Here is a 72,089-nt window from a genome sequence, read left to right on the forward strand (position 1 = left end):
CATCTGATCACAACTTTTTCTATTTTGACCAAGGATTTCAAAAACCTTTTCATAGAAATAACAGGTGTTAATAATCTGGCATTCTGAAAAGTTACAAAGGTCAAAACTGGACCAGTTTGGGGTGAATTTAAAAACCGGGGAGTCACGCACAGTTTTTAAATGGGTACTGTAACCACTTCAATGTATCATTGTGTTAGCTTAACATTCTCTTAAACATAGCTTTCGACCTTATTTTCAAGGTGACCAACAGATTAAGAAACTCGTGCACAGGTCTTGTCTTCAGTAATTAAATTTAGTTTTTTCCAGAACAGTTTTTCAAGCTATGGTTGGATCGATCATTAACAGTTTAAAAAAAATTTTTTTTTAATGTTTACTTATTTTTGAGAGAGAGAGAAAGAGTGAGAGAAAGAGCATGGGACAGGGGTAGAGAGAGAGGGAGACACAGAATCCAAAGCAGGCTCCAGGCTCTGAGCTGTCAGCACAGAGCCCGACGCGGGGCTCAAACCCAGGAACCATGAGATCACGATCTGAGCCAAAGTTTGAGGGGTGGGGGGGAAGAACCATCAATGTACTTTTGACCAAATTCCTCTCATATGGAAGAAGTTTCAAGGGTATTGTGAATGACTTTCTACTTCAGGTGGTTCAAGATCATAGGCTTTTGGGGAGGATGAAACCCAGTGACATTGGTTTTTCAATCATGATTACAGACCGTGCATCTGGCATCAGTTGCTTACCTCATACTGGGAAGACAAATTGACAAAGTAACATAACTAGTATAATTAGCCTGCTTATTTTATAACATCTGGTTGGGGAAGGGGGGATTCTGACATATGTACTAATCTATCAGGCAAAAACTTTGACCATCAAGATACCAGTGTTAATGTGAGAGCAAAGAATTCAGTTTGACAAGTATTTACAGGATGCATATCATGTCCAGGAACCATGTTAGGGTCTCCTAGGTATAACCTTGAATTTCTCCAGGCCTCGGTTTTCCCATCTGTAAAAAGGGGAATACTACAATTTGCCTTGCAAAATTTTTTTGTAAGGACTTAGATGAAATACTTTATGTATGATGTTAGCTTCCTAGCAGTCACTAAATAAATAATAGCTACTGGCAATATATGTTATTCACATGGAAATCGATGGACAGTTAACGAAAAAAGGAAAAATGAACAATGTGTATGAAAAGCCTATTCACAAAAGAATAAACTCAAACAGCTACTAAAAAAAGAACATCAGCCCAACTTCACATACAAAAATATTAAAAAAAAAAAAAAAAGAGTGAGATGCATTTCTTGACCATCAAATTGACAACTTATTTGAAAGTAATACTTACCTGTGGCAAGATTGTGGTAAAATGAGCTGTTTGGGGCCACACTAGTGACTTTGCAGAGTTGTAATCTTTCTGAAAAGGAATTAATCAATATGTACCCAAGGCCTTCAAAATGTTCATGTGGCCTTCAGCCCGATAGCTCTCCTTCTACTTAAAGATGTCTATTACACTGCTTTCTATCACAAAGATTTTTAAAAACAATCTAGATATAAAAAATAGAATGGTAAGATTTCATTCTACATCCACATAGTAGACTGTCGTGTAGTGATAAACATAATGTTTGGCCAGAAATTTTTTACTATGATTATGATTAAAATGTTACGGGCAAAGAAAGATACAAATCTGTTGTACTTGGTGTTGTCTCTAGCATGTAAAAATATGTATGTATCAGTAGGTTGTTGCTGTATAACAAACCACCCCTCAAAATTCAGTGACTTAAAATAGCCATTTATTTAGTTTATAATTCTGCAGTCCGTTCAGGCTAGGATCACCTGACCAATTCTTGTCATCTATGTTTACCCCTCCTGGGTTTGTTTGGGTGTCTTTGATTAGCTGGTCAGTTGGAAGCTGGCTGATATAGGACAACTTCAGCTGGAATGTTAACATTGTATTTCTAGAGTGGCAGAATTACCAGTGATTTTCAGTGTTTTACGGTTTCCCACTTTTAATTTTTATTTATTTTTTAGAGAGAGAGAGTGTGCGAGCAGGGGAGAGGAGCAGAGGGAGAGAGAGAGAGAATCTTGAGCAGGTTCCATGCTCAGTGTGGAGCCCAATGTGGGGCTCAATCCCCCGCCCCCGAGATCATGACCTGAGCCCAAGTCAAAAGTCGGATGCTCAACCAACTGAGCCACTGAGGCGGCCCCGATTGTCCGTTTTCTAAAAGCAAACTTTACTTTTAGAAGCAGATAGAAATTAAGATTCAAGGTGTATATCTACTGTGTGTGCATCGAATGCCAAGGACATGTGGAAGCAGGGGTAGGATCACAGAGGAAGGGCACGGGGCACAGCCTGGGATGGAAGTCAGAGCTTCTCGAGTGGGTGGCACTTGGGCTGGAGGTTGACGGATGAGTAAAGACGATTTGGCAAAGCAGTGGAGGGCGGGACTTTGAAGGCAGGCGAATGGGTCAGCCAGAGAGCCCTGTGCAGGTGGGGGGAAGGGTGCTGAGGCGAGGAGGGGAGTCAAGTGGGAAGGTGATGCTGGGAGGGGAGGGCTTGTGCTTTACTGACTGGAAGCGAGCTAGGAGCGTTTAAACCCAGCCCTTACAAACTCAGAGCTGGATCACCTTGAAAGGCAGTTCTCTTTTAAGGTTTTAAAAATACTAGGGGGGGCCTGGGTGGCTCAGTCAGGTAAGTGTCCACTCTTGGTTTTCGCTCAGGTCATGATCTCATGGTTCGTGAGTTCAAGGCCCACATTGGGCTCTGTGCTGACAGCATGGAGCTTGTTTGGGATTCTCCCTCCCCACCCCCCACCCCCACCTCTCTCTCTCTGCCCCTTCCCTGCTCTCTCATTCTCTCTCAAAATAAATAAATACACTTAAAAGAATTTTAAAATATTAAATGATAGTCATGTGGACACTGGTACTAAAGAGGAGAATTCGCCTTCAGCTGAGATCAAAACTTCCAAAGAACAAGGGCACAAGTAAACGTACCACCGTCTATTTTCGGCCAACATCCCTTTCCCCTTTGGAAGCGCAGAAAATCCGGCAACTGCCTGCTAAGGAAGCGGTTTAGAACAGGATTAATCAGTACCTGCTGATTAAATTTTAGGCTATAAAATGATAATCTAGCTGTCGTGGTTCTACTGACAGTAGTCTATGTTACGTGTTTTCCAATGAAGTGCTTAATTAAAGTGAATGCCTAGATATTTAAATTCCTAGAGCCCACCAATCAGCTAGTTGTTTATGACTTTTCAGAGGACCCCTCCTGGTCCCAGTGGATGGTGGTCTGAGGTCCCTCTATGAAGAGCGTTCTCCTGTTCTGAGGGGCACTTGGGCGGCTCAGTCACTTGAGCGTCCTACTTCAGCTCAGGTCATGATCTCACGGTTCACAGGTTCGAGCCCCGCATCGGGCTCTGTGCTGACAGCTCAGAGCCTGGAGCCTGCTTTGGATTCTGTGTCTCCCTCTGTCTCTGTTCCTCCCCTGCTCATGCTCTGTCTCTCCCTGTCTCTCAAAAATGAATAAACGTTAAAAAAAATTTTTTTTTAATTAAAAAAAGAGCATTCACCTGTTCTGAAAATCAAGTTCAAGACCTCACCAGTGCCCGACTTAACTGCCGTAAGAAGATACAACAGAACACAGCAAACTGCCCCCCCCCACCCCCCCACCCCGGTTGACTAATGAATGGAAGTTCGCTTGTGGAATCCAGTCACCAGAGCCACAAATGCCACCTCACTCAGCCAGCTGTCAGCTCTTGTCCCTTCTTAGAAAGTCCAAGTAAATATAACGTCAGTCTGCTGTCTGTGACAGCGGTAGGCACTTAGGAAAAGCTCAGGGAATCTTCTTTTACTTCCTTCCCTGTCTTTCCATGCCTTTCTGTGATCCCGAGCGGAGACCACGGAGACAAGGGCACTCTTTCCGTAATGATGAATGCCCGTTAATGAGGATTGCGACATTTAGCAAATAAAAATCAAGGGGTGCCCAATTCAGCTTGAATTTCAGATACACAACAGGTATAAATGGCAGACATACTTATCCTACAAGATTATTCGTCATGTATCTGACATTCAGAATGAACTGGGCATCCTATGTTTTATGTGCCAATCCCCACCTTAGGGGTTTGCCAGGATGGCACAGGTCCTTTGGCAGAAAAAGGGCAGGGCTGTGAACGGGGGTCGGAGAAGCCAGAGGGGGTGTCTGAGTCAGCATCGCTATGAGGAGCTCCTGTTTTCCGGAGCCCCCGCCGGATTCTCTTTCATCACCACATCCCGGCGTGATTTTGTTGGGCAAGTCATCTCGTGGGTTTCACTATCCTCCCAATGATTCCGTCGAATTTTATGTAGCTTACCCGGAGAGAAATGAGCTTGTTTAAGCAAGACTAGCTAATTTGCTCATTTGAGAGCCAAAAGTTTGTTAGATCACAGTAGCAGCTGCCCAGCCCAAATGTGCAAGGATATTGGAGTTTAAAAAAAAGAAAAAAATGGGGGCGCCTGGGTGGCGCAGTCGGTTAAGCGTCCGACATCAGCCAGGTCACGATCTCGCGTCCGTGAGTTCGAGCCCCGCGTCGGGCTCTGGGCTGATGGCTCGGAGCCTGGAGCCTGTTTCCGATTCTGTGTCTCCCTCTCTCTGCCCCTCCCCCGTTCATGCTCTGTCTCTCTCTGTCCCAAAAATAAATAAAAAACGTTGAAAAATTAAAAAAAAAAAGAGAAAAGAAAAAATGAAGACTTTATGAAAACCCTAAAGTATGAACTGCAAATGAGAATATTCACTTTCAGGAACCTGCCTGAGAACTCCATGGACATCAGCTAGAGCAACTATACAATAGAACTTGGACACTGCTCTTGGATTAGAAATTAGAAACTGGAAAAAAATATCCTTCAGCTTCAAGTGGCCAAGAGGGAAAAAAAAAGATAGGAAAAAAAAAAAAAAAACCACAAAACGGCTCTGTTCTAGAGACAGCCAGATTCCTCTTCTATCTAGTCCTAACTTTGAAGCTTCCACCTTATATTACGCTCTGTCCTCACCGCACACTGGTCCCTCTGGTGCGAGGCTTCCAAATGGCAAGGTCCTCATTAATCTGCAAAGAGTATGCTTAGAATCTGTCTGTGGTTGGGCATTGTTTGTTCTCAGCTTTACGTCCTGAATGTTTTCCAGGAGTCCCGCGAAGGATGTTTGCTCCTTCCAATACACTCTGCCAAATGTGTGCTAATTACTTCCCGTCCCAGGAATCGCTTCTCGGTCTGTTTGGTGCTGCAGCTCCGCGTTCTGGCGCCTTGGGTTGTCTGCATGCCGCGGCGACAGAGGATGTCTGTCCCCACTCTTGGGACAAAGTGCCGTTTCCTATTTGGGGTCTGATCTGAAAATAAATTCCCCACAGAGCAGAAACACTGATTTCACTCATGCATTCTTCCACGAATTATTACTGAGCACCTATTATGTGCCAGGCACTGTATGAGGCTGTGGAAACTGACGTGAAAAAAGCAATATGCCCCCTATAGCCTAATGCAGAAGGCAGATATTTATCTAATAGTTTCCACAGCGTTGAGTGTTTTTGATAGGAAAAGTGTAATATACGTGAGGATGCCACAGGGGGCTTAACCTGGGTTGGGAAAGGCTTCCTGGAGGAAGTGGTGTTTAAGCTGAATAGCAGTTAGCAAATGTAAAAGAAAAATGCATGTGTGTTGGGGGAGGGTGGGCAGTGAAACAGAAACAACATATGTCAACGCCCCTCAGGAGAAGCAAGGAGTATGATGGGTCATAAAGACAACCAGAATATGAAGGAGGCTTCAGGAGGTCCACAAATATTTAGGAAGTGTCTACTGTGTACCAGGCACTGTTCTAGAATCTGGAGGTACAGCTTGGAGCCTGACAGACATTGAGGAGGTCCTTAAATCCTAGCAGAGGAAGACGGACGACAAACAGGAAGCCAGTGACGAGATGACCTCATGCATGGATAAGTTCACGGAAACAATAAAATAATGACTTTGGGTTTGAGTGGGCTAGGAATAGAGCTGCCTCAGCCAAGGGGGTCCGGGAGAGGGTCTTTGAGGAGATGACACTTGCAATGAGGGCTGCATGTGGGGAGGAAGCAGCCATTTTAAGGGCCGGGGTAGGCAAGAATGCCATGAGACAAAGACCCGCAGGGACCCTTAGAGCCACGTTTAGGAGTTTCAGCTTTATCCCAAGGGTAACAAGAAAACAGCTGAGTCTGTTCCAGAGATAAGTAGTGTGATTTGAAATAATGATTATTTTGGCTTTGCTGTAGAGTCTAGATTGGAGAGGAGCAAGACGGAATGTAGCAGGTGGTCCAAGGGATGGGAAAAGGGATTGTGTCCAGAAACATTTAGAAATGAGAGTTGGTTATCTTGTTGACTGGCTTGTACTGAGGATAAGGGAGGGAGAGGAGGGGGGAAGGCCTTTTTTTATTTTTATTTTTTTGTCTTGTGCAACTGGGTAGCTTGTAGTAGCATTTGCTAAGAAGGGGAGATGAAAATAATGGGTTATATCTTGGATGTGTTGGAAGGGGGTCCCCGTGGTACATCTAAGTGGGGGTGCTCGAAAGAAAGGCACATGCCTGGGTCTAGGCTCAGAAGAAAGGTCTGGGTTGGACATGTAGAACTGGGAGCTATTAGAAGAGGAGATAACAGGGGCGCCTGGGTGGCGCAGTTGGTTAAGCGTCCGACTTCAGCCAGGTCACGATCTCGCGGTCCGGGAGTTCGAGCCCCGCGTCGGGCTCTGGGCTGATGGCTCGGAGCCTGGAGCCTGTTTCCGATTCTGTGTCTCCCTCTCTCTCTGTCCCTCCCCCGTTCATGCTCTGTCTCTCTCTGTCCCAAAAATAAATAAACGTTGAAGAGGAGATAACAAAGCCGAGGGGAAGCGTGGACCAAGAAAAGAGAGCCTCAGGCACAGCTCAGGATGACTTTCATTTTGCAAAATTTATTATATATCTAGCATGAAAAGGTTCTTCGGTAGGCATTGTGTAACACGTGTAACGTATCTCTTGATAAGAATTGTGTATAAAGAGGCCAAGGGCATGAAGAGGATGCCACCAAGGCCAAGGATATGGGTGACCCCCAACCATATTGGTAATAAGAACAGTAATGAGTGATGCAGTGTCTCTATGCCAGGCACTGTGCTGGTTGTTGGAGATCAGCGAATGAGCCCAAAAGCTCACAGATGGAAGGGAAGTTACGCACGTAGGGAAATAACAACGGACCATCGTGGGACAAAGGACATTGTGGGACACAGAAGAGGGAGGTGGTTATAACGGTCTGGACCACTAAGGAGAGGAAGTGATGCACTTGACCCGTGGGTGCAGCCAAATGACCAACGCTAGGACAGAGACAGATTGTACCAAGCCTCACTGGGGCTCACAAAGATAAAGCCCTTAAAACTCTTTATAGTTCATAAAATACTTGTGGGCTGGTGGGTATTTTGAAGCTATTTTCAAACATTACAAAAATGAAAGCCTTCTATGGCAAAGTAACTTGATGAAACATCAGCTCACTCTTCCCTGGTCCACATCAGGTAACTGAATGGGGTCTGAAGTAGGAAAGCCAGAGACCGCCATCAGGAACTGCTGGGAATTTGCTTCTTGTACTTGGGCTACTCATGGGCTGTTCAACTTCTCTGACCCTAAGTTCCTTCATCTGTAATCTAGGTGGGCAGCCTATGAAACACTCTCCACATGATGAGGATGAATGTCATGATGTCCCCAAATCATGCACTCAGGAGATGGCCCAGGATATCCCAAGTATTCTAGTTACATTCGGTAACACTGATAAATACTTTCAGATGTATCTTCAGGACAGGCATCACATTTGACGGGCCTGGGACTGGGTATCGCATCTTGGGATACCCCTCAGTATACTCGAGTTAATTGGCAACATTATCTGTGCCACCCATGAGTAAACTTACTGAACAGAAAGTATACCTACTGAATAGAAAATAGAAGGACCAAAGCCACAGTATTGGGGGAGCAAGTCAGAATCTCCATCCGATTGATGTGGATTAAGAAAACCAAAATGTAAAACAGGATCCAAGTTGCCTAAAGTTGGGATTAACTAGCAGAGATTATCCAGCATCAGGTAATAAGGTTGAAACCACCCAAGGGTAAGAGTTGTTTCTAATCCTAACAATGTAATGTCCTTTCGAGTCCATAGCAATTTTGGCTGAAGCCACGATTTTAACACTAAATATGTCCTCCACCATTAATTTTTCAGCCTAGACTTTGCAAATAAAGGAGAGCATTTGTTGGTTAACCTCACATTACTTTTTAGTTACTTTTGCTGCATTAACGGCCTGCTCAAGTCACCGGTTTTAGACACAAAGACTAGGCATACGGAAGGAGGTGACGCCAGCTTTGAACACACTGAAAGGGTGACAAGGGACCGGCCAGTTGGTCATGATGCCAAGCAGTGAGCAAAGAGAGGGAATTTGACACTGAAAGTTGTGGCATTAGGTGAAAGGTCTAGCAGGCATTTGGGAATCTAAGGGCTGGACCCTGTTCTAGCAGTTGGATCCAGATGTCCCTCATAGCAACCACCTTGGTGGAGACGGGAACCTTCTGTGACTTTTTAAGCAGAAGGAACTCAGATCCACCTGTTCTGTCCTGGGGAGAGAACAGGAGAGTGCGGAAGTGTCTGGATGGTCTTTCTCACCGTCCAGCTCCTCCGGAAGATCTTCGGGGAGCAGTGGAAATCATGCAGGAAGATCTCATTTCTCCTGAGCACTGGGCTAATTTTCTCCTCTGGCTGCCTTCACGAGCCAGGAATTCAAATAAATGGTGGTGCACTTCTTGTTCTAACAGGTCAATAATGTCAACTTCCAACAGCCACACCAACCATGTTATCCAGCATAAAAATGAATCTGAGCATTTTACAACATTCTGTTTTCCTTTAAGAAAAGTATTTAAGTGGGTGCCTGGGAGGGCTCAGTCGGTTAAGCAACCAACTCTTGACGTCGGCTCGGGTCATAATCTCGCAGTTCCTGGGACTGAGTCCTGCATCGGGCTCTGTGCTAACAGCATGGAGCCTGCTTGGGATTCTCTCTCTCTCCTCTCTCTCTGCCTCTCTCTACCTCTCAAAAATGGATAAGTAAAACTTTTGTAAAAAAGCATTTATCTTTCAGGAATATGTAAGTTTACCACATTGTGAATAATAACAAACATCCCTGTACCATCATCACCTAACTTAAAAAAGAAAACATTAGGAATACAGTCGAAGCCTTTATTACAGCCCTCCATGAGGACAAGGCATGTCACCGATCTCTAGGAACCCCTAACCTGAAACTGATTGCAGTTTCAAAGGGAAAGATGGCCACCTGCGGCAAGGCGGGGACCTGGTCCGAGAACTTCCCAGGCAGTCATAGCACCGGGGCATGGTTTTCCCGGAGCCCAGGCCCTCTGAAGCCTGGTGAGATTCCCTCCCACCACGGCTCAAATCCATGCTGCCAAGTAATGCCAATGAACTTTAAAACTCTGCAGCAAGTAAGTACAGTTTAGTACATTTTTTAAAAATTCAAGTTCATTACCATGAAAATGAGCCTCTTCTCTGTCACAGCTTGCAAATTCTCTCTGACATTCAATTGACTGATCAGCAGACCTGTGCTTTATAGTAGGAGACTTTTTGCCTTTCTCTTTGATCTGATTTCCCCCTATTTAATAGACAATTATAGGCTCTTCCAATCCCACAGGTTCGGAGACAGCAAATAATTACCAGTAGCAATTTTAGAATAAAGCCAACCTGAATGAGTTCAGTTAAATTATGCAATACTTAGTAGTGGCGTTTTTTATTTTAAATAAGGACAGCAAACCCAAACCCCAAACAATCATTATATTGCCTCCAATTCCTCCCGACAGCTGCCTGTTCAACTTCTGACCTGTTTGTAAAAATCTGCACACCATCTACCAAGGGGATACACACATGATTGCAAACTTCTGTTCTAAGGACATTAAATAAATTATTTCTTTAAGATCATATGGCAGATCTATAATTAATTAAACCCACCATGATATTACGGGCAAAATAATTTAGCTTTTCTAAAAAGGTAAATGTAATTTGCCGATCCGGTATTTGGAAGAATGCTTTGCCCAAAATCAATTCCTTTAGTTTCTAGAGAATAGAAACTAGAGGTAATCTCATTTTAATTATATCTCTTTATTGCTAACAAAGGAATGATTTATGCAATTAAATTCACTGGCTAGGAAATTATTCTCAGCTGGGCTGTCCTAATTCTTTGCTTTCTGAATTGCAGGCTCTTACACTTTCCTGTGTAGATTAATTTTCCTGATATGCAAACAATGCCTCCGTGTTCGTCTTTTCCCTTTTTTTTTTTTTTTTTTAATTCAGAAGTCCCCTTTTCTTCTTGCCAACGACATGAGTAATATTTGTGGAGCTGCTGGGCTTTGACTAGTATTTTTTTTAATGTTAAAAAGATGAAAAAGATCTTTTCTTTCCAATCTCATTATTACAGAACAGAGCAAGGTTTGAGGGTTTTCTTATCTGTGGTACTGGAACAGCAGTAAAGACACGGAAAAAACTGCAGAAATGTCAAAGGCTGCAAAATTTGAAAGTGGCTTCAGCAGCCCCAGAAGTGGTAAATTAGCAAATGCTTCTAGGACCGTCTTTCTTCAGAGCTTCCCCCTGTCCCTCCGACCCCCACCCCCCCATCCTAGGGCCCCTCTGTCGGCCCCAATTATTTCCTACAAAGTTCAAGCAGGTAAATAGCACGCGACAAAAACCACCTGCCGAAAGTCCACATTCACGGAGTGGCCTCCGTGAACAGCACTGACCATGGTGCAGGGGGGTCGTAGGCAGGCAAGCGTGGGTTACAAAGGAATTCAAAGACACTTTCTCCGTCCCTAAATAGTTGATGACCCTGGAGGCAATTTTTGGTAGAAATGTTTATGAAATAAAATCTATTCCTGTATGGGTAGATTGAAGATAGAATGATGGCATTATTTGGGACCTACATTAAACCAGACTACTTTTTTTTGTTTTTAAACATTTATTTTTGAGAGACAGAAAGAGGCAGAGCACAAGCAGGGGAGGCGCAGAAAGAGAGAGGGAGACACAGATTCCGAAGCAGGCTCCAGGCTCCGAGCTGCCAGCACAGAGCCCGACGCGGGGCTCGAGCTCACAGACCGCAAGATCATGACCTGAGCCGAAATCGGCCACAAAACCAACTGACCCAGGCGCCCCTAAATCAGACTACTTTTAAATATCCTGTATATTTTGTTATTGGCTCTTTTAAAATAGGAAGAGGTAAGGAGTTGCAACATATATAGGCTGGTGATGTTAAGAAAATGACAGAAGAGATTAGGTGCACTTTTTCTTTTGAAGCCATATGTGATAGTGGCATGCTTTCCAGTACATTCACCTTTACCTACTGGACCAGGGCTCACAACCTTCCTCTGTAAAGATAACGGAGTCCAAGCTTGTCCTGCCGGCCACATGACAGGCGAGTAGGATGAAAGGCAAGATGTTGGCATAAAGAAAGCAACTTTATTGGGAAAGCCATCAAAGCAGAAGATGGCAGATGATCATTTTATTGTCCCAAAGAACAACAAGACTGGAGCCAAAGTCAGACACTTAACCGACTGAGCCACCCAGGGGCCCCTCCCTGACCCTGGGTTTTTAAGGGGGTACAGAGTGTTAGTTCCGTGACTTTTCTGCTTACTGTTTACCAATAGAGATCCCTTGGCTGCTTTAGTTCATAAACACTGCCTCAGTTCATGAAGACCTTATTAAAATCCAAAATACATTTCCTGACAAGTCTCTCCCCCATAGGTCCCCGTATACTGTCTGTTTACAGAGCTAGATCGTTGTGTTGGTCCTTTTTCTTTCCTTGTTTAGTATTTCCCCTCCTGCTCCAGCTTGATAACCACTTTAAAAAAAAAAAAATCTTTTTTAATGTTTATTTTTGAGAGAGAGAGACAGAGTGCAAGCAGGGGAGGGACAGAGACAGAGAGAGAGAGAGAGAGAGAGAGAGAATCCGAAGCAGGCTCCAAGCTCCGAGCTGTCAGCACAGAGCCTGATGCGGCGCTCGAACTCACGAACCGTGAGATCGTGACCTGAGCCGAAGTTGGACACTCAACCAACTGAGCCACCCAGGTATCCCTATGTGTTCTCTTTTAAATTAGGTGACAGTAGGGGCGCCTGGGTGGCTTGGTCGGTTAAGCGTCCGACTTCGGCCCAGGTCATGATCTCACAGTCCCTGAGTTTGAGCCCTGCGTCAGGCTCTGTGCTGACCGCTCAGAGCCTGGAGCCTGTTTCGGATTCTGTGTCTCCCTCTCTCTCTGCCCCTCCCATGTTCATCCTCTGTCTCTCTCTGTCTCAAAAATAAATAAACCTTAAAAAATAAATAAATAAATAAATTAGGTGACAGTATAGGGATGCTGTTATTATATTTCACAATGTAGTAGCCTTGTAGATTTCTGAAATATAATACCTTTCTTTTGGAACAACAGAAATGTCTTCGCGTTCAATCCCTATGTAAAGATTTTGATTATTTAAGTGTTACAACCAAATATTTAACAAACTAAAGAGTCTGCTTGATATTCTGGATACGCAGAGTAGATTCAACTAGCTCTTGAGAAATGAAGCACATTATAGAGTTTTCATTATATTGGAACTAATGCTCACTACTGTGATTTGTATCAATTAAAACATAGCCTATTGTTTCAGGGTTTCTGGGCTGGGACCCCATGTCAGATGTTTATAATTCCTTAGGAAAAATTCTCTTATAACCAGAAAAAAAAATGGTCGCCTTCAGGAAAATAGAAAATGAGAAATATTTTTATCCGTAAGAGTTAGGGAAAACTTCTCAGTGGGTACTCTAAGTCTGACCTGGATTCCTAACCCCCTTCCAATTAGAACAGGGCTGCCTCACCACACATGCCAATGATCTATTTAAAAGACTTCGAGGGGACATTTCTCGTGGGGTTGATGGAGGCAGAAAAGACTTAGTGGGCCTGCTAAGGAAAGTCAGCTATTCGGGGCATGCTATATAACTGCCAAATCGCGGGGACTAGGGTAGGATAGGCGGGTCTTGAGTTTCAAAGAAAAAAAATATGTGTCAGTGGACCAAGACATATATGGGGCAAAAGGCTGGTGGTAATCCCAGAGAGCCACAGAAGAAACAACAGTGGGAAGAGAACCGTATTTGTATTTCCTATAAGGGAACCCAGAAACCGTGCTCACCAGAATCTACAGATCTAAGTCGCTGGCATTGCCCCTGGCTTGTAGAGTTCATGCTTTGGGCTCCAAAATTCTGGAAACATGGCTAATAAATATCTGACCACTTTTGTTAAAAGTGACCAAAAAAGTCAGATCCTATTTGGAGGATTTTTTTTTTCCAAATAACTAAAATCTAGAATATTTTTATATTTTATTTTTTAATGAATTAATTTTTTGGTGTTTATTTATTTTTGAGAGAGAGACAGACAGAGCCCGGGCAGGGAAGGGGCAAAAAGAGAGAGAGAGACACACAGAATTCAAAGCAGGCTCCGGGCTCTGAGCCGTCAGCACAGAGCCTGACGCGGGGCTCGAACTCACAAACTGGGAGATCATGACCCGAGCTGAAGTCAGTTGCTTAACCAACTGAGCCACCCAGGCGCCCCTTTTTAAAAATTTATTAATGTTTATTTATTTTTGAGGGAGAGAGGGAGACACAGAATCCGAGGCAGGCTCCAGGCTCTGAGCCATCAGCACAGAGCCCCACATGGGGCTCGAACTCACAAACCTCGAGATCATGACCTGAGCCAAAGTCAGACGCTTAACTGCCTAAGCCACCCAAGCGCTCATATTTTTATATTTCAAATTGCAGATATTGAGAAGTTACACAGAGTTCTAGAATACCACCAACCTTTTTGCTGTGTCATTACATAGTTAAAAGTCACAGCCAGGGGGCGGAGCTCCAGCCAAAGTCCAAGGTTTGTATTTTTTCCCTTTCCAGGTACTGCACTTACAAAAGGGGGGCCCTGGGATGTGGTACAGGGGCTGAGTGCGTGATGAGAGGGGTTTTTTTCCTTGAATGCCTAGATCCCACAGAGGGACAGGTGTGAGGGGCGAGGTGCACCCCTGGGCAGATGCTCTGTAGGGTATGAGAGCATGCGCTCTGGCCTTGCCCCCCTGCCCACCTTTCTGGGCAGTTGGAAAAAGAATCTTCACTCACAGGAACCTTGGTAGTTTCCCTTCACCCTGGACATAAAAAAGTGAAGCAAAAAAGTCATCCTTCTCTTTGTTGGCAGAGGCCGGACTAGCTGTGCCACTAGAGTCGGCCCAGGTGACCTAACTGGTGACACAGCCACAGAGTACTAACGCCCGGATTGGAGCAAATGGGACAACTAACAACACGTGGACGGAGAGAAAGTCTAAGAGTTGACAAACGTCCAGGGATCCTTCTGGAGAGCAGGAATCACACATTCACTTCTTTCAAGGCACTCGTATTGGACCCGGTATAACGTGGCCTCTTAGTAGATGTGGTTTGAGTTATCGAGTGAAGAAGAGGGGGAGGGGGGCGCCTGGGTGGCTCAGTCGGTTGGGCGTCGGACTTCGGCTCAGGTCACGATCTCGAGGTCCGTGAGTTCGAGCCCCGCGTCGGGCTCCGGGCTGATGGCTCAGAGCCTGGAGCCTGCTTCCGATTCTGTGTCTCCCTCTCTCTCTGCCCCTCCCCCGTTCATGCTCTGTCTCTCTCTGTCTCAAAAATAAATAAAACGTTAAAAAAAAAAAATTAAAAAAAAAAGAAGAGGGGGAGGGGGCCTAGGCTTTGTAAAAGTGAAGAAAGCCCACCCAGGGGTAGGAGCACGGGGCGAACAGGGCTTCATGTATAAGACATGTCTAGGGAGGCCACCCATCCTGGTTTGCCCAGCACGGAGTGGTTTCCGGAATGTGGGATGCGTGGCTCTAAAACTACGACAATGGGGAGCCATTGGAAGGAGGAGAATTCATGGAAGAAACCAATGAGGGGCAACCCTATTATACCTTTGAATACAGTGAAGTTTCTTCACTCAGCTGTTCACCAAATATGACTTCGCTTCCATTATGTGCGAAGTTCTAAAGATTAAAAAACACAGTCTCTGGCTTCCAAAGAACTGATATATAAAGTTGCTTTGGTGACGTTGGACAACTTCGCCCTCCCGGAAAAACGCAATTGAGTTCGGAGAACTTTTTAAGAGGGATTAACGTTCCCATGACATTTTTTTTCTTCGAATCTGGTCGAAGGGAAGGTTTTAAGCATCTCAGTCTTCTCTGAATCCTCTCTCCTTTGCCTGCTGATAGAGCTGAAGCAGTACGTCAACACTGGTAGTGGGTGGCTGGAATCACAAGTACAGTAGGACTTGTTTTTCTGGTTAGATTCTATTTCTTTCGAACTGTAAAATCTCACCTCGCACGTGCCACAGCCATTTCTGTTGCCTCTATTTCTTGGACTTCACTAGTAATGACAGCTGTTTACGAAGAGTGCTAAGTAGTTCGCATTTATCATCTGATTTTAACCCTCACGGCAACCTTGCGAGGTAAACACACTACGGTCCCTGATTCGCAAACGAGGAACCTTAGGCTGGGTGTCCCAGTTCACACGGCTGGTCAGCTGTAAACACGGGGTTTGAAGGTCTTTCCAAAACAGACATTTAAAAAAAAATTTTTTTTTCATTTGTTTATTTTTGAGAGAGTGAGACAAAATGTGAGCGGGGAAGGGGTTAGAGAGAGAGGGAGACACAGAATCTGAAGTAGGCTCCAGGCTCTGAGCTGTCAGCACAGAGCCCGACGTGGGGCTTGAACCCACAAACCCGGAGATCATGACCTGAGCTGAAGTTGGACGCTTAACCTACTGAGCCGCCCAGGCACCCCAGGATCACCTCCTTTTTAGAAATGCAAGGTATCAGGTCCCACCCAGACCCACTAAATGACTATCTTTATTTTAACAAGAGAAGAGCTCTAGCTGACTTGCACCCATAAGGAGACCTGTAAAAAAAAAAACCTCACCCCGCTGTGGGAGGCTGCCCCTTAAAGTAGTGATTCTGCAACCGGGACCCCTAGCCAGCAGCACCAGCTTCACCTGGGAACTTGATTGAAGTGCACGTTCTAGAGCCCCACCCGGCCCTACGGCCCTACGGAATCAGAAACGCTGGGGCAATAAGCTGGTTGAGCCCTCCAGGTGATTCTGATCGACCAGGAGGTCTGAGAACCTTCCTGATATCATTCTTACACCTACGCTTAACCTGGAAAGAAGAGTCAGCAGCGACACCCTGTGGAGCCAAGGGAAGTCTGCACCTTTTCTACGCGTGCACCTGCTCCTTCTCCCTGGTAAGATAAGACTGTCATGACCTTTGTTCCCTGCACTGAAAATACAAGGCTGATTTCTTTCCCTATGAACTATTTGCTTTAGGGTCTTGCGCCCGTTGTGGTCAAGCAGACCAGATTCTTTAATTCGGCAAACATTTACTCATTCGGCACCAAGCAGGTGTAAAGGATTGCAGTAGAGGTGGGGCAGAAGATAGAAAGCATATCAGATTGGTCCCCGGAGCGATCTACCAACAGTTAAATCTATAGCGGCACCCGCTGCCATTTGAATATCTGCTATGTGGCAGGCACCGTGCTAATTGCTTTCCCAAATTCCCTCGGTCCTTGTGTGCTAGAGATGTAGTTATTACTCCCATTTTATGATAAAGTAATGTGAGGGCTAATTCTAACGCCGGTGCTCTTAATCACATAGCAACAGAAGGCCATGGGGGAAGGGAAGGGGAAAAAAAAGTTTCAAACAGAAGAGGGAGGCAAACCTTAAGAGGCTTTTAAATACAGAGAACAAACTGAAGGTTGATGGGGGGTGGCGGGGGGAGAGGGGAAAATGGGTGATGGGCAGTGAGGAGGGCACTCGTGGGGATGAGCACTGGGTGTTGTATGTAAGCAATGAATCGCGGGAAATCTCCCGAAACCAAGAGCACACTGGATACATTGTATGTTAGCCAACCTGACAATAAGTTCTATTTAGAAAAAAAGTAAAAAATAAAAATAAATAATTTTAACATAATAAAAAAAATTAAGAAGGAAACAAAAGAAATCACAGAGCAAAGCTTCGTAAAGCGATCCCCAAGGCTCCCTGGTTATTAGAGTCGCTTAGTCACTTGTTTCAAGAGTAGATTCCCAGAGACGCACCAAATCAAGGCATGTTTCACAAACGTGACACTCAGTCTGGGAACTACTGTGCTACACCATACTGCCTCCGTTGCGGCATTGACCTTCGAAAGGCCCTGGAGTTATCCTGAAATGGCGAGCGGCAAAGATTCCTAAGCAGTGGGGGAAGCGATGACCAAGTTTGTATTTCAGGAAGATCTATGGGGTGGCAGTGTGAATGGATTAGAGGATGGTGACGATGTGAGGGACTGATGTGACCAGTAATCTTCTCGGAAAAAAAGAATGTCCCTGAGTTATCGATGCCAGTGGCGATCTGGGTTTGTTTCCTAAGTGACTCGCTCATCGTCGTATGGGTATCTCAAATTCTTGTCTCAGGAAAAGTCGGTTTTAAGAGTTGCATAGAATCTGAGCTAGAATTCCAGAACCAAGCAGTAGGAGGATAACTCAGATAAAATAATCTTAAGGGGCCCCTGGGTGGCTCAGTCAGTGGAGTGTCTGACTCTTGATTTAGGCTCAGTCCGTGATCCCAGGGGCCGTGGGATTGGGCCCCGAGTCAGGCTCTGCCCTGAACGTGGAGCCTGCCTGAGATTCTCTCTCTCTTCCTCTGTCCCTCTCCCCAGCTCACACACTCTAATAAAAATATAAAATAATCTTAAAAAGATAATAAAACCGGGTCAGAAATTGGAGCTTTGGGATGAATTATCCATGTAGCGAAATTTTAAATAATCTTAAGTTACTGTTTAGAATCTATTTTGACTCTAAATAGATTGTCTCTCAGTTCTTTCTGACACTGGTTTTTGGTTTTTTTGTGTGTTTTTTTTTTTTTTCCAGTCGTTGCTATCACTTTAAATTTGTCAGCTTTCAAATCTGAAAACCAAGTTATTCTAGCATTGGTTATGCAAGTTGCGTTATGCCCCCTGGTGGCAATATGGGTAGGCAGAACAGAGTCCTGTTTTCAATCAAAGGGACAGAGCCAACTTAATTGAAGTAGGTGGCGGGCCCTGAATTTGAAATGGAATTTCATATAAAACTTTTCTGGTCTTACTAAAAATAGGAAACATCCCGCGAAGCTAAAATCAGATGTATTAAGTTTAGCCTGCAAGGTGCATATTTCAATTTCCCTTGCTTTGTCATAAAATGGATTAGCTCCTTGAAATATGTCAGTTGAATTTGAAATTAAATATTTGCTCTACATACAGCTGAGTGGCTGGATTCCTACAAGAGGGCTAGAGTCTAAATACGTGCAGAATGTCCTTCAAGATCAGGCCGCAGTGAGTGTCACACACAATGCCATTTATTTCCTTCAGAGCACTAGTTTCCCCGCGAATAAACTTGAAAACGTTACGCCGCTCACCTAAGTCATATATGTTCAAGAAGGCTTTGGGAAAAAAAACTTCAAATTTTGTACTGTATTCTTCAATGTTAACAGCCAAATACAGGTTATCATTTGGATTACACTGAGGGCTTCTTGAATGTGTGTGTTTGTTTTCTTACCTGTTTGGGGGGGGGAGAGTAAAGCTCTCAAACTAGCGGAACATATGTTGGTGTTTGGTGCGAAAAAAGACCAAAGATATGGGGGCGTCTGGGTGGCTCAGTCAGTCAAGTGTCCAACTTCGGCTCAGGTCATGATCTCGTGGTTCATGGGTTCGGGCCCCGTGTCAGGCTCTGTGCTGACAGTTCAGAGCCTGGAACCTGCTTCGGATTCTGTGTCTCCCTCTCTCTCTGCCTCTCCCCTGTTCCTGCCTTCTCTCTCTCTCTCTCTCTCTCTCTCAAAATTAACAAAAAAATAAAAAATAAATCAAATAAAGGATGAGAGAATAAAGTTTCTTGCTGGATTTAGATAAACCTGGCCTCGATGGATACATTATTTGGTCACAGGAGGAAAAAATGGCAGTGCCTTAACTAAACATAAGTGACTACCAGGTGCTTAGCACGATGCTGCCCTAGAAAGTACTAGAGAGAACTGGGGGAGACATGGCCTCAAGAAACATTAAGTCTAGCAAGTGAAGATGTGTAAAAACTCACAATGATATAAATTAATGAAAATAATAACAGATATAAAGGAAAACCTGATATAAAGTTTAAAAGGGTGTATCAGCTGTAGTTTGGAATGAGACTTGAAAAAGGAGTACTTTCCAGATGAACATACAAAGGAAAAACATAAGCTAAGGGAGAAAACACATGCAAACAGAAAGTTCGCGGAAGTGAGATGCGCCAAAAGGACACTCAACCAGTTTGCTACCGCTCCAGGATAAAGTTGTGATGAGAAACGGCGAGAGACAAGGCCAGGGTCTGGATTAAGAAGGGTCTTAATAGAACTCATCACATTTACTTTATCCTGTAAGTGAGGGGTCCCATGACTTTCTCATTCATGAAGCCCTTCGTCTTTCAGAGATTCTTTCAGTGTGCCCCTTGGCCAAACAAAACAAACCAAACCAAACCAAAACAAAACAAAAACAGGTCCATTAAGAAGTAGTTAGATTAGAACAACTTAAGGGGCATTTATGTCCTAACAATGTGTGCTTAGGAAAAATAACACAAAAACGGAAAGACTATTTTTATTGTGCTCTTAAATAACCAGTTACTAAGTGGATACGCATGCCTGTTGGGCATTGTACACATTCTCGAAACTTGCTCTGGAAACTTGCAGTCAGATTACACCTCACTACCCTCATTTCTTATTCCATAATGATTTCCATGTGATACTTAATATCACAGCAAATGCCAGAAACCCACTTCATAAAGATGTATCATGGAAAGGAATGCAGGGTGATCTAACTTTGAAACTTTGGACTACCTTGGGCTAGTAGTTTCCATGGTGTCCAATAGGGAGCAACTATCGCTGTTTTCCTTTGCAAATCTCAACTATCCTGTGGTCCCCCGTGGGGTCACCACGGCACCCTGGCACAGCTGGAAAATCCAAAAAGACTTTGCACAAATCGCTGACATAATCTAACTTGCATGTTTAAAATGCCCTGATGCCTTTGTGAGGGTGGTGAGACCAGGATCCTGGTAAGATCATGGCAAACATCGGGTAGGAAATGAGGATGCGAATTGCACCACGGGTGAAGACGTGACAAGAGGCAGAGTGGGGTCCATCGAGCCACAGCTCTTGCAACTAAATGATATGAAGGAGTGAGGCGAGTGTCACAAGAGGGAAAGCAGAGGAGTTACTTTTCCAACACGGGCAGAGTGTAGTTAGTGATACTGTTTAGCAGAACGTGTGTTGAGTATTTCGATAATCGTGCTTGAATCTAATTGGTTGCCCTTGCAATCCTGCATTTTATTTCATGCATGGAAAACATCATTTTGAGAGGGCCCATTAGGCTCCACCAGAATGCCAAAAGGTTAAAACCATCTACTGACTATAGGATATACAAGTGCGAAATTCAGGAGAAACAGGAAAAATGTAATTAAACGTACATAGTGCATGTAAAAGTTGCATAGATGTTTTTAGCTTGTGGTGGAAGCTATGGGTGTAGATACAAGTTTTCAAGGAAAAGTAAGGGGTTGAAGATCAGGGGCAGAAGCCTAGAACACAAACACTTCAGAGGTTCAGAGGTTCAGAACGTTGAAAGTGGTCCCCGGGGGAAAAACATTTAAAGGGACAGGGAGTGAAGAGAACCAAGAAAGTGGTGCTACGGAGACAAAGAGAAAAAAGTATTGGGCAGGTGGAATGTAAGAAAGATAGAGATTTGAACAAGTATCCAGGGAACTTTGATATTAGTAATGATTTGGTGATCTTAGAAAGTCCAATAAATTAGCATGGATAGAAGGAACAATGTCATGAAGGGCAGAGAATGAAGCAGATTCACATGGATAGGATTACGGTTTCCTAGAAATCCGGTTCTTTTTGAAGATTAATTAACCAGTTACGATATCTGTTATTAGTTTCGGGTGTACCATATCGTGATTTGGCAATTCTATCCATGACTCAGTGTTCATCATGGTAAGTGTGCCCTTGATCCCCCTCCCCTCACCCTGTTGGTGACAAGCAGTTTGCTCTCTGTATTCCAGGGTCTGTTTTTTATTTTTCCCTTTTTTTTGTTTCTCAAATTCCGCCTGAGTGAAATCATATGTCTAATTTCACTTAGCATTATACTCTCTAGGTCCATCCATGTTGTTGCAAATGGCAAGATCTCATTCTTTTTTATGGCTGAGTAATATTCTGAAACACACACACACACACACACACACACACACACACACACACACACCTTATGTCCATTCATCTATCGATGGACACTTGGGTTGCTTCTCTATCTTGGCCTTTCTAAATGATGCTGCCATAGACATAGGGGCCCATGTGGGTCCCTGAATTAGTGTTTCCAATACCCAGTAGTGGAATTACTGCGACATATTCTATTTTATTTTTAATTTTGTGAGGAACCTCCATACCGTTTTCCACAGTGGCTGCACCAATTTACATTCCCGCCAACAGTGCATGAGGGTTCCTTTTTCTCAACACCCTTGCCAACGCTTCTTCCCTCTCTTTTTTATTTTAGCCATTCTGACCAGCGTAAGGTGGTATCTTGGTTGGGGGTAGGGGTGGGGGACAACAGCTTAAAGGTGGAGATAGGTCCAGGGGGTTAAACTTTTAAATATAAAAAGAAAGAGAGGGGCGCCTGGGTAGCTCAGTGGGTTGAGTGTCCGACTTCGGCTCAGGTCATGATCTCACAGCTCATGGGTTCTAGTCCCACATCGGGCTCTGTGCTGACAGCTCAGAGCCTGGAGCCTGCTTCGGACTCTGTGTCTCCCTCTCTCTCTGCTCTTCCCCCACTTGTGCTCTCTGTCAATAATAAATAAACATTAAAAAAAAATTGTTTAGGAGTGCCTGGGTGGCCCAGTCGGTTAAGCGTCCGACTTCAGCTCAGGCCATGATCTCACAGTTCCTGAGTTCAAACCCCATGTCAGGCTCTGGGCTGACAACTCAGAGCCTGGAACCTGCTTCGGATTCTGTGTCTCGCTCTCTGCACCTCCCCTGCTCCCACGCTCTCTCTCTCTCAAAAATAAATAAATGTTAAAAAAAAAATTTTTTTAATAAAATAAAATAAAAAGAGACATGGTCATGTTTACACCTTTACCTAGCCTCATAAACAGACCTTTTAAAGGCTTAAAATTCTAACTATTTAAAAAGAAGCAAGAAAGGAACAGCGTAATAGTTCAGCCTTAGCCCAACTATCCCTCCCTGGACACCTAGATTTTTCCAGGGCCTCCATTCCAGGGCTTTTCCTCTCACTGAAAGGCTGGTCTCTACCTGCACTAATATTTTGTTATCTCTGACAGAGACAGAAATACCCGGACTTCCCATGACTCCAGATGCTAATATGGAATACGTATTGATATCTACCATGGCACTCTTCTAGGCACTTGGCGCATTTTACCTCATTTTCCTCATAAAGATGTCGTGGCACCGTGAACATGAATAAAAGGAAACCTCACCACAGTGGGGTCTGGAGGCTAGTAGGGGGAGCCCTACCTCTCAACATCGATCACTGGAAGAACGCCAGCTGCAGATCCCAACAAAAGAATCGTCCACAGTAAGGAATCGTCATCCAACAGGGAGCGATGAGCTCTGCATCTCCTACCAGGAAGAGACCACGCTGGCAACTCAGCCGACGAGAAACCATCATCGCCTTCAACTCTCACTTTTCTCCAACGGACCTGGGATCAAACGACCCCTCCCGACATCCATCTTTTCCGGAGACAGTGTTCCTCTCGTTTGCCGGACCCTCCTGTGGTCCCGCCATTGCCCGCACGTCCTGAACTGCAATTCTCTGCTATTACTGAATAATCCCATTTTTGCTGGTGGAAAAACTGACAGTTTATTTTTAAGTGAAGCATCAGTGAAGAACTGGACCGCCACACTCAAACCTTCTCTCGCAAGTAATCACGCTAGAAAGTGGTACAGCACACACGTTCGGCACTCCAGTACCAAACAGAGCCCGGTTCAAATCTTGGCTCACCCGTTCCGTCTCTCGGGACCCACGGAGCAGTAACAGAAATATGTACGCGCGTTGCCCAAGTGAGCAGCAAACAAGACCCGAACCACGCTGCTCAGGGATACCACACCTCCTGATGTCCACAAAGCAAGCAAAGGCAGCAGAAGGCAACAGGACAATTTTGCATTCCAGTGCACCCATTTTTGTCTTATTCCAACTACTGACAACCAGGGGCAGAGGAGACACATGAACAGCTGCACAGGTTATTTTAATTGTAAGTTAATGAAAGTCTACATTACACGTGTTCTCTTACAAAATAACAACCTATAAGAGCCCGTGAAAACGGCTGAGCCAACATTACGTGCTGCTTCCGGTACTTCCAAGAACTTCAACCCAACTGTCCTCTTTCCCAATGTAAAACGAAGGCGGCTAGCTGCTTGCGGAAAGACAAGTGCCTGCGTTAATCAAGCCGACGTTCTGAACATGTTCTTCTTCAGTTCAGCCGTTTTCTCCTCGATTTTAGCACCACAGTCCTCTGCTGCCTTTTCAATGCCTTCATGGTACTTCTCCAAAGCAGCTTTCAAACTCAGAAAGATTTCCTAGGTGGAAAATGAGCTGGAGTAAGGATTATCCCATGCATCAAGCTAACCTGATAATGAGTGGCAAGAACTCTCACCATCTCGTTAATATGCATTAGTCATATTTTAAAGCCCCAACGATCGTACGTGCACACACACGCACGCGTGTACCGACTCGTTTTAAAAATTCCTTCTGCAAGCTGGGCAGACACATCGAAGAAGTCCGCTACTCAGAGGAAAGCGGAGATGTGCACAACAATGCCTTGGATTCCACGATGTCAAGAACGTATTTCTAATTGTCAAGGAAGAGTTCCTACTTTGGAGCTTTTCATCTGTACCAGGCAAGTACCTGGGTTACTGACTGTATATACCACTACACCCTGTGCATCTGGCCCCGATCACCACTAAAAAGCTGTGTACGCAGGTCTAAGAAGTAATCGGGAGGACTGGAAAATACATGGTACAGCCGCTTTAATAAAGCGATCAAGTAATTCTAATAAGCAATAATGAGTTTTCATAGAAACATATGGGGATGGGCTAAGAATTTAGAAAACCACGAGAGAACAATTTTTATAGATGGAATAAAATAAAAGAAGCCAGTTGGCCTCCATGCATTCTCTTCTCTCTCGTACTTTACATAGTATGATTTTGACCTTCATATTATTCCTTCTTCTTGAACAAAACAATTCTCAAACCTCAGTACAAGAAAAAGTGGCATTCGGAAAGTTTATAGTTTCATCACTGAAATAAAATAGCAGACAGCAGTCCTTTTCCGATGGGAAGAAAAAGCAGTAAATGGGTGTGACGGGGATAATGTTCTTAATTTTAATCGTCCCTCCCATTAACTTTTTCTTAAACCTATACTTTGTCTACTACTGACCTTAGGCGTTTTTTGTTTGTTTTAAAACGTTTATTTAAGAGAAACAGAGAGAGTGCACGTGCGAGCGACGGAGGAGCAGAGACAGAGGGAGAGAGAGAATCCCAAGCAGGCTCTGCACTAAGCAAGGACCGCGGACCGTGGAGCTCGACGCGGGGCTCGATCCCAGGACCCTGAGATCACCACCTGAGCCGCTATGGAGAGTCAGATGCTTAGCCAACTGAGCCACCCAGGTGCCCCACTACTTACCTAAGCTTAAATTTTAGTGTAGATACTACCTGTTTTTGAACAAACTATACAGATTATAATTTAATATATTGCAGTTCACGGTGTTTCCAAAAAGAACAAAACTATTTCCAGACTCTGACATCTATGCAAGTGTAAGCACTCCTGCTCAAGATTCCGTGAATATAAATAGATGCTTAAGGCTAAACACTTCCCCAAATCCAAACACAGATAGTTATTAAATCCTAATACAAAAATAGAAGAGTCTTATTTAGATTTCTAAGATCTAATTGGGCATCAAATTACTACAACTATGGGATGTGAATCATTAAGAAAATAAATCAAACATTTTTGAAAGCTTTATTTCTTAAGTCTTAAAGGAAAAACAAGGTGAATTAGTTGCTAGCTTGTGTAAACAGCATTTTAAAAAACTCAGCACATTCAGCAGCCATAGATCAATTTACCTTCCCAGTTCCATAGGAATGTACATTTATTCTTACTAAAAAGGAAGCTGAATAAATTTGGTAGTAAGGCAGTACTCGTGAGAAACTATTAAAACTAAGTGTTTAAATAAAGACACACAATCTAAATATGTGAACCCACCGCTTCAACATCCCCAAACCCCTTCCTTCTGAGAACAGACAGACTCTCACGGAGGAACCAAAGCCCACGGATGGAGCCACCGTAAATGAGTGACGCATCAAAGCCCATTCCAGGGCACAGCAACAGAAGCAAGCCGACCCTCATGGCCCTCACAGGACGTTAATGACAAGAAATCACAGCCCAAACAAATGCAGTTTTAGTTTCCAATTAAATTCTGTATCCAGGGGCACCTGGGTGGCTCAGTCGGGCAAGTATCCAACTTCGGCTCAGGTCACGATCTCGTGGTTTGCGAGCTGGGGCCCCGCATCAGGCTCTGTGCTGTCAGTGCAGGGCCCACTTTGGATCCCCCGTCTCCGTCTCTCTGCCTCTCCTCTGCTCGTGCACGCACGCACGCTTGCTCTCTCTCTCTCTCTCAAAAATACACAGACATTTAAAATAAAAGTCCTAGAAGGCAGGGATCATGCCTTCCTTAGTCACAACTTATTCCAAGACAGGTGTAGCACCTGGCACCCAGCAGGTGCACAGGCCATTTGGAGAACGAGTGCCTGGATGAATAAAGTACAGAAAAAACAGGGAGCTCCTGTTTTCACCAGGGAAGTGTAACAACAGTGATATTCAGCAGGATGAATCTGGCAGCACTTAGGGCAGATCTGATGTAGAGAATCATAAGTCAAGGAAGAAACTTAGCAAGTTTTTGGTACAATCCACAAGCATCACAGAATTTCGGGACAGAAAAGGGTGGTTATGAACAGTGCTACTGACTTTTAAAAAATCCTAACATTAACTTGGTGACTGGACACCAGGATTATCTAAACAAAGTCCAAAATTTCAACTCTTTGTGATAGAAAGTGATGATGCCATCATATGAAGACATTGGGAAGAAATGGAGTAAAAGGGAAAGAGAGAAAGGGCAGAGGGGAAAGAAAAAGTGAGGAGGAGGAAGGCTGCTGGAAGATGCTGGGTGTCATCTGGATGTCACTCTGAAAATGTTATTTTTGTCGAGGTGGGCAAGCCCACGGAAAATATCCAGCAGGCAGTTACGAAAAAGAGCACAGTTGAGGTCACTGGACAGAACAGGAAGCCCGTGAGAAAACCCGTCCAAACAAAGGTGGTAACTGGGAGCAGAAGAGGTAGGTATCTCTGGGAAGAAGGACAGTGAAGGAAAAAAGGAATGTGAAGACCATTAGGGTCCCAGAGAACCGCACACAGCATAACCGGGCAAGCGCAGTGCATCTTTTCCTTTCCACGGAGGGTGCCTATGAAAGAAGCTAAAGGAGCTCTTTGGCAAAATGCATCGTGATTCGCCAAGGATTTAGACGACCCATCCTGTTCAGAACCAACGGTTATCGCAGTGCAGACTGGGTAAAGGTTAGAACCACCAGGCACCTTCAACAACTATCTCCGAAGTTCTGATCAGAGGTTCTCTGCCAGTCTGAAGGAAGAAAAACTTCACGCAGCAAAGGGCCCAATTCTAGTCAACATTCTCATTCTGGAGAAAAAGGCATGTTGGTCAAGGGTGCGGGTGACAGCTAAGCCACGAAAAACAGTTAATGTAAGTGATACAAAGATTTCAAACGACCTTGATCCTTTGAAATCCACACTGAAGGAAATAAATGAAGCCTTGAAAAAATAGTAATAAAATTCTAAATTAAAAGTTCCAAGAAATGGCTGCATTAAAGTGCGGTGACACATTTTAACTAAGCAGAACTACATGTGGAAACGATAGGGGTCATTTAACTGATCACCAGCTCGATATGAGCCAAGGGCAAGCTGTTGCTCTAAAAATCCAAGCCAGGATCACACTTCATTAACAGGAGCGCCGTGCTCGGGGGCTGGCCACACCATTATTTGGAAGGCTATGTTTAGAACCAGGTCCTACATTTTAAACAGAATTATGACAAGCAGGAAACGGGGTGGAGTGGGGGGGAGAGACAGTAAACAGGATAGTAATGAATCTGAAAATTAAGCTATATAAAGAGTGGCTGGAAAACTGGGGCTCATTAACCCAGATGAGAAGGCTGAAGGAACCCATGATCATTATCCTCAAATGTCTGCAGTGATATTAAGCAGAGGAGGATACAGATTTGTTCCAGAGAGATCTTGGTTCACTAGACTACAGAAATTATATTCTAAACTAAAAACGACAAGTAACATTTTAACAACCAAAGCTGTCCTGGTAAAACAGCTTGGGTGGTTATGGGCTCTGTGATACTGAAAACCACGAAGCAGAACCTATCAGTGGTTCTCAAAAGCCACAATAAAAAATTCCAGTCTGTGGACCCCGTTGCTGAGGATTCTAATTCAGGACATCTGGGTAAGGGGTTGTGTTTATTTTGCAATTCCTCTTTGAATTCTAATGCAGAGCCAGTTTTAGCAATTTCATGCTAGAGGACCATCCAAGTTTACAAATATTCATGAAAAGCACACTACATAGAAGGCACCCGCCTAGGCACGGTTTCACGTACAATGATAAAAAATACATGATTGCTGCTGTTGAGAAACTTGAAATGTTACTGGCCAGACATCTCTGCGTGGCACACAGTAACATAAGGCAAGCAGGGCTGAGGGGCAGGAAGTCCTCCCACAGTAACTGCTTCACTAACTGTGCTTGACCCTGTGATAACAAGTAAATATGAATTGATTGAGTGATTTGGTTAAGAAGGAGGATTAAGGATCTCCTCTAAGATCTTTGTAAGCCACATTTTAGAGATAAACAGAGGGACAAAGGCTGAGTCTTGGTGCATATCCAGGTAAGAGGCAGGAAAAAGAGAAGCCGTTGAAATGTAGAAAGAAAAGGGAAGGGCAGAAAAAGTCAGGGCAGCGCACTGGGCAGACAGGCACAGGGAAACACAGCCCTTTTCCTTTCCTTTCTTGCTTCCTTCCCTCCGCAGTGGCCTCAAGACAGCCTTCAGTGTATGCACATGCACACCTACAAGTGGCCGTGCAACAACCTCTTTCAAGGACAGAACAGTCCCGAGAACAGGTGAGGGGCGTGTCTGCAGTGGCTTTTAGCATTCTGACTCCTTGCAAACTGGATGTGGATGGTGGAAGGTAGTGACGGCAAGTATTTAAACATTTTTCAGGTATCAGGTTTTAGGAAACCTTGATCCAATATGGCAATATAAGGTGAAGGTAAGGTGAAGAAGGTAAGGTGAAGAAGAGTAAGAAAAAAAAAAAAAAGAGGTCATGGGATTTTACAAAGGGCTGTTTTCAGTGATTTCTGGTAGCAGTTTGGGCCAGTCTTGAGCATATAGGTCAAACTTCAAAAGTGAAGAGAAGATGAGGGGCTCCTGGGTGGCTCAGTCGGGTGAGCATCCGACTTCAGCTCAGGTCATGATCTCGCGGTTCACGAGTTGAAGCCCCACGTCGGGGTCTCTGCTGACAGCTCGGAGCCTGGAGCCTGCCTCGGATTCTGTGTCTCCTTCTCTCTCTGCCCCTCCCCTGCTTGTGCTCTTTCTCTCTCAAAAATAAAAAAAAAAAAACATTAAAAAAAAAAAGATTAAGAGATAATGAGCTCTAATAAACATATCAGAATAGATTACTTCTTTGAGACATCAGCAGTTAAGAAAACGACAGAAGGTAAACACTTTACGTTTGGCACCACACCGACATTTTGGAAGACACAAACGTGGAAGTCAAGATGTCTGTCCTCCCTAAACTTGGAACTATGTACGAAATAAAATAAATACACTGAAACAAGCAAAGAATAAAACCAGTAAGTAACTTTCAGGAATTGTGATAAGGATACCATTAAAAGTCTGCTCACACAGGGACTAACCTAAGCTATTTCATTTCACGTAACAACTCAAACACACTGAACACTGATGATAAATCATTTGGAGAGAAACTTTTTAGGGGACATTACTTACAATCATTATGCAAGTTTACTTACCAAAAAACAGTCAGAGCCCTTCGGGAGCACCTTACTGTAGTCAGGCCAGGGGGAAAGACCAGTGAAGAAAAGGTATGAAGGAGACAAACACACACACACAGGTAAATGGAGACAGAACCCAAGGACGTAGGAGGTCAAGTTCTGCTTCAGAGAATGGACAGACCCTGACGATGAGGGTGACAGAACCGCCACTGTGAGCTGGCAGACGATGTGAAATTCACTTGTGAACACACACTCACCTGGGACTTCAGTCTCTCCCTTTCAGTGGCATCTTTCAGTTGCTGAATTCCCAATTTAATCTTCTGGATTTCTTGGTTAATTGTGGTTACTCGCTCATAGACAGCGCCTCTTTTTTCTTGAACTTTATTGCAATCTCTAAAGGAAAACAGAGACAGCTAAATTTTAATTCCACTCAAGCATCAGAAAAGGAAAACATTAACTCTAATACTGACTCCGAAGTGATCCCATCGATTTGTTTGACAAACCTAAACCCCTTCTCAAGACATAAAAGCAAATGGATGCAAACTCCGTGTGGTGCAGCCCCCGGGGGCTATCATTCAAAGCGGAGACTTGAAGTCACACTCCCCCAGGTGTCTTCACTCCTGTACTACGGGTGGGGATGTGAATCAGTACAACTTTTCTGCAAGGCGGATTGGCCACAAATACAAAATCCACCGGTTCTGCCCTTTTTCTTCATCCGCATGAGGAAGAACAAAGGAAATCTTCACCATATACAGGCTGAAACATGGATCTTATGGGCATACGTGCAGTGCGTACTCTAAAAATACAGTCTCTGGGGCGCCTGGGTGGCTGAGTCAGTTAAGTGTCTGACTTGGGTTCAGGTCACGATCTCGTGGTTCATGGGTTGGGGCCCCGCGTCGGGCTCTATTTTGACAGCTCGGAGCCTGGAACCTGCTTTGGATTCTGTGTCTCCGTCTCTCTCTGCCCCTCCGTGGCTCACACTCTGTCTCTCTTGCTCTCAAAAATAAATAAATATTAAATAAACAAACAAACAAACAAAAGGTAACTGACAGGAAGCACACTGGCTAACAACAATAACATGCTTACTGAAGTATTAATTCTTACTAGATTAAAAAACGGGGGGGGGGGGCAACCTTTTCTCAAAACAAAACATGGATGCTATAATGCCATAGCCCAGCTGGACTGTAAGACGGGCCAGGCGGTTCATCTTCCGAGAGGGCACGGAAATGAGCAGAGATACCAGAGGCCCTTCTGAAGAACCAGGCAAAGGAAACACTAGTGTGATGTACGGAAAAGGAAAAACCGAGGACCTACAACATCTCTCCATCCACACACAGCATTAGGAGATTCATAATGAATTCATCTCTGGTCACCCAAAGGTGGGACACCTTTTTGAGATTACAGGAGCTTTGGAATCTTAGGGAGGTGACAACATGCTAGCTTTCCCCGCTTATTTTCTCTAACACATTGAAGTGACAATGACTCCATACTCAATCACCGTGCGTTTGTACTGCTTGACGTCCTCGTGCTTCTTATTTATTTTGAATTGTGCTGTGGCAAGTTTTTCCTTCTTCCCAATCATCAGTCTTTTGAAGGAATTTTCTTCAGTCTTCAGTTTCTTCAGTTCTGACTCATCACTCTCAATTTGGTCCTCCAAGTTCAGGCTCTGCGTTTTACCACAAGGACGTAAAGTCAATACAACCCATTAGGATTTATAAACAAGAGGAATGTCTATTTCTTGGATGAGCTCTACGAAGATACAGTTGGAAGATGAGAAAAACCCGGACCGTCCGGAGGGCACGGGAAGGCGCCGGGGACCCTGGGAAAGGACGGGACACCCGGCGAGGGGTCCGTACGGGGTCGCTCATCAGTGAGGATGAGGACAGAGCCGTGTGCTAGGAGGACCGCCCGAGAGGCTGTGCCGAGGGCACTGGGCCTGAGCTAAGGTAGGAGGAACAAGGAGAAAGGGGAAGTGCAAGGAACTGTTACAGCAGGTGCACCTCAATCTTTTCTTGCTGACTCCAGACGGCAGATAAGGGAGTACGTGCTTGGGAAAGAATACCCCAGGCAACCTCACCTTCTACCCCTCTCTTCCCTCAAAGAAGAAGTCCTTTATTAAATGCAAAGTCAGTGATCCTGGGGACAGTCTGGATTACTATGATAGAGTGAAGACGTGAAAAAGGATTTTCAAGCTTCCAGCCTGAGAAACTTAAGTAACATTAGTATACCTCTGGAGCCCCAGAGCAGGGCCTACATCGTAAACCTAAATCTCCTTATAGACCCCAGGGATGGCGCATTTGCAACTGTTAGTACAGGTTTAAAATTCCATTACTTTTTCCCCAAAATACACATGGCAATATGCCATGTTACTTAATTTATTATTCATCTCATCTGAAAGTTTAACATAGGCCTTCCCACTACTGTGTGCAACAAGAAAACTTTTGGGGCGCCTGGGTGGCTCCGTCGGGTAAGCATCCAACTCAATCTCGGCTCAGATCATGATCTCACGGTGCGGGAGATCGAGCCCCATGTTAGGCTCTGTGCTGACAGCTCAGAATCTGCTTGGGATTCTCTGTCTCCGTCTCTCTGCCCCTCCCCGACTCGTTCTCTCTTTCTCTCTCTCTCTCAAAAATAAAATAAGGTAAGTATTTAAAAACAAAAAAAGAAGAAGAATGTTTCGTTGCCCAGCATACACTGCCACATCTATTATTCTCTAGAATGACCTTGCTTTTCTTTAGGAAAATAGTAACAAAAAGTAAAAGCAAATCCAAGCCAACTATAGTAAACCGTTACATAATAAAAGCATTAAAATGCTACATAATACAAACCTCCTTTAAGATGTTGGTTAACTTTTCCCTATTATCTGCAAGGTCCTGTATTTTCTTCTGATATAACTGTACCTCCAGCTGACATGAAGGCAAGCACTCAACTGAGTCTCTGTAGATTTCGTATTTTTCCATCACTTCTTGCTTTGGGAGAGAAAACAAAACACATAAAAGCCAGTGTGATAGTCTCCTTTATGAAACTGCAGTACTGTGTTTGCTCTTAAATAATTTCTGCACTTAATACTGAAGGCTTAAGAGCAGAGAACAATTAAGTTTCTGGGTCAGGGAGAAAGCACTATTAACTGACACGTGTCTAAGTACATACAATTATGCTTCCTAATTGCCAGATATCCTTGCACAACGGAGAACTGCCACAATTTTACTAAATCACTCACTGAAGCACCTTCCAAAGGTTATTCATGGTGAGTTTAAAAGAGTTCGTGTCTGCTAATATTCAAACTACTCCTAATTACTCCTGGGCAATCGTATTACCAATGATAATCTTCCTGTTCATCTTTCTAACAACCATTGCTACAGCAGGTTCTTTTTAAAAGATTAATTCGTCTCCTGAAATTAGAAAATGAGCACGTTTACTACAACCCCTGGAACAACAGGCTTCCTCTCCTTCTCCCAGGGGCCCATCCCCGTCCCCGCCCACCTTATTGGCCAACTGGACTTTGTCCTCAGTGAAACGCTTCATCAGATGACTGCTCACTTTTCTGTTGTCTTTTTCTTCCCAATTTGTAAATACTTTTGCATCTCTGAGTGTCATAGATATAACCCCTTTACCTCTCATGCACTATAAACATGTTCCATAGGTCTTCTTTTCTCTACAGATTTGGATTTCCTATCTTAATTAAAAAAAAAAAATCTAGCCCAGTTCAAGATTATACAAATGTTCTCCTAAAATTTCTAAAATTAAGTTTTAATCCACATAGAATTTACTTTTGTAAATGGCACAAGTGTAGACCCAGCTCCCTTTTCTTCTAAATGAATGGCCAACTGAGCCAGAACTGTTTACTAAATACACTACACTTCTCTCTTAAATACTCAGATCTATTTGTTGGCTTTCATGTCCGTTCTGCTGTCTATTCCTGTAACAGGATCTTAATGATCAGGAATGTCTGGAATAACGAATTCAGAGATAAACCAGAAATGTTCCTTTCATGGAGTTTAAAAACCCTGCCTCACAAAGGATGCTAAATTGTCCACCCACTTCTACTTCTGTCCCTGTCCACCTCCATCCATCTCCCACAGTGACCCATCATCTTTTTAAACATAAATTATATCATGTTCCAACATCCCCCTTTCAAACTAGTCAGTGGTACGCCCTGCTCCCACAGTAAAATCCAGCACCCTGAAAAATCTGCCTGGTGCCAGTTTTTCTATCATCACCTCATGCCATTCCCCTTCTTACGTTTAAGGTGTTATTCTTTGAGTATACGTTGCTCCCTTCTACCTCAAAGAATTTGCAAATGCTGTTCCCACTCCTCAGATACTCTTCCATGCATTTAGTAGGATAAACATTGTTTATCCTTCAGATGTCAACATCAATTTCTACTTCCTTCCCCCTCTACTCCCAGAGTTCCACAATATTAAATTACACCACCATCATTGCATTATTTCAAAGAACCCCATATTATTTTGTTTGTTTCTCTTTTTGGCACTTTTTAAAAAGTATTTTTAGAACAGTTTTAGGTTCACAGTAAAACTGAGCAGCAGGTACAGGGATTTCCCATGTACTTCCTACCCCAACACATGCACACCCTACGCATTTTCATAATACATATTATAATCTGTAATTATGTAATTGATTATAAACTTAATACCTTTCTCCATCATATAAAGTAAACAGGTCTCACAAGGACAAAGAATTTCTATTTTGATCATCCAGGACAAGGTCTCAAAACTTTGTTGTATAATTGAACAAATGTCTTAAAATTGTACTTCCTTTCCCTACACCTGCTTTAGAGAAGAGCGGTATCTTAGAGACAAGGGCAAGAAACTTAAGAAAAAAAGAAGTGTAGATAAAAAAGAAGGGTACCACAAAACTAACACACCATTTAGCAAGAGTTGCTAAAAAGAAAAAATACATATAGAGAAAAGCATTAAAAATTTTTTAAATAAAAAGGAAATTCACCCTGGAATTTTTAAGTTTCTGGACGGTATCTTTCATTTTTTCTTTATAATTCTTTAGTTTCTCCGGAGAATCCACAATTTTTGTTTTCAAACTCTCTTGCACTTCTTTCAAAGAAACTACGGACAATTTTAGTTCATTCTGTTGAGAAAACATATTTATATTAGATACAGCAATAAAACGGGTAACTTACCATTACGACAATGCAAAAGGACAAAGGAACGGGGTCTCTGCTCGCCGTGGCGGGGGCGGCTGTACAACTACGACCCTGTCACTCGCCTGCGTATTTGCTCCCATTCGTCTGCGGGCCGAAGACCAAGCCCCTGAGCAGGACATTCAAGGCCCTTCGCCGTGCGCCCCTCCCGTCCTCGCCAGGGTCCTCTTCCGCCAGGGCCCCGCTCTACCTACGACCCGCTAACGCCAGGCCTAGGCTCGGAAGGTGCCAGCGATGTCTCTCTGATCGGCATGGTCCTTCTGAAAACCATCAGCCCTGTGCCGCCTGTGAGCTCCATTAATCCTTGGAAATCCTGCCCCCACTGCCTTTATGTCCTTCTATAAACAACACCATCACTGTTCAGGGGACGCTATCCGTATGTACTTCATATGTGTTGCTGACTTTGGCTGGGTGACCTTGAGTTGTGTAAAGTTCTTTTGTGTTCCCAGAGCACACACCAAGCACTAGCACTGCTCACTGAATTAAAACAAATTTCCTTGGTCTCCCGAATTTCAAACCACCCAGGGAACTGAGGTGAAGGGCATCAGAAAACACTATTAAAACTTCTCTGTAAGTGTAAGGGCGCCTGGGTGGCTCAGTCAGTTGAATCTCTGACTCTTGATTTCGGCTCAGGTCGTGATCTCACGGTTCGTAGGTTCAAGTGCAGAGCCTGCTTGGGATTCTCCCTCTCTCCCTCTCTTTCTGCCCTTCCCCTGTTCATGCTCTTTCTCGCTCTCTCTCAAACTAAATAAATATTTAAAAAAAAAAAACCCGGGGCGCCTGGGTGGCGCAGTCGGTTAAGCGTCCGACTTCAGCCAGGTCACGATCTCGCGGTCCGGGAGTTCGAGCCCCGCGTCGGGCTCTAGGCTGATGGCTCAGAGCCTGGAGCCTGTTTCCGATTCTGTGTCTCCCTCTCTCTCTGCCCCTCCCCCGTTCATGCTCTGTCTCTCTCTGTCCCAAAAATAAATAAACGTTGAAAAAAAATTTAAAAAAAAAAAAAAAAAAAAAAAACCTCTGCAAGTCTAAAATTATATAAAAAGAAAAATATTTACATGAACTTCCTCCCAAAGTATTAGCTGATAAATTACATTTACATTGTTTTGAGACACTCTATGACTCAATGAATCGATATAGAAAGGTTTCCAAGAAATATTAAGTGCAAGAACCAATTACAGATCAACATACAACACAAAACAGAATAGTTTCTACGAAAGCAGAATAATGAAAAAGCAAGACAACCATATGCCTCTACACAGGTGCACACCATGTCAGGGAAAAGGACGGGAGGGTGTGGCCTGCAGGGTAAGCGGGCGCAGAGAAGAGGGGCTTTGTGTCTCACTCGCTGTCCCTGGTCTCTCCCTGCGTATATAAAGATACACACGTTATGCCATTTGAGTATTTCACAACAGGAATGTACTACTATATGGCTCGTGTAACTTGTCTACAAGTTATTTTTTTTTAACTAAAAAGGACCACAGATGATCTCACCTTTTTTCCAACTAACTCGGGGAGGCCAAAGTTGAAGGTTTGAAACAATGTGTCTGTTATTTTAGCAAACCGCCCCATTGTCTGCTCCTTCATGCTCCACAAAACTAGTGATCACTTTCCTTACAATTGACACTGACTTTCATCACATTTTTTCCCTTTATAAAAAGCTTAGATTGGATATTATAATTACAAAATGATTTTATTTTAATGTAGCTTTAAATGGGACAGAAAGAAATGGATAATAAAACTGAACCACAGCCAATACTACTCAGATAAAAGCCTTTGCTAATAAAAAGAGTGACAGAAAAACAAGGAACATGTTCCACCAAAGTAAATTTCAGGTGGCTCTAAAGTGTCAGTGTTAACAGGGAAGCCATAAAAGTACAAGGAGACAATGTGGGATTAAACAAACGAGAAGTGGGACAGTATTTTCTACGTAAAGAATTCAAGCCACAAACCATGAAGCCCATGTCTATACGTTTTACCACATTGAAAACATAAACCTTCTCATGGGGAAAAAATGATGAATTTAAAAGACAAATAGTTCATACCCCAAACTCATAAATCTTCTTTAAAAAAAATGAAATAAGCGGGGTGCCCGCGTGGCTCGGTTGGTTGAGCGCCCGACTTTGGCTCAGGTCACGATCTCACGGTTTGTGAGTTTGAGCCCCGCGTCGGGCTCTGTGCTGACAGCTCGGAGCCTGGAGCCTGCTTCGGATCCTGGGTCTCCCTCTCTCTCTGCCCCTCCCCCTCTCGAGCTCTGTCTCTCTCAAAAATAAGTAAACATTAAAAAAATAAATTAAAAAAAAATGAAATGAAAGGAACGCAGATAGCTTACAAAATAAGAAATAACAGTAATCCATTGAATCAAGATGTCGAAATCACTAAGAATCAAAAAAAAATCAAAATTAAAATGAGGTGGTTTTTTTTCCTACAAAAGTGACAAAGAGAGCAAACTAAAAACATCCAATTTTGGCAAGACTGTAGGGAAAAGAACACTCATATTGTATCAGTAGGAATGCAAGTTGATATCTTTTTAGAAGTCAGTTTAGCAAGGTGGATCAATTTTAAATACTTTTTCAAGTTTATTTATTTATGTTTGAGAGACAGACAGAGAGAGTGAGCAGGGGAAGGGGAAGGAGAGAGGGAGAGACAGAATCCCAAGCAAGCTACGCACGGTCAGCACAGAGCCCGACGCGGAGCTCGAACTCACAAACCGTGAGATCACGACCTGAGCCAAAACCAAGAATCAGAGGCTCAAGCAACTGAGCCACCCAGGGGCCCCTCGGTGGGTCGATTTTACACGTGTGTTCCCCTTCACCCAGAAATCCTACATGTGGGAATTTATTCTAAGATGAAGGGCAGCAGGTGCACAAATATCGACGCCCGTACGTGTGTAGCACGTACACGCTGCTGTCCAATCGCAGAAAAATTAGAAGCCAGCGGACGTCTATCAACAGGACCCTAGAAGTATCTACGTTAGTCCAACGCACAACCATGGGTAGCCGTTAAGATGATGAGGATCGACGGTGACGTGCTAACTCTCTACACTCTTTTGTTACGCGAAAGCAGGCAGGTGTGAGGCGTGAAGGGTCTAGCATTCCCCGTGTACAATCACACGTGCTTGTCCGCAGAGACAAGCGTCATCTGGGACACATCTCAGACTGTGCGGGAGCTTTCAGGTGATTTTCGCTTTCCTCACACATTTCTGTGTTTCCGTTTTTTGACAGTAGTCAGCTATTGTATTTAAATTGAGAAAAGTTCAGTTAGTTTCGGTTTAAGGAAAAAGGGAGAAACACGTGACCGTAACAACACACACAGTTCAAACATTCCTCACACAACACAGGCAAACCTTCAGGGCTAGTTATATGAAAAGGAGCTTACCAAACGCTTGGTTTTCTCTGAAATCTCTGACTTCTTTTGGGAATTTCCGTCTTGTAGCACTATCTAAGGAAAAAAGCAAACAACTCTTCTCTAATGATTCAAAATAGATTTAAATTTGCCACTAAAATAAAGGTAAGAAAGAAGAGGAGTTAAATGGATTAGACCATAATATATATTCTCAAACTTATCTATTTGTGATACCACTGCTCCAGAACAAATATCTAACAGCTCCTCTACTAAGCAGTCAAGTCCAAATAAGTACGTAAGTGCTTATGTCCTAACAACTCAGTAACCCTTTGAAAAAGCAATATATACAAATTGAAAGAAAAAGATGTTTATTTCATTCTCAAATAACCACAACTACTCCCAAATTGGATGTGTGTACCTGTTGCACACTGCACAAATGCACACATCTTGGAATCAGATTGGACTCAGACATTCTCATTTCCTGTTCTGAGATTTTTTTCACGTAGTCCTGGTTTTTTAGCACGGCCAATGTCAAAACCCAGGTTCACAAAGATACGAAAGGAAGGTAATGTGAGTTGTTGGAACTGTGGACTATCTTGAACTGGTGGTTCAAGCAGGGTATGGCAGATGCTGATTATCACTGTCTCCCTTGAAATTTTAAAATATCCTGAAGCACCCCTGCGGGTTCGCTGTGGTGTCCAGGGTGCCATGGGACAGTTTGGGAACAGCGGGAGTAGAAAAAGGGAAATCCTAAAAAACCCTAGTCAACGAGACAGCGTATAACTCTGACAACACGAATAAGTAACTCATGGTCAACAGAAGTATACATCCATTCTAAGGGGCCCAAGTGGGCACAGCAATGTACCCTGTATCTTTAGCAACTGGAAGTAACATGCCCTTACCCCTCCACACCCACCAAAAAAAAAAAAAGCGGTGTTTTTCAATTTTAAGCTAACAACCGTGAAAATAAAACGAGACCTCGCTCACATGGAGTCGGGAGGCCAGGAGGGGGAGCCCTCACCCCGCACCACTCCATGTCAATTACGGGAAGCCTCGGCGACCGCAGGCCCAATGCTGGCAGGAGGTTCATGGCATCTCCACTGGGAATCAACTCCCCCAACCACCGCGCCCCTCAGCCAAGGAGAAGCCACCAGCAGCCTCGACTTCCGCTTTTCTTCCGTGGACTTCCTTTCAAAGTCGCCCCTCCCCACCCCCTCCTTCTCCATAAAGTAACATCGCTCTCCTTGCCGGACTAGCCCTCGGCTCGTGCTCAGCTGACGTGTACCAAGTTGCAACTCTCTGCTCTTCCCACATGAACCCATTTTTGCTGATAAGATGAAGGCACTGTTTCATTTTTACGGTCAACACAGCTGATACCGTTTTCTGGCGAAACTCTTGATTCAGTGATTGCTGCAGCTCCTGGATATCATCTGAAAGCTGCTTGAACTCTGCTTGTTCTTCGACTGGAACAGAACTGAACGTAGCAAAATAGATTAAAATGACACATATCAAGTTCTTAACTGCGCAAGGCCAAAACCGTCCCTGTCCTCAAATAACTCAGATGGAAAAACAAGAAACAAAAAACTGTTTTCATGTTTCTGAATTCTCATCCTTTCACGTGACAGGGGTTTAAAATAGATGACCTGACCTCTACGACACGGAAAATAAAAATCAGATGGGCTCCTTCGGCCTCCCACCACCCAATCTATGGATGGACTCCTCTGCACTCATACCCGCCCCTTCTAACTCGGCTCCTGATACGAGGGGCGGGACATCTCTTTCTGTTCGTGCCGGTTCCTGCCTGGCTGCTCTCCTCCCCTCTCTCTCCTGGATCCCGCTTTCCTTTACTCTGCCCGTCCTTCCTAACAGCACTTGCCCACGTAAAGGTCTCTGCCCTGCGCGTGGCTCTCAACTTCGGTTTTGAGACGCGGTCTAGAACTGTGGTTTTTGTTACCACTTCCCTGGCTGCTAGTGTGCTGAATAATCTTGACATGTTTTCAACTGGCTATTTGCACGTATTCCTCCGTAAATCCTGATTTCAACCTTTGCCCATTATTCTCTCATCCTCTGGCTCCTGGTTTGTACATCTGTGTATCAGGCTGCGTTAGGGACAGGGCCGTTCTGCTGCACATGCTGGAAACACCTGCTCCTGGTTTGCTACTCATCTTTTCCCTTGGCTCATGCCAAATTTACCTGTTAAATTTTACTACCTGCCTCCTACCCCTAGACTTCACAGCTTCCGGCTGTCTCTAAATCTACACACAGACAGGTGAGGAACGTTCTCCCCGAAGCAGGTCAACTCAAAACCGTCAAGAAATCAGAAGGGATAAAAAAAAAAAAAAAAATCCCTCTGCTCAAAGTCTATGTACCTGGCCAAGAAATCACAACTCCTGAATGACTCTCCCCGCTGACCAACGAAGCAAAACAAAGCTCTGTTGAAGGAGTAAAACTTGCCCAGAATTAACAGACCTTAAGGAACAGAGTCCAGTTAGTCCCCTACACTAGTAACTCCGGACACAATTTAGGAGGTAAGTTCACGGCTTTACACATCTCAGGCTAATTTCACTAACCACAAGGATAAAGTTAAAGAATATATTAGGTACAAAGAGTCAGAAAGAAGGAAAGCTAGTTTTTCTTTTTAGAACAGGTAAACTTAGACCGTCTGCTATTTAGTGAGGGCAGTGGGGGAGACCTGAAGGGGACCGAAGGACTGCAAAGTCCTACCCGCGATTCACTCTGCGTCCCGAAGCCGTACTTATTCGTAAATCTCCAACTTACTCAAGTCTCTCCAGTTTCATCAATGCCTCCTGGTGTGCAGTATTCAACTGGTGCATTTTGTCCACAGAAGATTTCTGTTAAAACAAATTTTGTATTAGTGCTTTTCAATATAAACAGTGATGTGTTTAAAAAAACATCTACCGGTTCACACCACAGAATGCTTACCCCTCGTCTTTCACCATCAGAAATAAGAAATTTAAGAGAGAACAGGCATTCGTGATGAATGAACTGGAAACTTTCTTGTTCACACATAAATGCCAAGTTCCTACCACAGGCAGGCACTGCGCTAAGTGCCAGGAACAATACCCAAGAAGACGAAGTTACACTTTGTACTTAAGTAGCTCCTTGAAGAGTCAGACACACGCACGGAAGACCGCAGAGCAACCTGCTACAGGACTAGATACAATGACACCCAAACCCGACGTGGGTAACGGCTGGGGAGGAGTGTCCCCGGGGCTTCGTAAAACCAACAGATGTTTGAGCTGTGGCTTAAAAAATGAGAAATCAGCCAAGCAAAACTGTATGTTTCTGTGTGTGTTAGCAAATACGTGTGTAAGCTCTGGAGAGTGTGTGATGTTGAGGAAGTATAAGCTTAACGTGATTTGTGCAAGGAAGCACTTACACATACACTCAGTGTAGCTGGAGCTTAGTTCTAATTGTCTGGTGGTCCTCTGGCATTCTTCTAAGAATATGATAACCCCACACTGAGGACAGATGGAAACAAATCACACAGATGACCCATAATCTTTCCAAATTCTCTAAATTGTTGACGAAACGAGTTTCCATCTGTTAGAGTGATTTACTTGGCTTGAATCTTGTAACACAATGTTGGGCAAGCTTGATAAACAGAACATCCTTTTAGGCTATTTTTTAGAAAGCAAATACAAACCTCAAATATCTAATTAAATAAAAACAGACAGATTCGTTACTATTTCTCTTCCCTTACAATTCCTAATATAGGAAAAGGAGCCTCAGCTCCAAGAAGAAAACAAAAGGGAACAAAAGTTCCCTAACAGGATCAAATAGCAAAGAAAATCTCCTTTTGATAGATGCTTTCCAATCATTAAAATCTTCAACTTCACATAAATGTTAAAATAAATTGGGCTCTAACAGCCATATGACAATTAGATACCCACGACAACTATTTCAAAACAGGTTAGTAGCTCAGAAATGATGTTACTGATCTGCTATGTGACCCCAAAATATATTTAAATCTTACGTATTGCCAAAGAAATTCCATGTATGTCTCACGGCACGCTTCTCTGAAGTGGATAAAGTTGATAATGCCACTTAAAAACCGACTTGTTCGTTTTGCCTCTAAAACAGAAAGCAAGACTCCTTAAATAAACCTTGGAGACAATGTGAAAATAAAAATTCATCCTCTCCCACTACATACGTGGCTCAGTTTATAGAATAAAACTGAGAATGTGCTATAATTAGCCAAAGTGCAAAAAAAATGCGCTCTAATATAAAGATCAGAATGATCTTTGTATTAATAACTAAAAAAGAAAAAAAAAGGGCAAATCATTTCTGGCTGAGAGAGAATGATAGGGAGCAGATTTACTCTCCCATCTTAAACAACTAGGAAACCAGACAAAATATATGAAACAACAGATTTTAGACACCGGACAACAGGCACCACAGGACAGCAGTCCCCAAGACAAACGCATGAGTGAAGCCTGTTCATGCACCAGCCTGCTACTTGGGACTTTTCAGGCGGGGAGGGAAGGACACCATCAGAACTCACAGGTCCTGCTCAGTCACAGAGATAGAGTGTGGAGTTTGGAGAGCCCAAGGCAACTAGAATTTACCAGTTCTAGAGGCCTTGGCCTCTCCAAACTAATATCTTCCTGACAGCCTTTATTCTATACAGATATCGTTTGTTCAGGAACACAGAGAAACACATCAGCATTATAAAGGGATGAGTTTTAATTTTTTTTAATGTTTATTTATTTTTGAGAGAGAAGACAGAGTGTGAGCAGGGTTGGTGGGGGGTGGAAAGTTGCAGAGAGACAGAGAGAGAGAGAGAGAGAGAGAGACAGACAGACAGACAGACAGACAGAATCGGAAGCAGGCTCCAGGCTCCAAGCTGTCAGCACAGAACCTGATGTGGGGCTCAAACTCATGAACCGTGAGATCATGACCTGAGCAGAAGTGTGAAGCTTAACTGAGACTGAGCCACCTAGGTGCCCCGGGGAAGAATTTCTTTTTAAAGGCCCAATCAAACTTTTATACTTAAAAAATAAAATATCTGAAATGAAAAATACACCAGATGGGATGAACAGCAGAACGGCCTGAGAGATGGATATATTAGTGAAAATGAAGACAGGACAATCAAACCTATCTACAAGGCCAGAGAAAAAAAATGAATAGAGTATCTATGAGCCGAGAGACATCAAGTAGCATAACAAATGTGTCATCGGAGCCCCACCAAAAGAACTGGCAGAAAAAACTTATAACAGATATCTGAATATTTTCCAAATTTGATAGACACTATAGACATAGGCAAGGAAGTGAGCAAATCTAAGTTGGGTCAGGGGGAACACGACAAAGAGAAATGCCCCAAAAAGCACATCATAATCGAACTGCTAAAAACTTACAATAAGGAGAAAGTCTTATAAGCAACCAGACGGAGGAGAACCAAAAGAGATAAGTCCAGACTAAATAAGCAAGTGGTTTGGATTATGAACTTTCATGTAGGAAGAGTTGCAAATGCCTTGGGAATTGGAATGGAGAGGCCCCAGAAGACGTGGGATGCTAGAAGGCGACGTGTCTAGTGGAAAGGTAGACTAGGGAAAGAAAATCTCTCACGCCAGTGAGGAAAATGTCAGGTAACACTGTCTCTTAGCCTTATCTCTGGCAAGAAGACAAACACTGAGAATTCTAAACCCGGAGCCGACTACCATAGGGATTTCCGGTTTGAATTCAGCTATATATGTGGTCTGAGAACTACTGAAATTAGGAATTAAAAAGTGATCTTTGTCCAATGATAACCCCAGAACAACTGCCAAAGGCAAAAAGTATCTCAGGAGGGATGTGGCCTCAACCCCAGAAGCAGAAGTCCGCAGGACTACTCTGTGGAAGACAGACTGTTGAAGACAAGCTTAAATTTACACTCCAAAGGCACACGTGCATGCGTACGAGTGCACACACACACACGCGCACAATACACACAGAAGAAACAACCTGTCATCAGTGTGTGGGATGCAGCTAAAGCAGGACGAAAGGGAAATTTATAGCACTAAACACCTGTATTAGGAAAGAAGAAAGCTGTCACATTCATGTCCTCAGCTTCTACTTAAAAAAAAAAACAAAAAACAAAAAAAAAGTGGGAAAATAAAGAGCAAATCCAAAGAAAGCATGAGAAGAGAAGGAATAACAATAAGCCCAGAAACCAATAAAATAGAGAACAGAAATAAAATACAGAAAAATCAATGAAATCAAAGGCTGGTTCTCCAAAAAGATAAAATTGATAAGCCTCTAGCCAGACGGGTCCGGGAAAAACAAGAGTGAAAAAGAAATGATAAATATTAGAATGAGACAGGGGACTTCACTACTGAGCCCAAAGACTGTTAAAAATGATACAGGAAAATTACGAACAACTTTATGTTAACAAATTGCCAACTTAAATGAAGTGTATAAGTTCCCTAAAAAGGGGAAACACCAAAGCTCGCTCAGGAGTTTGGCAATAAACCACCATCATTTGATATTATCAGTGTTCCAGATTTTTCCTATTCTAATAGGTGTGCAGTGTTTGGTCAACTGATTTTTTTACAAAAAGTGTTAAGGTTAATTCCATGGGAAAAGAATAATCTTTTCAGGGGCGCCTGGGTGGCTCAGTCGGTTAAGCGTCCAACTCAGCATTTCGACTCAGGTCATGATCTCACAGTTCGTGGGTTTGAGCCCCGCATCGGGCTCCACGCTGGCGATGCAGAGCCTGCTTGGAGTCTCTCTTTTTTTTCTTATTCTCTCTGCCCCTCCTGCACACTCTAAGTAAATACAGAAACTTTAAAAAAAAAAAAAAAGAATACTCTTTTAAACAAGTGGTGCTGGAATAAGTTGATGAGTATATGCAAAAAGGAAAAAATATGAACCTTGACTTTACACAATATATAAAAATTCAAGCATTAAATAGTAAAAGCTAAAACTATAATACGCTTAAGGCAAAATATCTGAGTAAATCTTAGCAACCAAGATTTTTTAATAGTACACACAAAAAACTGGTTTTATGAATCATAAAAGAAAAAATTGATCAATTAGAATCTTCAAAATGGAAATATATTTTGCTCTTCAAAAGACACTATTATAAAATTAAAAAGGCAAGTAATAGATGGGCAGAAAATATTTGCATAATACATATCTGGTAAGTTATGTATTTTCATATCTGAAGAAGCCTTACAATTCAGTAAGACAATTCAAAACATAAATTAGTTAATTAATTAAACAAACAAACCCAAGCAAATGATTCAAAAAGACACTACACCAGAGAAGATACATGGATAACAAATAAGTATATGAACACATGTTGCTATTAGTCATCAGGGAAAGGAAAATTAAAACCATGAGATAAAACTACGTAGCCACTAAAATGGCCAAAATTAAACATTTCTGATACCAAGCAAGTCAAGAGAGGATATGGAACAACTGAAATGACCAGATGTTGCCGATGGTACGATACAGCCACTTTGGAGAACGCTTTGGCAGTTTCCTAAAACAGTAAGTATGCATTTGCCCCGTGAACCAGCATTTCTGCCGCAAGGTATTTACCCGGAGAAATGAAAACACATGTTCTTACAAAGACTTGTAACCTAACGTTCGGAGCAGCTTTGTTCCTAAAGGCCAAAAATTGGAAACAATTCGAATGTCTCTCAACTGGTCCCTGAGTAAATCACTGGGTAAATAAGTTGTGGTTTATACTTTCAAGAGAATATTATTCCAAAATAAAAAAGAAACAAAGTACTAGTAAATACAATTAACATGGATGAATCTCAAAAGCATTCTAAGTTGAGGAAGCCAAATGCAAAAGGCTACAGATTATTTCATTTATATCAAATGTTGGGAAAGTCAAGAAACTACAGTGACAGAAAGCAGCCCAGCAGTTGCAAGGGAAGGGGCATCGGTCAGAAGTAACCAACTGCAAAGGACCTGAGAGAACTCTCGCAGGGTCATCGAAATCTCTATACGTGACTGTGGCAGTGGCTATACAACTATATACGCCTGTTAAGATTCACTTAATTATAATTTAAAATTGGTGAATTTTTATTTTGTGTAAATTATAGATCGATAAACAAAACAGAAAATTACATCAGAAAGAGGAAAAAAACACAGTTTTAAATGGCACACTGAATCTCTTGCGACATAAAATAACTTGACATAGAAATATCAAAGAGTCAGGGGTGCCTGGGTGGATTGGCCGGTTAAGCGTCTGACTACAGCTCAGGTCATGATCTCCCAGTTCTTGGGTTCAAGCCCCACACCGGCTTCACACTGACACTGCAGAGCCTGCTTGGGATTCTTTCTCTCTCTCTCTCTCTCTCTCAAAATAAATAAATAAACTTTAAAAAGTAAATGGACATATATCAAAGAGTCAAACGAATTAAGGACATTTAAATAGTTAAGAGAAATTGACATTTTAATCTAATATCAAGGCTATTCTTAGCAGTACCAAAAGATATTTTCTTCATGGTAAAAAGTAATTGTTACATTTGATAAAATTGGTATGAAGAATCCGCTATGCAATATCACAGCTTGTATGTTACTCATAAGCTTATTTTCAAATTTACAGAGTGTTTTTTAAATGTAAGGAGTTAAGAAAAACAGATCAAGAAAAGAGTTTTTCTGCAGATCTACAAAAGAAAAAAGTCCAGTCATAGGATATGAAAAAATTCATCCTTAAGAATGGGATACACTTTCTACAGCCAATTTCCTACAGTTTTTTTTTTTTACATTTGTTAATGGAAAGGTAATATATGAGATAAGTCAGATATTAAAAACTGTTTCAAATTCCCACTTACTTGGATATAGGATATCAGCAATCTCAAAGTCATTCACCCGACAGATGGGCAGAAAGGAGTCCCTTGAAGACGAAGGAGAGAAAGAATATCGTAAATTATATACAAACCATAGGACATAAACATTTCATTTTCAGAGAGCTCTCTGGAGATGTTTCCCAACGTCAAAAGACCAAGTCAGAAGCCTACTACTGTGCATAATCCTGCAGTACAGAAACCTATGTTTTCTGCACACTGTACGGGTATTCATGCCATACCAAGGTATAAAATACCAAGGTATAAATTCTAATAAACAACACACACTTAGAGGTACTAGGACTCTTTAAGAACCCAAAACACTCCCAACAATTTTAGATTCACAACATCTCAAAACTTCCATCGCAAACAGGATTGAAAGTGCCACAGAGGGAGGCAGTTAGTTCTATCCGGGGGAAAGTCTGCAATTTTGAATGTACTGATGGAGTGGAGAGGGAGATGATAGAAATTCTTTCTCCAAGAAACCCTGTCATTAAGAAAGCTTAATGTAATGCACATGTGAATGTAGGTAGTCTAAGAAAATAAAAGCACTTTACTCACAGATGAATAAACAAATTGCTAACTGGCAAGAAGCCTTCCATGATATGTGGATACATGACTTCTGAGTTCACGGGCATCTAGATGTGACACATCACAAAATCTAAGTTATACACTCATTAGACAAAACGAGAAAAATCTTCAACCTCAAGATAACTTTAATCATAAGTTAAGATTAAAATAATCCTATTATCATTAAAAAATTTTAAAATTCAGCCAACAATATAGATCCTAGCACAAAACTAGAGTTGTTGCTAATATTATAATGCTAGGTTCACAGCAGGTGCTCAGTAAAGATGTTTCAAATGAATGAAACAATGGACGGGTAAGGCTAGCACTTATTAGATATCAGGAACTAGGCTAAGCATTTTATACATATTCTTTTTTAATTTTCACAAGAACCCTAGGACAGGCTAGGACATATTCTTTTTTTAATTTTTATAAGACCCTATTTTATAAACAAAGAAACTAAGCCTTAGCAAGATTTCATAGCAAATAAGCAGCAAAGCCTTTGATTTTTAAACAACATGTAATCATACTGGTGAGATTCTAAAGATACTACATTTTTAGTTAAAACTTCAGATAATGCCCTGAAGATGTAACAACGACAAAATTAAGAAAAATGACCTTTCCTACTAGAAATATCTAATTTGCTAAAAGCTCAGTTGCCTCATTTCATTTTTTCCCAATCTTAGTGCATATCTTCTCCCCTATTTTGGGAGTCCTGCCCCGGAAGAGAACAGAATCTGTGAAGGCTCCGCTGTCGTTCATTATTGTCTCTGCAGACCAGTCTGTACGTCTGTGAATACCTGCACAGCGTCGAGGAGTTGTGCCATTTAAGTCTTTTCCTTCTGTTCTTGTCTTACTAAGGCTATCAATATAAGCCACTATTATGCCTAAGATCTTCTGTGGGTGACATTAATTTTACATAAGCCTTTGACTTTGTTAAAAACAAAGTCAAGAACTTCTTATCCTGAAACGAGCATGCGATGTGAACGAGAGAAATACAGCAAAAGAACGTAATTTTGCCTCATCTTAAACCCACCATGTAAAAATGCTCCAGTCGAATCCCATACACTATTTGCAAGGCTCGCATGTAGATCATGTTCAAGACTTCGGGCTACAAGAGAAAAACAACTGTTCACACTCGGATGCGTGACTGTAACACTGTGTCACTATCATCGCCACTATCCAATATTGTCACCACTGGATGCAGAGAAGAAAAGAGAAACAAAATGGCTCTATTGCCCTTGAAATATTCAATTTTTCCAAATTTTAACACACTTCTACGCTTATCAGTCTGTTCAGATGTAGTAAGTGGTGAATAAGATTATTTGTCTAAGCTTCCGAACAGAATGAGAGCAAGTATATTCAATCCAACCCAATCCAATCCAAGCAATCCATCCACATTAGGGAAGGGAAGAAGGGTTAGTCTTTCAAAACAGATTGCAGACATGTGGCAAAAATTAAAGCACACTGAGGCTGGGGTGTTCTGTTTTCTTTTCATTTTTTAAACAAAGACCATGGGCAAACTTAGTTCATGCTCTAGATGTTAAGGTTTCCCGGGATGTTAACAGTTTAAGTGAACACCATGACCTTGGAGATATAAACTTAACAGGGTAGCCTGGGATTTTTTAAATGTTTTCTAATACAGTAGTTGCCAAACGCTGGCCTGTAGAACCTGTTCTGTTCCATATACAAGTTCATTTATTGGGAGATTATTCATTCCCTTTTAGAGAATTAAAAAGGCACTGAGATCACAAAGTTTGAGTTCTACATCATTAAACCAGGTTTTATTATGTTATCACTTCAAGACCAACACAGGAAAATGGAAGGAGACTCTGGGATTTTCTGTGACACATAAATAGTTCATTTTTGCATTTAATAACTAAAGAAATAAGAACGATGCCTGTCAAAACAACTCAATCCCCCCTTGGGGCACAATGCAAGAAAATTAATCTACAAGCTTCCAAAGAGAATTGTTTCTAAACAATTTTTTTGTGGTTGGAAACCACCTGGAATAGGTTCCTTCAAGCCCTACCAATAAATAATGCACTCAGACCACCACTCCAATAATAATAAAAAATTTAATATACTTTAATACGCTTATGATTTAGAAGGTTTGTTGTTTGTTTTTTTTTTAAGAAAACTACCATATTAAAGAATTGAATTCCTAATGGAAATGTAGAAGTCACCCCAGATACAGATTTAACATTATTTTAAAATTACAAGAAGTGAGAGATTGCTTCTGGATTAAAATGACTGGCTTACATCAAAAGGTAGCATACATGCCCTTCTCCACAAACACTGCAGACCTAAGTAGTTTCATTTGTATTTAAATGCCATCACCCACATGCAAATCACATATTACCTTTGGATTTGGATAAAGATCATTCTTGGAGAGGTTTTTACCATCAGCTCCTGTTAAGATTTTGTTGCGAATATGAATCACAATCTCCGCTACATTGTATCTGGGGAAAGACAGAGTTTCCATCCTGGGAATGTCCTGCTAGCCTGAGTCTGAAGGAAGAAAAACAAAGATCAGTAACCTGGCAAGAGTAGCTGATCTCTTGATCCAGAAGCTGATAAAACAGGAGTAAAATTAACAAGCCGAAGTTGAATATTCATAGTAGTGATAACGATCATCAAACATCCCAGTAAGAGAACACAAATGACATATATATAAATATCCTACATCATACATCTGAATTATAAATGTGGATATACGGATACTAAAATGTCTTTTATTCTGAAATGGCACCATTGTTCTCTAAGTTTCCTAACGCTGTTCTCTTTCATATGGGAAAGAGGACTTTGCATGAATATACCTGAAAAAGCATGTTTTTTTTTCTTTTTTAAATTTGGGGGGCATGGAGTTTAACAAGTTTGGTCCTGAGAATTATTCTTCAAACCAAGATACAGAGGCAACCCTATCAGCAGAAGCTGTATATAAACAGTAGCAACAGAGGGCACATAATAAAACCGAACTCTGACCTTACATTCTATGCAATGTACACAGAGTGAGACGGGTAATAAGATTTAAGATGCACATAGGAAGAAGAGAGGGGAAACAATACAGGAGGAATAGAATTCCAATCACCGGAGAAGAGAACTTTAAAAACAACAACAAAAATCACTTTCCCCTCAGGGCCCTCAGAGGTACTCCCGCCTGTGCCCCTAGATCAGTAGTTCCCACAATGTCGCCCCCCCCCCGCCCCAGTGGGGGGACATCTGTCAATGTCTGAAGACATCTTTGGTTGTCTGGACTGGAGTGGGGGCACTACTGGGACCTATGGGCAGAGGGCCAGCACGCTGCTGAACAACCTAATGCACAGGGCAGCCCCCACAGCAAAGACTTATTCCGTCGGATTGTCGATACCGCTGAGGTTAAGAAACTCTGCCCTAGAGCCTTTAACTGTTCTAACGCCTGCCACAGTGTATTGGGATTGTGTTTACAGAACTGACACTACACTTGGAGCCCCGGTAAGCCAAGGCTTTTTCAGTTTCTTCGTATTTCTAGCTGCGCCCAGGAGAACAGCAGTAGTGGTAACACAGCAGGAGGAGCACCCGAGAGCAGCCCCTGCCTCGGCCACTCAGTTAACAATACCCGGTTTATTACATACGGACCCCCCACTCTGTAAGGCAGTAGCGTAACTCAGGAGATCCCGTGTGGCTATGTTCAATTTTGCAAACAAACTGAAATGACCCACAACTCTGGACACCCAATTCTTTAGGTTCCTAACGTTTCTTAGAACACTACAGTTAAAAAGCAGCTTCGGTAATTTGCCTCAACTCTGATAAACGTAGAAAGCCAATCTGAAAGACGATTGGCAAGTAACTTCCCACTTCTGCTTGAACACGTGCAAACATCACAAAATTCACTAACTCTCAAGGCAACTTCTTCCCGCTTCACTATGGCTCTAACGATTAGATAACTCTTGGGCAGACTGTGCAGAAATCTATGCGTTGTAACCTTCACCCACCGGTCCTCTTTGCAGTCAGTGCAGCTACAAAGAGCATGTTCATCTCTGTTTACGTGACCAGAGATGGTGGTCCCTGTTCAGCCACCTCTTCTCTAAGGTTAAGCATGATGTAAGTATAGTCGCTCCTCACACAACATTACTTTGGAGACTTTACCGTTCTACTCACTTTCCTCTAAAACCAACTATTTTGTGGTCAATGTCTTCTTAAAATCTGATGCTTAAACTGAACACGAGACTCCAGAGATGGTTTGCCAAGGGCAGCATATCAATACACTGACCCTGGCCACTGCTGCTCTGGTCTACCGCTGTAGCACTTACTGTCTGTCTGTCTGTCTCTCTCTCTCTCTCTCTCTCTCTCTCTCTCACACACACACACACACACACACACACACACACACACTCTCACACACACACCCACAATCAACTAACAACTCCCAGAACTTCTCCAATGTGACCCACTTTTATGAAGCCAGGACTTCTCCATGTTTTTCTTAGAGAAACCTTAGGCGAGGATTTGCACTTCGCCATCACTGACCTTCATAAATCCAAGCTTTCATTCCATAGCCCGCATCTTTCTGACTCCAAATCCTGACACATCTCACATATTAGGTGCCCTTTTCAGCATAAATACACATTCCACATTTTCATCTAAGTCACAGCTTTAAAAACCAACAAGCTACATCTGGATCAAAGATCGTCACGATAAAGAGTAGGTGTAAAATACCTTCATAATCATTGTCGCACATCCTTCTCCTCTCTGCCTTGCACACTCTGTTATCAGATTAACCCTTATAAACATCACATGCCTCAGGTAACATCGTTACAAAAATACTTCAATTACCCTACCCACGGCATAAATTCAAATTTTAGCGTTGGTTTCTGAAACCTTCCAATATGTAGTAACTCAATGACTTTTCTGTTTCACGTTGGTCTCCTCCAAGGTGTTTCCCAAACTCCCAGTGCTTCTTTTTGGAATCATCTGCCATTTCCAATTTCAATTTCAGTTCCGATTCTTTTTTGGCCGGTGGGGGGAAAGGCCTCCCACCTACACCGTCTGAGCTCTCTCCTGGGATAAAGCATACAAATGACCTAATAATATATGTAGAGTGACCCTCAGAGAGCTTAGCAAGGAAGCAGAGATTATCTGCTAATGCTCCCTCCGGTTTCTTATGTATTTGCAACACCAAAGACGTTGGGCCGAGTAGACGTTGGCAGAATGCCTCTTAAATTGTACACACTTCGTTTTGCTAACACAAACTAGTTCATGGAAGTCAAAATTCCGGGAGGCAAAGGCGATAAACAAAAACAAACCGAAATGACTCTCAACCTCAATAAATTAAGTACTGTAAAAAGTTTCCCGAAGTCGTTCAGAGAAAAGGATCGTCCCACGCAGGCACAGTGCCATACATGTACGACTCTTTCCCTTCGACGTTTGGGTTAAGTATGTATGTTTGCCTTTCTTGATTTTGTGGGTAAGCGATGTGTGAGCAACGGAGATCTGCAGGAAGTTGATGAGCATCTCAACCCTACCGCCTTCTAAATAAGTGGATTAACAGTACATATAAATACAAGCTGCACATGGCCAGCTTCAGCTCAAGTGTCTTCTCACACAGTCTACGCGGCACCAGACGATACTCGTTCGTTTCGTAGGAACGGAGCCTAGGTTGTTTCTGGGACCAACGCCAAATCCAAAGAGCCCCCACCTCCCGGGGGCTGGCTTCTCCGGCCTCCTCCCCAGCGCTGCGCGCAACGAAAACACTGCCAGGCCCGGCGTCCGGGCTCCAGTCCTCCCGTCCTCCCTTCCTCCCGTGTCCGTTCGCGTTCACTTACCGCGCCAGCCGCCCGCGGGAGAGCAGCGAGCCCCGGGAGGTGCTGCAGGCGAAGGCAGAAGTCGGCCGACAACAACCGTCGACGCTTTTCAAACTTGCCGCCTCCTCCTGGAAGTCCCGCCCCCTCCGCCCAGCCCACTTCCTGCGCGGCGGCCGCGCCGGGTGCCCGTAAGGCTCAACAGACTCCAGGCGGGCGGGGCTTGTGCTGCGAAGCGAGCGCGCCCGACTCCAAGCGGAACCCTTTTTCGCGGCGTCGGCGTCCAGTCGGACCTGGAGTCCGCAGGACGTGGGGGCGTCGCGGTTCGCCGGAAGGGTCGGGCGTTAAGGGGGTGGGGTGCTGCGGCCTTCCCCCGGACGTTTGAGAGCGTCTGGTGCCCAAGGTGAAGAGCAAAAGCCAGCGAACACGTCCTAGAGACTTGAGCCAAGCTCACAGTGAGAAGGGAGAGGATGTAGGGCTCCCCGTGGGGCAGGGTGAGTCCCAGGGTGATGATAATACCGATGATCTGATATTGACCGTGAGCGCACGCGTTCTGTTAGGCCACATTAAAAGGGGGGAAGGAAGAAGGGGCGAATAGATACTGTCATCAGATGAGGGATCTGAATCAGAGACGTTATGGAGCTGGCCCAAGGACGCGCACGGTAGTCTGTGAGTAGCACGGCCGGTATCCTGACACAGGCCCCCTGATCCGGCGTTGGTGAGCACGACTTCGAGAGGTGGATGGAACCCACGAGTACATCTGGTCAAAGCCGTTCACCTTTGCCGACAGGCGAACGGGGGTTAGCAGTGATTTGTACCAAGACAGTAAGCGGCACTGTCTGGAGCAGAACCCAGGTCTCCCGATTTTAGCTCCTCCCTCCCTCCGTGCATCTCTCCATAGAAGCCAGGCGCTGCAGGTGCTTCCCAGCACCAACTGTTCCCCAAACGTGCCGGTCCCCCAGTGAAGGGCACTTCATACATGATCACAAGCCAAGAGTGTTGCAGACTGGACTAGTTGTCATTGGAGAAGTCCTTAAGTTTCATGGCGGTTTGGGACACGGAGAGGCCATAGTAGGACCCGCGTCTGACTGCAGGCAGGGTAGAGTATTAGCTGGTGAGGGTCCTATGTTGGATGGGGAGTCTGGACTGAATAAAGTGAAAACGCTGAAAATCTTGTGTTGGAAGTAGACGTTCTGGTGCTTGGTTGTGCGTATTCATAGAGAAGTCTATACCGTTTCGAACAAATACATTCCATATTAAGTAGTTGAGGGCTAATTTTCCCCTATCTAAGCCCATGTACTTAGGTAAATCTCAAAGTCAGACTTTAGTAAAACTCAAAAGTAGGTTAGGAAAATAGAATATTAGAGATCTGAGAGAGTCAGTGAGGAAAGGAGAGGAAAACGACCTTTCGTTGGCACTTGCCAAATCAAATTCATTACTTGTGCATACACTTCCTCTACGGGAGCACATCTCCTCAGAGGCAGGGGAAGTGGGGACACTGAAGGACAGAGAGCACAGGTCTGGAATCAGAAGTAGCTGGGTTTCAATCCCTGATCACACTACGTACTACTACCTATGTGGACTCAGGCTAGTTGTTTAACCTAAGCTGGTCTCCACCTGTTCAAAAATGGAGATAACCTTCCTATTCAACGTACAGGGTGTCATGAAGATTAAATGAATTAGTTCATATAAAGTACCTGGCAGAACTGTGAGCCCTTGGGGCACCTGGGTAGCACAGTCGGTTAAGCATCCAACTTCTGCTCAGGTCATGATCTCATGGTTCGTGGGTTCGAGCCCTGCATCGGGCTCTGTGCTGACGGCTTGGAGCCTGGGTCCTGCTTCAGATTCTGTGTCTCCCTCTCTCTTTGTGCCCTCTCTCCTCCTCTCTCAAAAATGAATAAACATTAAAAAAAAAAAAGAAAGAAAGAATTGTGGGCAATCAAAAAGTGTTAGCTGTTCTTTTGACTGATAGTATTTATACCGGTCCCTGGTAAAATATCTTGTAAATGGTAAGAGCTTAACAAAATGTGTAAACTGTTGAGAGTCCAAACGAGAAAAGAGTGACCTCTGTGTAGACCAAGAATAGAATGGACCCAATGGGGGAGGAAAAACTGCGGTGAAGGACGAGCAAGAGAACTCTACAGCATAACTGTTCAGTTGGGGGATAATTTTACCAGAGCTGTGGCAATTTGATAGTTCTATTAGAATGAAAAGTGTGAAAAAGCAAATGGGTATTTATTAAAATCAACTCAGTTACAAGGGTAAGTGTGATTTTTTAGAAATTCGGTTGCCCAGGGGTGCCTGGGTGGCTTAGTCGGTTAAGCGTCCGACTTTGGCTCAGGTCATAATCTCGCAGTTTGTGAGTTCGAGCCCCGCATCAGGCTCTGTGTTGACAGCTCAGAGCCTGGAGCCTGTTTCGGATTCTGTGTCTCCCTCTCTCTCTGCCCCTCCCCTGCTCATGTTCTGTCTCTGTTTCTCAATAATAAATAAACATTTTTTAAAAAGAAAAGAAATTCAGTTGCCTGCCACTGATCAGTGTGAGGTAGAGACTGGAAGGGTAGAAATCTCAGACTTTCTAGAGTTTTCATCATCATCCAGAAAGACACTAACTACAGCAGACAATTAAACCTATAGCATTCTTTACAACTGTGGCATCTTGTTTTTCGGTACCCGCATACCCTCACATGCTCTAATATCTATTCTTTTATTTCATTATCCTTGTTAGCCCTCAGGCCATTGCCTCCCTTCCCAGCCTAAACTGCAGGCAGACTCCCTGTGTCTGGTGCCTCTGACCCAGGTGCTGTCAAAACTACCCCTGAATGGATCCCACAAATCCCTACCCTGGCACCCTCGAGGAAATAATACACGGGGACAGATGACAGAGTCTTGGTCTCCAGCTTCAGCTCACCTCTTGATTCTTGACACGCCTTTAATTTATCATTCCTCAGTTTCCCATCTTAACAGCTTTCAGGAAACTTTGTAACAAACTACCACTTCCCTCAACCCCTTCCCAGCCCCTACTTCTCTCTAGGAGGAGGGGGCCAGTGTGGCCAAAGAGGTATTTTTCAAGCAGTTCACACACATGCACGTTCACCTGCAGTTTTTATGCCTGTACCTTTTCTCATTTCCATTTCATGCTCCCTCCCTAGAGCACAGAGAGATTGTGTGACAGACCTGTAAGGACCGAACAGACCTTTGAGTCACGTGATGGGGATGCTCAGCGAGACGATGGCATCCTGTAACGCAGGAGACTCTCTGTGGTAGCTCGTACTTTGGGTTAAAGTAAACCCCTTTTTTAAGTGCTGGGTTCCAAATTGTCACTCTGCTTTGTTTGGGGGAGATAAGTAAGGATGAAAAGGCGCTTCACTTGGTCTAGGGTGGTAGAAAATAGGTGAAATCCTAAGACTGGATTCTACTCCCTACTTGCCATCAGGCACCCATTCATGTGAACAGAGATTGTCTACGGGCCACACTCATTTCCTGTAGTCTTGTTTCCAGGGAAGTGAGAAAACTCAAGCCATCAGGCAACACATTCCTGCCTCTCCCTTTCCCTCCCCGCCACATGTACCTCCTTGCTTATTTCAGAAAATGAAATATACCACCTCCGCCAATGCTATATATGGGTGCTTCTCTTTCTAGACCTCTGGGCTACATGTGTTACCATAGAGCGGACAGACCCTCCTTGAAACTTAATTCCCTTTTGCTTCCCTCCCTGTTTCTTCTACCTGCCTCCCACTTCTTAGCTGGCTCTTTCTCTGTCTTAACCAGTGTTAAGTTCCAACTTGTTGTTGTTGTTTTGTCTATATTTTCTCCTTGGGATTATCATCCACTCTCACTTTTTTAATCCGTTTGCTCATGGAGCCTAAATCTATTGCTATTCCTGACTTCTCCCTTGAGATTCAGGCTTTTATTTCTGTTGGTTCACAAACTCCTTGGCTGGGTGTAACCAGACCCATACTTGGAGGGCTGGGGGAGATGGAAAAAGGGGGTGGGCCACTCCAGGTTGGTATGTAGCAGGTTGAATCGGCAAGGGAATTTACACACAAGGCTTGTCTTGGGTGGCCACAAGAGGAGTGGACCTCCACACTTGCCTGCCAAATCTTAACAGTTTATATAGAATCCTTCAGTCACATATACAATCCAGATGGCTCTCCACACCACATCACTGTCACAAGGCTGCGTCCTTGGAACCCCCTCTGGGAGGGGGGAAGGCAAGCTGGATGCACGTTCCAAGGACGGGCAGGGTGGGCGGGGGGGAGCCTCCAGTTGCCAGCGTCCAACTCGTAGGTCAACCAGCGGTCATGTCCTCCTGGTGACTCCTTCAATAATTTCTTTGCCTTCTAGATAGTTATATCGGGAGGGCGCATGAGCCATTCCAAATTTAACTTGACCCTTTCATTTCAACGATCTCAGTGCTGTCTCTATTCTTACCACCCCTGCCCACATCCCCAACTTCATCTTATAAGTAGCAGCCAGAATGATCAGTTTCAAATGTAAACCCGACCGTTTCACTTGTCTGCTTAGATTTCTTCTGCCCATCCTTCTTCTCACCTCCAACATCAAGTCTTAACTCCATAGCCTGGCTTGCTGGGACCTCCATGATCTTGTCACTATCTATGCTTCCAACCTCACCTCCCCATCACACCTACTTCCCGTTCATGAGGCTGTTTTATACTTTGAGACTTATTTTTGTTGACTCTCTGAGCTATCCTGATTTCTTTGCCTGACTCTTACTTATCCTTACTTATTTTTCAGATGTCTTTCAAGAAGTTTTTACCTATTCCACAGTCTGAATTAGTTGACTTGCCCCCAGCAATCATTTATTCAGACAAAAATATTAAGCCCCTAATTTTATGCGAGATACTGAGCTAGATACTAGAAATAGAATAGTGAACAAACAAATGTGGTAAAAACCAATCTAATAATTGACCTGACCAATCTTATATTCTCATAGGGAAAGGAGGCAAGTAATAAAAAAATTTTTAATGCAGTTCAGTCTCACTGGCTTCATGCTTGAGAATATCTAGAAATTGGCCAGGTTAGAGGTAGGGGTGGAGGGGAGGCAAGCATTGAAGATATAGGTAGCAACTCGTGTGAAGGCCCACGCATGAGAGGAGAGCACAGTCTGTGAACACAGATTGTAGACTCAGGGCTGAGGAGGTAAACAGGGACCAGATCATGAAGAGTATACCAGTCATAAGGAGTTAGGACTAGTTAAGGAGTTTGGACTTCTTCCTAAAGGTGGTGGAAAGTTTGAAGGTTTAGGTTTAATATAAACATGATTAGGTCTGTATTTTAGATGATGATTCTGAAATTTGTGAGAAAACTGGAATTCCGGATTGGCAAGGAAACCAGTCCAAGAGGGAGGGAAACCAGCTGGGACATCAGTGTAGTAATCCAGAGAAAAGAAGAGGGCAGCCTGTCCTAGGGTATTGCCAGTGTAATAGAAATAGGTCTCAGAGGAATTTAAGAAGTAGAAGAGGCAGAACTTGATGACTGATTGGACAAGGAGGGCAGAAGTATGAGAAAGCAAGGACAGAGTCTCATAAACGGGTTTTGGTGAAGACAGGAACTACCCTATTTACTGTCATATATTCATAGCCTAGCACAAGTCCATAGTTGTTGTAGATGCTTGATAAATGTCTGTTTAGCAAGAGTTTTCTGGCTCAAGCACCTGGATAAATGGGGTGTCATTCTCTGATTTACAGAGGGAAACTCATTTTGGGTGGTGAGTGGTGGTTGAGTTTTGGACCCGTCAAGCTCGAGATGCCTGTGGGAGATCCACGTGAAAATGTCCAGATACACGGCAATTGGAAGAGATCAGTGGATTCTTTGCATACTTAAAAAAAATAAAAGTTTATGTTACATGGAAATGATCTGTTTTGTGTCTGTCTCAACCACTTCACGGGGCTGGTTCTTAATGACTTGATTCCCTAGCACCTAACGCTACGTCCGGCACAAACTGAACACCCCGTTAACGTCTGTTGTTGAAATTAACTATTCCTTTTTATTTTATTTTTTTTTAATTTTTTTTTAACGTTTTATTTATTTTTGAGACAGAGAGAGACAAAGCATGAATGGGGGAGGGTCAGAGAGAGGGAGACACAGAATCTGAAACAGGCTCCAGGCTCTGAGCTGTCAGCACAGAGCCCGACGCGGGGCTTGAACTCACGGACTGCAAGATCATGACCTGAGCCGAAGTCGGCCGCTTAACCGACTGAGCCACCCAGGCGTTCAACTATTCCTTTTTAAACATGGTTCATCTGGGGCGCCTGGGTGGCTCAGCCAGTTAAGCCTCCAACTTCAGCTCAGGTCACGATCTCATGTTTTGTGGGTTCGAGCCCTACGTTGGGCTCTGTGCTGACAGATTAGAGTCTGGAGCCTGTGTCTCCCTCTCCCTCTGCCCCTTCCCCGCTTGTACTGTTTCTCTCTCTCTCTCAATAAGCAAATAAACATTTAAAAAATAAATAAATGAACATGATTCATCTAACAAAAGACAGTAGTAGTAACAGTAGTAGCCTCTGAGCAGGGAAACTGGGGGTCAGAGTGAAAGGAGGCTTTTATTGTACTTTTTGGTTCTTCATACGTCCCCTTCTTAAGAGGGCTTATATTTCTAAGCAAAATAAAAGGATGACCAAAAAAGTTGTCTATTCAATTTTTGTGAACTTTTTTTTTTTTTTAATTTTTTTTTTCAACGTTTATTTATTTTTGGGACAGAGAGAGACAGAGCATGAACGGGGGAGGGGCAGAGAGAGAGGGAGACACAGAATCGGAAACAGGCTCCAGGCTCTGAGCCATCAGCCCAGAGCCCGACGCGGGGCTTGAACTCCCGGACCGCGAGATCGTGACCTGGCTGAAGTCGGACGCTTAGCCGACTGCGCCACCCAGGCGCCCCAATTTTTGTGAACTTTAAACTGAAAACAATATCTATGGCTTGGTTGGTAGAAGGTAGGATAGTAATCCTACCTGAGATCATGACAGCATTTTTGACCACATCACGTCGCCTAATTCACAAATTATTTGGCTGTATCACTGATGCCACTATTCAACCCACTTCTGTGAATTATTAATAATATTCATTCATTTCTTAAAAACGATGACTCACCACGAATAGCAAGCTGAAGTGAAATTATGAGCTCATGTTGCTTGAATGGCATCAGACAAAATCTTTGAAACTTCTTATTGTGAGGTGTAGACGGCACTTCCTACTGCAAAGGCATGTCATTGTTTTGTGCCTGCCTAACATTTCATAAGACAGAACACAATGGGCCTCCTTCACCTGTCATCTAACCTCTATTGCTTGCCAACATTAGAGGTTACATCGAATATGCAAAACCCTTTATTTACAAGGGTTGGACTAGCCTTTGAACATTTTAACTGTAATTCTGCATGAGTAGGTAGAAATGTATAATGCTCTTATATTGTTTTGAGCTACCATTTTAGTGCATGATTTTATAGGAAAAGTTGGGGCTGTAGGTCTACTGAAAAGGCACTAATATTTAAAGAAAATGCTAAATTCTAGGAACATTTTTGTACGCACGGCATATTCACTGGGTGGCGTGGTTGCATTAACGTTAACCTTATGCCCTTTGAAAGTTTTATTTCATTTTCTTTTACATAAGTCAACAGAATTAGAGTGATAAGCATCGCACACAATGTTCTGGGGGGATAATTAGATTCTAAATTTATTGGCTTTAAAATACACGTTTAGAGTTCAGGCTAAAGAAGACACAGAGGATCGAAGTCAAAGTAGCTGCTGCTTTTACTGCCTTTTAATCGTTCCAGACCTATTGATCTCCTTCATTCCTTGGCTGTGTTCACTTTTGTTGGTGGATTTGGGAACTGAGCCGTGCATTTGCAACAGTGTAAACCTTATTTTTGTGATGGACTCAAATGGAATGTTTAGGTCGGAACCATAAAAGACATGTCCTTGGCTCATTTTCGATGAGCTCTAAACCAGATCCAAGGGAGCAAACACATAGTGTGTTACGTTCTAACCCCTCTCGTGTCCTCTCCCCAACTTTCACACCAACATCTTGTTTTAACTTAGGTAATGTAGAATACCTTAGGGATTAATAGCCCAAACTAGTTGGATACTGATAAAAATCTTTGTCCAATGTGACATTTTTTTTCAAATACAAATTTTATATCCTGGTATCTCCAATGTTGGTGTTTTAACATCCTGTAGTAATTCCAGTTTTTTCAAGGGTGTTTATGAGAGTCGCAAGAAAAAACATTAGTATTAATGAATTTAAGAAACAAAACAGGTGAACGTAGGGGGAAAAAGAAGAGAGGAACACCAGAAAACAGACTCTCAACTGTAGAGCAAATGGAGGGTTACTGGAGGGGAGGCGGGTTGTGGGATGTGTTAAATGGTTGATGGGTACCAAGGAGGGCACTTGTGATGAGCACTGGGTGTCGTATGTCAGTGATGAATCACTAAATTCTACACCTGAAATTAATATTACACCGTATGTTAGCTAACTGGAATTTAAAAAAAGAAACCTGAAAAACTATTAATAAATAATAATGTTAAAATGTATCATTCATAACAAATTTTGGAAAAGAAAGTTACAGTGAGACCAATAATAACAGTGTCACAAATCAGAAAACTCGGGAAAAATAGCTCTTGTCAAGAGCTTGTCAAGAACAATAGTTCTTGTGTCGTGTTGTCATTCCTATGCTAGTTCCTTTATGCTAGTGACTTCTCTTATCTAGAGTAAGTCTAAGGGTGCCCGGGTGGCTCAGTCTTGATGTTGGCTCAGGTCATGATCTCATGGTCATGGAATTGAGCCCCGTATCAGGCTCCGTGCTGAACGTGGAGCCTACTTGGTCTCTCTCCTTCTCTCTCTCTCTCTGCCCACCCTCTGAACAAACAAACAAACAAACAAATAAGTAAACCTTTAGGGTAAGTCTAATACACATTCTAGTTAGTGAACCCTTACAGGGAAATCACTTCTCAATTGCAAACATCTTTTCATAGACCCTAATTCTGTTTACTCTCAAGAAAGAGACTCCACGTTTTATCAACAACTTCTACGTAAGTACTAAGTAACAGTACTCTAAAAATACTGTTATCAAGCAGATTCGACCTGGTCAATAGAGTTTGGCCATATAAACTCAAAATTAATACTGAATAGTGTTCCCAGGATAGCCCATTAAGACATTTCCCTTTCATACATCTTTTACTTGTGGTGTTCTAATATCAATAATTACTCAGATTCATAGAATCTCTCCCAGGTTCTAGTCCCTCTCCGTGCACTACCTCATGAATGCTCACAGCTGCGTGAAGTCGTTTCTAGGCCCATTTTCCAATGAAAAGCCAACAGTGTAAATCACTTAAGAAAACGTTAACAGTTTACTCCTAGTCACGTATCTGAGAAAGCAGGGAACCAAAACTGGGCCCCGAGTAACCTAATGATAAAAGATCTGTCCGTAGCTACTGCAAACCCCCCCATACACACACACACACACACACACACACACACACACACACGCATCCAATGAGAGAGTTCCCCGGGGGGCGTTAAGCAGTTCCTTTGGGAAGGGTTTAGCCCATGGAACGTTTGACCTAACTAATTTGCCTCCTTGTGTTGTTAGAGGCCTTATGACCCTCTGGAGGCTTTTGGGTGGGCTGGCAGTCTCACAAGGGTATTCTAGGCCTTCAGAGGTGTCCTGTGTAGATATGTCTCATACCCAACCCTGTTCTTCCACAATTTGACAGCTTCCAGGTCTCTCCCAGCCCCCGTTTCTCCAGGACCTACCATCTCTCCAAAGGGAGGAAAGTCCCAAGACCTCCCAGGCTCTTCCTTTGTCTTAAAAGGAAATCTCACTGCTTTAGCTGTTTGTTGATTGCCTCTTGCTTCTGGTTCTGTTCATTGACCTGCTGTCCTCCGAGGGTGGGTTTGTTTTTTGGGTTTTTTTCCTGCAGTTAATATGAACTAAAACAAAACACATTTAATAATTTATCCCCACCCTAAGAATTAATTTCCTTAAGAAAACCACTATTTTCTCTACATGAAAACTTCATGGTCATAGTATTTACATAATTTTGACCTTATTTCTTAGAAATAAAACAGCTATATTATGCTCAGAGATCACTCCTACCCGGAGTGACAATGAATTATTTATCTCAAAATCACTTTATTTCTCCCCTAACCAACCGCGGCAAGGGTGTAGTTGTGTGGGGGAATGAGGACATTTTATTTCACCCCTCTTATGTTTTCATTTTCGGCTTGGAGACAGAAAGCACAGTGCCAAACCACCTGCATGGTTAGAACTAAGACTCTAACCCCAGGATAAATCACACTTGGCAAGGACTGCAAAGATTTTGTATAGATTATAAATATAGTGATAATCACTGTCTGTCAACAGGAATTCATCGAACACTTCTATGTGTCAGACACTGTATTTTCAGAACCCCAAACTGGGGCAGATTACTGGCCAGTGCAAAATAATGTCTTAACTTTTTATTCTTCTCTAGGTGAGTGACAAGGGAAGACCGTTTCTCCTGTCAACGTTCCATTTCACTGCTGGTCACCAAATGTGTGCGTTTTTTTCCACACCACCTAATTCTCCAGTGCCAGCTGGGTGTCCTACAATTCAATTCAGTTCTGACACCATCTGCCCGGGGGGTTAGTGTCAGCCCCTAAGGGGCATCTGGGTGACTCAGTCAGTTGAGCGTCTGACTTCGGCTCAGGTCATGATTTCACAGTTTGTGGGTTCCAGCCCCGCATCCAGCTCTGTGCTGACGGCTCGGAGCCTGGAGCCTGCTTCGGATTCTGTGTCTCCTCTCGCTCTGCCCTTCCCCCTCTCACACTCTGTCTCTCTCTCTCTCTCTCTCTCTCTCAAAAATAAATAAACATTAAAAAATTAAAAAGCAAACAAAAAGAATTTTAAAAACGCAGCCCAAAGACTGCCCTACTTCAGATACCAGTCTCCAGCCCCAGGCTGTCACCCATGCTTCTGACCAACCAGCTGTAAATTGGAGGTTCCATGACCCTTTCCTCAGGTTCAATAATTTGCTAAAATGGCTCAAAGAACTCAAGGAAAACGTTTACTGGTTTATTATATAGCAAAGGACATGATAAAAGTTACAGGTGAACAGCCAGATGAAGAGACACACAGAACGAGGTCTGGGAATTTCTGTCCCCATGGAATTGGGGTACTATCTTCTGATATGTGGATGTGTTCACCTACCAGAAGCTCTCGGAACCCCGTAGTATTGGAATGTTTATGGAGACTTCACCACATAGGCATGATTGATCATTAACTCAATCTTTATCCCTCTCCTTGCCCTGAGAATGGGGGAAGGGCTATAAATTCTAAGCTTCTAATCGCGGCTTCGTCTTCCTGGTGACCAGCCCCCATCCTGAAGCTATCCAGAAGCCCACCACGAGTCATCTCATTAGAACAAAAGATTCTTCTATCACCCGAGAAATTCCAAAGGATTTAGGAGCCCTGTGTCAGGAACTAGGCTCAAAAACCAAATATTAGAACAAAAGATCTTCCTAGTGTCCTTTTCACTGAGGCTATTATGACGGTTTCAGAAGCTCTGTGCCAGGAATGGGAGTGGGGGTTGAGAGAATATGCAGAGGAGGACAGACATCGTATATTTTTTCTATTATTTCAGTTTCCTTCTTAGTAAAACAGAGGGTTTTTGTAGATGGGTGCTTCCCCTCCACCAAGAAAAGACAAAAAGTTCTCATTTCTGTTTCACAAATATGTTACGTTCCCCAACTATTTGCCACTTTGCCGATGTAGAATTCTACATTTATGTTGCAGAAAACGATTTCATTTCAGGGAAAAGAACAAAGAATGCACTAGAGTTAATTTTTCCTGGGTGATGACGTCTCTTGGCTCAGAAAGGGGGTGAGGTAGAGAGGCTGGAGGGGGAAGGGCAGGAAAACCACACTTTGGGCAGCACGGCCACAGAATCCCAGGAGCTCTGCCCTCTGTTTTAGCCTCATTTCCTATAGGTGCTTCTCCCACATGGGAGGTGAGTGCCCTTGGTACATGAGTTTAGAATTTAAGAGATTAAGAGAAAGGCCTTATGGATTAGGGGTCCCATAACAAGTGCCACAAACAGGCTGCCTTTAACAACAGAAATTCATGGTCTCACAGTCTGGAGACCAGAAGTCCAAGATCAAGGTGTCAGCAGGATTGATTCCTTTGGAGGCTGTGAGGAAGAACCCGTTCCCTGCTTCCCCCCGGCTTCCGGTAGTTTGCTGGCTGTCTCTGGTTTTCTTTGGCTTGTAGAAGTATCACCCCGGTCTCTGCTTTTCTCTTCACATGACATTCTTTGTCTGTGTGCGTCTGTGTCCAAATTTCCCATTCTTTTAAGGATACGGGTAATACTGGAATCAGGGCCACTTTAATGACCTCATTCAACTTGATTATGCCCATAAAGACCCTGTTTCCAAATAAGGTCACATTCTGAGGTTTTGTAGATGTGGACTTCAATATACCTCTCTTGGAGAACACCATTTAACCCCAAAAAACATGGTTCACAACATCATGAACCCAAAGCCTTCCTGCACAGGGTCCATAAATAGCCTGAGGGCTTGAGCCCGGACAAATGCGCCAGCTCCCCTCTGAGCAGAATACAATTACTGGATTTGTACTTTTAAAATTGAGTACTAATCGCTTATTATGTTTGCATTACTAATGCCCTTTGAGAGCAACATGCTGAATATATGTGATTCATTTTATTTTTCTTAGAAACCATCCTCTTAAAAAGCACTGCTTGGATAACTTCAGAAGGAACAAACAGAAAGTTGATAGAATTGGTGACACTTTGGATCTCTTTCATAGAGAAAAAAATGCTCTGTTGTATCCAACAGAGCAGAGAGGATTGTCTTAATTTTCGCAGGACTGACAGCGTCTGTGAATTCTAAACTAGGCACTTAGTGACTACGTGGAGATTAAAATTGAAAGATGCATAACTGGGGGACCTGGGTGGGTCAGTCAGGGGAGCGTCCGACTTTGGCTCAGGTCATGATCTTATGGTCCGTGAGTTCGAGCCCCGTGTTGGGCTCTGTGCTGACAACTCGGAGCCTGGAACCTGCTTCGGATTCTGTGTCTCCGTCTCTCTCTGCCCCTCCCCTGCTTGTTTTCTCTCCCTCTCTCTCTCTCTCTCTCTCAAACTTAAATAAACATTAAAAAAAAATTTAAAAAGAAGAATAACAAAGTATCAGTGTAAAAACAACTTTAAAAATGTGCCCAAGCCCCAGACTGCTGCTAACAGGCTGGTTTGCTAACAGTGGGTTCTGCAAGGAGTTCTAGACCAGCATGGGGAGGCGCAACTCTGGTGATGTTGTTTTAGAGCATCGCTCACGGCTGACCAGGGGAGGACCGGTGACCCTACTTAAGAAAAGCTGCCTAAGAGGATGGTCAAGGGGCATATGCTGCAAGAGAATCCTGGGTAGAGTTGGAGATGCCAACAGAAGGGAGAGTCTGTCTCCTTGTCCCTTGCTGACCTGTACAGCCTGCAGCTCACTGTAGAGCTCCCACTGGAAAACGGTAGAGTGTGGGGAGGGAGTCCTTAGAGAAACCTGACAAGGGATTCAGAGGAAGAGCATATTTGTAAACATGGCAAAAATGCCTATTTCTTATTCTTATATTCATATTCTTATTCTTATATTAATGAATACAGAAAGTATGCTGGTGTAGCCTGTACCTGCAGGGCTCAAAGGCACCAACGTAAATATTTAGGAAGAGAACCCATCATATCTGAGGTTCCAAATGACAGGATACAGGGGTTCTGTGGGGGCAGGGTCTCTAGAGCAGCTCAGGCAGCCATAGGACCAAGGGACGGAGCCCTTACTCCCCAAAAAATATGGCAGGAGGGCTGGACTTAGACTAGCCTTGGGACAAGTGAACACCTCTCCAAGAAACAAAGGACACTTTCCTTACAGAGAGACCAGCACTGGTTCAACAGAAGCCACCAGCGAAGGACAGAGCCATTCCAAACCAGGGGGATTCCAGAAATGCCTTATACCTTGGTCCAGGATAGGGATGGTTTTATAAGCTGACCCTTAATTCTCCTGTCCCTCCTCCCTGCCTTCAACTTCAAAGAAAATGAGCCCAGAAGGAAGGAATGAGAGTAGGGTAAGAACCTCACCCTCTCCCCTCCTGTTTTGAACTGACAAGTCTGTGTTTTAATGATTAAAAGTGGCCAGAAAGTTATGGAATCTGCCCAAGATGCTATTAAAGAAACAGAAGAGAGAGATTCAAAACAGCTTTGTTGGAGGCAACACTTAGAAGAAAAAAAAACAGTTTAAGATTTATAATGCTTAGCATTGTAAACACTCCTGAACGAGTCATAATCCTATTCTTAGAAGGAATCTCCAGGCCTGACTGCTAGACATAACTGAAGACGACTTGTTAGAACATGAGACAAGAAGAAAGCTTCTTTCCTGGCTATTTTTGGTGCTCGACCCTCTACTCATTTGAGAGTCACTGTATTGGCTGTTATACACCTAGGAATCCCAATTCAATAAATTTATCAAAATAGGAGAAATATATATTGATTGCCTATTATTAGATGGACATTATATTAGATGTTAGCACACATATAAAGAAGGTATTGTCCCTGTTCTTGAACAGGTCATTGTGTGTGTGTGTGTGTGTGTCTGTGTGTGTCTGTGTGTGTGTGCGTGTTTATAAACAGCTAAGTGTACTTCAGCCCGTGAAGAATGATACCACGGAGTTGATTGAAGTGTGGTGATAGACCCCCAAGAGGAAGCAGTTAATCTCCGGGGGAAATCAATAGAGTCCTCACACAAAGTATGGCGTTTGAGCTGGTTCTTGGAGGAGGTGCACACAAAACCCACTAAATCCATGTCGGCATTTAACGTTCAGCTTAGTTTGTCAGGTTGTTTTTCCACTTGGCAGTCGGATGACAGGAGGAAGCCTCCGAAGGGAGGAAGGAGGGCCAGAGACCGGGGGCCCTATAAGGACAGAAGCTCGGTGGGCTGGGCTGAGTTTCCAAAGGGCAAGGAGACAGAGAGGTGGGGCCTCCATCACTTTCCTGAGGTCCGTCCTGGTTCTATTGACATATAGCAGGGGTCTTTTTGTAATTGTATTCTATTTAGCATGCAGGATTGACCAGTGACCCAACAGGACAGTCCCTGATTCTTAAGACTTCATAGTTTGAAACAATGTGCAGATGTGTAAAGAGACATAAGGGCAGCAAAACAGAGGCTGAAATAGTTATACATGGAAACCCCAGAATGAGCCACTGAGTACGTCCAGAAGGTTCAAGTTCTCTCCAACCTTAGAGCTCTCTAAAGCTTCAGGGATCTATGTTATATTTTTAAAACAATACCAGCTAGTCGTGTGATTTGCAGCAAGTCTCAGAGAGAGCCCGCTTTGAAAAATAATCCTAAAACTAGAAGGTTGGGCTTAATTGCCATTATGACCCTTTCCAAAGCTATCTGTAATTTATGACTGTTTGAGCTTATAATGATACAGCAGTCAGATTTGGAGACTTGCATGAAATTCATTCATTTAAAAACCACGTGGTGAGGGGAGACCTGGGTGGCTCAGTCGGTTAAGCATCCGGCTTCAGCCCAGGCCATGATATTACGGTTCATGAGTTCAAGCCCCACCTCGGGCTGTCTGCTGTCAACACAGAGCCCGCTTTGGGTCCTCTGTCCCCCTCTCCCTCTGCTCCTTCCCTGTTCACGCTCTCAAAAATAATAAATAAAAAGTTTTTAAATAATTTGAATATCTACTTTTAAAGTTTCCAGGTAAAACACAGGATACCTACTTACATTTGAATTTCAGATAAGGAATAGGTACTTTTTAAAAAATATAAGTATGTTCTATGTAATAGTTTACATATTCAAATATTTTCAATGTTTATCTATTTATTTATTTTGAGAGACAGAGAAAGCGCGAGCAAGGAAGGGGCAGAGAGGGAGAGAGAGCGGATCCCAAGCAGAATCCACACTGCCAGCACAGAGCCCAATGTGGGGCTCCAACCCACAAACCACGAGATCATGACCTGAGCCAAAACCCAAGAGTCCAGTGCTTAACCAACTGAGCTACCCAGACACCCCATATATTCAATTATACTTAAAAATTACACTTTATTTGAAATTCAATTTTAAGTAGATGTCCTTTTTAAATACATAGTTTTTTTTTCTAAATCTAGCATCCTTACAATTATAAGCTAGGCTCTGTGGAAAACGGTGAATTGGGTATAGACCCTCCCTTGGCCCTGAAGTGTGAAATAAGACTCAAATATAAATACCATATTACAGTGTGAAGAGGGATAAGTTTACACAAAATATACAGAGAGTGCTCTAAAAGTGCACGAGGAGAAATTGCTTCCGGCCACGAGAAGTAAGGGAAGCCTTGAGGAGGGCTGGGAAAGTGGCAGGAGTGAGTCTCATGAAGGCAGAAGGGGCAGGGAGAAGGGCCTTCCTGGCTGAGTTGGCGGCCCTAGAAAAGTCTTGGAGGTTGCCTTTTAGTTTTGGTGATTGTTTCCGTTGCTGTGCAAAGGGCAACCAACGGAATGGGAAAAGATATTTGCAAATGACATACCAGACAAAGGGCTAGTATCCAAAATCTATAAAGAGCTCACCAAACTCCACACCCGAAAAACAAATAATCCAGTGAAGAAATGGGCAGAAAACATGAATAGACACTTCTCCAAAGAAGACATCCGGATGGCCAACAGGCACATGAAAAGATGCTCAACGTCGCTCCTCCTTAGGGAAATACAAATCAAAACCACACTCAGATATCACCTCATGCCAGTCAGAGTGGCCAAAATGAACAAATCCGGAGACTATAGATGCTGAAGAGGATGTGGAGAAACGGGAACCCTCTTGCACTGTTGGTGGGAATGCAAACTGGTGCAGCCGCTCTGGAAAACAGTGTGGAGGTTCCTCAAAAAATTAAAATAGACCTACCCTATGACCCAGCAATAGCACTGCTAGGAATTTACCCAAGGGATACAGGAATGCTGATGCATAGGGGCATGTGTACCCCTGTGTTTATAGCAGCACTTTCAACAATAGCCAAATTATGGAAAGAGCCTAAATGTCCATCAACTGACGAATGGATAAAGAAATTGTGGTTTATATACACAATGGAGTACTACGTGGCAATGAGAAAGAATGAAATATGGCCCTTTGTAGCAACGTGGATGGAACTGGAGAGTGTTATGCTAAGTGAAATAAGCCATACAGAGAAAGACAGATACCATATGTTTTCCTCTTATGTGGATCCTGAGAAACTTAACAGAAGTCCATGGGGGAGGGGAAGAAAAAAAAAAGAGGTTAGAGAGGGAGAGAGCCAAAGCATAAGAGACTCTTAAAAACTGAGAACAAACTGAGGGTAGATGGGGGAGGGAGGAAGGGAGGGGAGGGTGGGTGATGGGTATTGAGGAGGGCACCTTTTGGGATGAGCACTGGGTGTTGTATGGAAACCAGTTTGACAATAAATTTCATATTAAAAAAAAGAAAAGAAAAGTCTTGGAGGTAGGAAAGTACAGAATAAGAGAAGGCACTAGTCACTTCATGGGCCTGTGGTCTGCCTGTGAGAAGGGAAATCATGGCAGAAGGGATTGGAGAGGTAGTGTTGGGCCACACCACAGGAGCCTGGCCAGAGACAGGATGGATGGAGGCTGGAAATCTGAAGAGGCTCAGGTGTCGTCCTGGGTGCCTGAAGGTTTTTGATCCGAGGTGACACCACACACCAAGAGAATGGAGAGTGTGAAGGAATCGTCCCCAACCAATCATCTCCAAGAAAAAATGGTCCGTTAACGTCATCTCTGTTCACAAAAGAAAACGCCCATCTTAACAAATGTAGCAAAGGAGCCCCTGGGTGGCTCCGTTGGTTAAGCGTCTGACTCTTGGTTTCAGCTCAGGTCATGATTTCATGGTTAGTAAGTTCAAGCCCCAAGTTGGGCCCTCTGCTGACAGCACAGAGCCTGCTTGGGATTCTGTCTCTCTTCCCCCCTCTCTCTGCCCCTACCCACCCCCTCTCAAAATAAGTAAAATTTAAAAATTAAAAAAAAAAAAAAACAAATATAGTAAGTGGAGAGGAAATGGGATAAAATGAGAAGATCACAAGCTTTGCTGTGAGTTCAAATCCACATTTCCCCTCTGTATGATCTTATTTCTGGTTTCTGAAGCACAGTTTCCTTATCTATAATTGGGACTGACAACGCTCTAGTTATGCGTTGGATGTTATGAGTAAGTCCAACATATACCTGGAACACAGGAGGAGCTCACTAAATACTAACTGCTAAGTGAATTATTATTTTACTTACTACTTATTCCCCTCTAGCCACAAGTGTCTTATTTTGTGGTAACAGGTGAAGATGCTGTTAGGAGATAGAAAACTTCCTTTCAAAATATTCATTTTTTTCTCTTTATGAAGAAATAAATCTTTTAAAATAAGGAACAACATACCCACTTGAGCTGAAAAAAGAAAGAAAGAAAGAAAGAAAGAAAGAAAGAAAGAAAGAAAGAAAGAGAAAAGCCAAGAAGCTAATATTTGGAACGTTTGGGTGAAACATTTGCTCTCAAATTATTTTCTCAATACCAAAGGAAAACTAGATTTCTGTTCTGAAATATCATATCATTTTTTTAAAATATTTGTTTATTGAAAGAGAGAGAGAGAGAGAATGAGCAGGGGAAGGGCAGAGAGAGAGAGAGAGAGAGAGAGAGAGAGAATGCCAAGCGGGCTCCACACTTCAGCACAGAGCCCAATGCGGGGCTCAATTCCAAGAACCATGAGATCATGACCTGAGCTGAAATCAAGAGTTGGATGCTCAACCGACTGAGCCACCCAGGTGCCCCCCACCCCCAAAACATCATCTAGTTTGAATGGGTATCCTGGGAAGAGCTTGAGTGTCTTTGGGTAATTATTAAATGAAAGTATGCATTTCTACTTAATTATCTCTGGTCTGTCCAGATGGTGTGAAAGTTTTAGCTCAGCCGGTGAACCAGGGAATCTCAGGGATGTTCTGTGCTTGATGGGGTAACAGAGTCTGGTGTTCATGGCCTGTGAAAGCCCGAGAGAAGGGGGACTGGAGCAGGAATAGAAGAGTTTACTCATTGTAGAGACTCATTCTGGATAATTCTTCTTGTTTCTGGTTTTGTCCGCTAGAATTCTGTCTCAGTTGTTGACATAGAATGGGCCACAAAGATTGATGATATATTTCTAAGATCTCTGAGAAAA

General features: G+C 43.3%; 1 protein-coding gene across 1 annotated transcript; it reads right to left on the reverse strand.

Annotated features, from left to right (window-relative positions):
* Window positions 1–23,315: 23,315 nt before the first annotated feature.
* Window positions 23,316–53,049, reverse strand: NUF2 (NUF2 component of NDC80 kinetochore complex). Its single transcript, XM_030302857.2, has 14 exons — window positions 52,914–53,049; window positions 49,472–49,620; window positions 48,146–48,220; window positions 47,104–47,180; window positions 46,531–46,592; window positions 41,736–41,833; window positions 40,517–40,590; window positions 39,116–39,212; window positions 37,772–37,834; window positions 34,189–34,326; window positions 32,052–32,192; window positions 30,714–30,889; window positions 29,481–29,616; window positions 23,316–23,665 (listed from the first exon to the last, which is right to left on the reverse strand). The coding sequence occupies exons 2-14, from the start codon at window positions 49,592–49,594 to the stop codon at window positions 23,531–23,533; spliced, it is 1,395 nt and encodes a 464-aa protein (XP_030158717.1). The 5' UTR covers window positions 49,595–49,620; window positions 52,914–53,049; the 3' UTR covers window positions 23,316–23,530.
* Between the last annotated feature and the right edge of the window lie 19,040 nt (window positions 53,050–72,089).

The sequence above is a fragment of the Lynx canadensis genome, chromosome F1, assembly GCF_007474595.2.
Source record: "Lynx canadensis isolate LIC74 chromosome F1, mLynCan4.pri.v2, whole genome shotgun sequence".
Classification (NCBI taxonomy): Eukaryota; Metazoa; Chordata; class Mammalia; order Carnivora; family Felidae; genus Lynx; species Lynx canadensis.

Coding starts and splice junctions, on each gene's coding strand:
- NUF2 (XM_030302857.2), bottom strand. CDS start 49,594: ATGGAAACTCTGTCTTTCCCCAGATACAATGTAGCGGAGATTGTGATT. Junction 41,834..46,530: donor TGCTGATATCCTATATCCAA/GTAAGTGGGAAT, acceptor TTTCTGTTTTAG/AGGCAAAACGAACAAGTCGG. Junction 30,890..32,051: donor TAACCAACATCTTAAAGGAG/GTTTGTATTATG, acceptor GGTAAAACGCAG/AGCCTGAACTTGGAGGACCA.